General features: G+C 37.5%; 3 protein-coding genes, 1 long non-coding RNA gene and 1 other non-coding gene across 5 annotated transcripts; 3 read left to right on the plus strand and 2 right to left on the minus strand.

Annotated features, from left to right (window-relative positions):
* The first annotated feature begins 11312 nt into the window (after positions 1-11312).
* LOC121243318 lies at positions 11313-11419 on the plus strand. Its single transcript, XR_005936108.1, has one exon. It is a non-coding gene; the product is annotated as a small nucleolar RNA R71 (small nucleolar RNA).
* A 10323-nt stretch (positions 11420-21742) lies between these two features.
* On the plus strand, positions 21743-24996 carry LOC121236821 (pirin-like protein). The gene is made up of 7 exons (XM_041133294.1): positions 21743-22132; positions 23221-23270; positions 23364-23402; positions 23499-23527; positions 23698-23760; positions 23869-23969; positions 24425-24996. The coding sequence occupies exons 1-7, from the start codon at positions 21771-21773 to the stop codon at positions 24906-24908; spliced, it is 1128 nt and encodes a 375-aa protein (XP_040989228.1). The 5' UTR covers positions 21743-21770; the 3' UTR covers positions 24909-24996.
* A 14828-nt stretch (positions 24997-39824) lies between these two features.
* LOC121250618 (ras-related protein RABA5c-like) lies at positions 39825-42678 on the minus strand. The gene is made up of 2 exons (XM_041149788.1): positions 42229-42678; positions 39825-40418 (listed from the first exon to the last, which is right to left on the minus strand). The coding sequence occupies exons 1-2, from the start codon at positions 42566-42568 to the stop codon at positions 40096-40098; spliced, it is 663 nt and encodes a 220-aa protein (XP_041005722.1). The 5' UTR covers positions 42569-42678; the 3' UTR covers positions 39825-40095.
* A 9114-nt stretch (positions 42679-51792) lies between these two features.
* LOC121245871 lies at positions 51793-53103 on the plus strand. Its single transcript, XM_041143781.1, has 3 exons — positions 51793-52390; positions 52592-52644; positions 52762-53103. Exons 1-3 carry the CDS (start codon positions 51793-51795, stop codon positions 53101-53103), a joined length of 993 nt encoding a protein of 330 aa, XP_040999715.1.
* A 2877-nt stretch (positions 53104-55980) lies between these two features.
* On the minus strand, positions 55981-61833 carry LOC121250623. Its single transcript, XR_005937820.1, has 3 exons — positions 61630-61833; positions 58899-58901; positions 55981-55991 (listed from the first exon to the last, which is right to left on the minus strand). It is a non-coding gene; the product is annotated as an uncharacterized LOC121250623 (long non-coding RNA).
* Between the last annotated feature and the right edge of the window lie 10256 nt (positions 61834-72089).

Consider the following 72089-nt stretch of genomic DNA (forward strand, 5'->3'; position numbering starts at 1 on the left):
TGATTGTTTTCAGTTCTGCCAATTGAATATTTTCTTTGACGGTGCAACCATGTACTCTTTGGAAATCTCCTCGCCTCTTCGTTCCTGCAAGATGAAAGAAAAAGAATAATATGGAGCAAAACTAAAACTTAATAAAATAGAATAAAAAAAACTTGGGTTGCCTCCCAAAAGCACTTTATTTAAAGTCTATACTTAGACATTGTCCTCTCATCATTTATTACTAGCGAAATCAATGGAACACTTTTTTGAGCTAAAGGCTCCATCCATATAGGGTTTTAATCTTTATCCATTTGCTTTAAATGTGCCTTTTGTCTCGTGATGGACTTCACCTGGTCCATAAGGAAAGATATGGGTTACCACAAATGGTCTCGACCACCAAGAGCGCAACTTTCCTGAGAAGAGTCGAAGTCTTGAGTTAAATAAAAGAACTTTTTGCCCGATCTCGAATTCCCTTCTCAGAATATGCTTATTATGCCATCTTTTCATTTTATCTTTGTAAATCCAAGCATTTTCATAAGTATCATTGCAGAACTCATCCATCTCATTGATCTGTAATATTCTCTTCTCGCTAGCCGCTTGTAAATCAAAGTTCAGTGTTCTCGTCGCCCAATAGGCTCTATGTTCTAGCTCCACGAGTAGATGGCAAGCTTTTCCATAAATGAGCCGATAAGGTGACATCTCGATCAGTGTTTTCAATGCTGTCCGATAAACTCATAGCGCATCATCTAATATTTGCACTCAGTCTGTCTAAGAGACACTCACAATCTTCTCCAGTATGCGCTTCAGCTTTCGATTAGACACCTCGACTTGACCACTCGTTTGAGGATAGTATGGTGTCGCCACATGATGGGTAACTCCATACTTAGTCAGTAGCGCTTCAAATTGGCGATTGTAAAAATGCTTCTCGCCATCACTGATTATGGCCCTCGGAGTACTTAATCAAAAAAAGATATTCTTCCGCAGGAAATTCACTACGACCCTCGCATCTTTGGTTGGCAAGGTGACCGCTTCCACCCATTTAGAGACATAATCTACAGCAACCAAAATAAATTTGTTAGAGTATGAGGATGGAAAATGACCCGTGAAATCTATACCCCAAACATCAAATAATTCAATCACTAAAATATTATTTAAAGACATCTCATGTTTCCTAGAAATATTGCCAACCATTTGATAATGATCACATAACCTAACAAAATTAAAAGAATCTTTGAAAATAGTCAGCCAATAAAAGTCGCATTGTAAAACTTTCGCCGCTGTTTTTGCTCCACCAAAGTGGCCGCCTGCTTCCAATGAGTGGCAATGTCTGAGTATACTCTCCATCTCTTTATCGGGCACACATCTCCTGATTATCTGATCCATGCAGTGCTAGTATAGAAAAGGTTCCTCCCAAAAATAATATTTCAAATTAGAGCAAAACTTCTTCTTTTGTTGATATGTCATCTCGGCTGGTAGAATTCTAGACACCAAATAATTTACCATGTCAGCATACCATGAAACAACTTATATAGCCATTAATTGCTCGTCCAAGAAGATCTCATTAATTGGGAATTTCTCCTTTCCATCTACCTCTTTAAACTCAAGGCAAGATAAGTGGTCGGCCACTATATTCTCGGTACCTTTCTTATCTCTTATTTCCAAATCGAACTCTTGTAGTAGCAGAATCCATCTTAATAGTCTTGGTTTGGCATCCCTCTTTGACATTAAGTATTTAAGAGCTGAGCGATCGGTATAGACGACCACCTTCGAACCTATCAAATAAGAATAAAATTTGTCAAAGGCCAACACAACTGCTAACAATTTTTTTCAGTAGTAGCATAATTAAGTTGAGCTCCTATTAAGGTCCAACTTGCATAATAAATAACATGAAAAATTTTATCTTTCCTCTACCCCAAAACAGCCCCTATAGCATAATCGCTAGCATCACACATTAATTCAGAAGGTAAATTCCAATCCGGTGATACAATGATAGGTGCTGAAATTAATTTCATTTTCAATGTTTTAAAAGCATGCAAGCATTCATTAGAAAATTCAAACCGAGTATCTTTAATCAACAGAGTGTAGAGACGTTTAGTAATTTAGAAACAATCATTGATAAATCGACGATAGAATCCGACGTGACCCAAGAAGCTCCTCATGCCCTTCACATTGGTCAGTGGTGGGAGCTTTTCAATAACTTTTATCTTTACTTGATCGACCTCAATTCCCTTGAAGGAAATGCGATAGCTGAGCACTATTCCCTCATTGACCATGAAATGGCATTTTTTCCAGTTTAAAATAAGATTTGTCTCATTGCATCTCTGCAAAACCAAAAATAAATTAGATAAATAGTTATCAAAAGAGTGAGCAAAAATCGAGAAGTCATCAATGAAGACTTATAAAACATTTTTCACCATGTCCGAGAAGATGGACATCATGCATGTTTGAAAAGTGGTTGGCGCATTGCAAAGACTAAAAGGCATGCGCCTATATGCAAAAGTACCATAAGGACAAGTGAAAGTAGTCTTCTCTTGATCCTCGGGTGCAATGACTATTTGATTGTAACTGAAATATCCATCTAGAAAATAATAGTAGGCGTGGCCAGCAAGTCTTTCTAGCATTTGATCAATAAACGGTAAGGGAAAATGGTCTTTCCGAGTTGCATCATTCAGTCTTTGATAATTTATGCATACTCGCCATCCTGTGACCATTCTCGTCGGTATGAGTTCATTGTTATCATTCTTGATCACGGTTATCCCTCTTTTATTTGGGACGACTTATACTGGACGTACCCATGCATTATCTGAGATTGGATAAATAATCTCGGTATCTAAATGTTTCAAAACTTTTTTATGCACTACTTCTTCCATTGATGGGTTCAGTCTCCTCTGAGGTTGAACGATTAGTTTAAAATTATCCTTCAATAAAATCTTGTGCATGCAAATTGAAGGACTAATTCCTTTGATGTTCGAGATGGTCCAACCCAAGGCCATTTTGTGTTCCTGCAAGACTCTCAGCGACTTCTCTTCCTCTATATCACTCAAAGATCTGTTAATAATGACTGAAAAAGTAGAGTCCTAGCCTAAGAAGGCGTACCTTAAATTTGATAGAAGAGGTTTGAGTTTAAGCTTGGGCGTCGTCGGCTAAGATGAGTTTAGTTCTTCCACTTTCAGTTTTATTGAAGGAGAAAATGAAGGTGTAGCTTCCAAATATCTCTCACACTCTTTAATCTTTTCATCTTCGTATTCAATAGACGTAGAGTGAGTAAGACATACAATCCTCAAAACGAGTTTCCCTTTCTTGACATCAATTAAAGTTCTCCTCGTCGTCGGGAAAGGTCGGCCCAATATCAAAGGAATCTCCTCATCCTCCTCCATATCAAGCACAATGAAGTCAGCTAGGAAGATGAACTTATCAACTTTCACCATTACATCCTCAATGAGTCCTCTCAGGTATTTAATAGATCTATCTGCCAACTGTAGAGAGATGGTGGTCGGCTTTACTTCTCCAAAGCCTAATTTCCTGAAAACAAAGAGAGGCATTAGATTAATACTTGCCCCTAAGTCGCATAAAGTTTTATCAAAATAGGAATTTCCTATAGTGCAAGGGATCATGAAACTCCCCGGATCTTTCAACTTAGGCGGCAACTTCTATTGTAAAATTGTATTGCTCTTCTCGGTCAGCATCACAGTCTCATGCTCCTACAACTTCTGCTTATGTGATAATATATCCTTCAAAAATTTTGTATATTTAGGCATTTGCTCTAAAACTTCAATGAGAGGAATATTAATATGCAATTGTTTACATATACCCAAAAATTTAGAAAACTGATTATCAATATTATTTTTTCTCAATCTCTGTGGAAAAAGAATTGGTGGATCATAAATTGAAGGAGAATAAGTTTTAGAAATAAACTCCTTGGATTTCTTGGATTTTGCAACCCCTTTGTTCTCTTTAGTCTTCTTAGCTTGCAGGTCAGTCACATCCCAATCGGTTTCTTTCACATTGTACTCGGTTTCCTTCTTCTTAGACTCTACATTTTCAGCAGCTTTTGTGTCTTGCTCGGTATTTACCAACTGGTCATATGTTCGCCCACTTCTCAATGTTATGGCTTTGACATGTTCATTGGGATTGGTCACAGTATTGCTCTGTAAAGTCCATGTTGTCCTCTCAGTAAGCATGTTTGAGAGCTAACCGATTTGTGCCTTAAGATTGCGGAATGAGGCCGAGTTGTTTTGGATCACCATATCATAATTTTGCATTGCCATATCAGTCTTTTGCATTATCATATCAGTCTTTTGCATTGTCATATCAGTCTTTTGCATGTACTGCATAAACATATCCTCAAGTGTGGGCTTCTTCTCTTGTTGTGGAAACTGTTGAGGAGGTCTAGCCGGCACTTAGTTATTGCTCCATAAAAAATTAGAGTGATTTCTCCATCCGGGATTGAACGTGTTTGAATAAGGATTATTTTAACGTTGGAAATTGGACACGTAATGGACTTGTTCATGACTTGGTTGGACAAAAGGATTCCCCACTTGGCAATTGACACTTGAAAGATTTCCTGCGCAATGATCACAAACAACATTAGTTTGAATAACATTAACGTTCATTTTACCTATGTTTGGATAGATTTTCCAAATGAGCTGCAATTGCGGACATAGATTCATGCTCAACAACGCAGGCCGCCTTCTTTGGTATTACTCTCTTTGCAGCCCACTAATATTTGTCAGACGCCAACTCTTCCAGAAGTTCATATGCGGCTTCAAAGGTTGATATGTGTTATTTTTATGTGATTTTTAATACTCTTTTAATTATGAAAGTGTCATTTTCCTTTTAGTACTATTGATTTTATTTTATTTCTGCATATTTTATTTATTTTCTTGGATTTAAAGGAATGAGAAGATTTAGTACAAAAGGAAATCATTTTGGTACAAAGGAAGAGACTACGAATCCAGACTGATGAAAGGTAGCAAGATCTGAAGAGAACTGATGAGATTTGAGCCAGGAACCTTGTCCCGTGGGCAGCAAAGAGATTTCTCTAGCCTAAAGGCGAGAAGACTTACCACTTGGTGGGCAAGGAAACTCGCGACCAGAAGGCGCGAAGATTTGGCGACAAGGCTCTAGGCAGTTAGATTGGACAAATAGTCTAAACGAACAACTTAAAAGACCAACCTAAACTATATCGTGGGCAATAACTAGAAAATGCGAGAGGAGTCTTTCATTTCGGTCAGGAGTCTTTCAACTCGATAGGTGAGGAGAGGGCCGTGTGGTCTTTGTGACTTCCACGCCCGTTCTTTTGTGACCTCCACACTAGTAATATCCAGTACACACAACATCTACTCAATGGGATAATTCCTCCCAGCTAGGATCAATCTGTTGTTGATCACTAAATCTGAGTTCTGCAATCAATCTGTTGGCGACCAAATCCTCCCAAACCCCGTAATTCAAGCCGCATATCACTGAATCTTCCATTTTAGATAATCTCATTATTCTTGAAATAATTCCTTTTATGTTAACATTTATCTTTAGAAACTATTTTCCAAATCTTTAGGCGAGATTTTAGTTGCAGTTATCTTGTTTCCAGATTTGAATTTCAACATCTATTTAATCCCATCTTGTGGGATGAATAGGGAGAGTTATGAATCGTAGTCGAGAATTTTTATATTTTAGAGTCTAAGTCTAAGTTTAGAGTTCCAGAATTTATTCTTGAAGTGTTCTTTCAAGAAGGCGGAATTGGAGGGTAGAGGCGAGAGCCGCATTCTTCATCAACCGACTTCAACGAAGAACACCAGTTTTATTATTTTTCTTTTCAATTCGATTATGAACTAATTTTATTTTCTAAAGCTTTGATGTCGTCTAACATTGAACACACAGTTTATATTCCAAATTATTTTATTTTCAATATTTCTATGATTGTTTGTTTATTCCTTGTTCTTAATGCTTACAATTTTCTAGCTAACTATTGTTTGATATTTTGGATTGCAATGAGACCGAGAAGTGATTTGTAATTAAAACTCTAGGATTAAACACAATTAGTTGAGCAAAAGCAGAGATGCTTTATCGCGACTAGTGTGATTTTTAAGAAAAATTCAAAAAAGTTAATGAATCTCCAATTAGTTAAATTTACATAGAGATATGGAGTTATTAGTTAAAAATATTTTTGGTATTGTTCAAGAGAAAATATTGAATAGTTAAGAGATTTTTATCATCAATTTGGAATAATTAGGATTCTATAATAAGGAAGAATAAATTGTGTGAGATTGCTAGGTGAAATCAAACGCTCTAGATCTATTCTTATTATTTTTAAAATCTTAATTTTAATTTTATTTTCTTTAGTTTAATTTAGATAAACCATTTTTTAAATTTCGGTTTTCTAAATAGTAATTAATTCAGTCAATTTCAATACTCAATTGCATAATTATTCTATGTGGGTTCGATAACCGTTTTTTTTAAAACACTTTACTACTTGTTACTGTTTAGTGCACTTACAGATATATTTTTATCCGAATAATTTTTTGGCACCGTTGCTGGGGAATAGTTATTTGTTATTGATATTGATACCAGCTAGATTTTTATTATTTTGAATTTTATTTTATTTAAAAAAAGAGAGAGAATAAGGTGTACAATAAAGAGAAGAAGAAAGTAGTCGCCACCTCCAAATTTACTATGGCCGACCAGGAGTACAAGGCGTTAAGAGATTATGCTATTACTACATTGGCGGCGCATATGAGAAATCTATCACAACAAATAGGTAAGATGAACGTTAATGCTATTCAAACTAATGTTGTTTGTGATCATTGCGCAGGAAATCATTCAAGTATAGATTGTCAAATGGGGAATCCATTTGCCCAATCGAGTTATGAACAAGCCCATTATGTGCCTAATTTCTAATGTCAAAATAATTCTTATTCAAATACGTTCAATCCCGGATGGAGAAATCACCCTAATTTTTCATGGAACAATAACTAAGTGCCGGCTAGACCACCGCAACAGTTTCCACAGCAAGAGAAGAAGCCGACACTTGAAGATATGATCATGTAGTACATGCAAAAGACTAATATGGTGATGCAAAAGACTGATATGGCAATGCAAAAAATTGATATGGCAATGCAAAAGGCTGATATGGTGATCCAAAACAACTTGGCTTCAATCTGAAATATTGAGACACAAATCGGTTAGCTCTTAAACATGCTTACCGAGAGGACAGCAGAGACTTTATCGAGCAACATTGTGACCAATCCGAACGAACATGTCAAAGCCATAACATTGAGAAGTAGCAGACATATGACTAGCCACAGTCAGTAAATACCGAGCGAGATGAAGAAGCTACCGAAAATGTGGAGTCTGAGAAGAAAGAAACCGAGTACAAGGTGAAAGAAACCGATCGAGAGGCGACCGACCAGCAAGTTGAGAAGACTAAGAGAATAAGGGGCTACAAAAATCCAAGAAATCCAGGGAGTTTTTTTTTAAAACTTATTCTCATTCAATTTATGATCTACCAATTCCTTTTCTGTAGAGATTAAGAAGAAATAAGATTGATAATCAGTTCTCTCTACAGTTGGCGACTGAGGAGAGCAGTGCAATTGTACAAAAGAAGCTGCTGCCTAAGCAACTAGGTCTTGGAGAAGCAAAACTGGCCACCACCTCTCTACAGTTGGCGGACAAATCCATTAAATACTCGAGATGACTCATTAAAGACGTAATGGTGAAAGTTGATAAGTTCATCTTTCTGATCGACTTCATTGTACTCAACATGGAGGAGGACGAGGAGATCCCTTTGATACTGGGCTGACCTTTTCTTATGACGAGGAGAACTTTAATTGATGTCCAGAAAGGGAAACTCATTTTGAGGGTCGGTGAGGAGCAAGTTATTTTTGACGTATTTAAATCTATGGAATTCCCTTTCGATATACATTCTTGTTTTCAAATAAGCGGCCGAGACGTGGTCATGGCCGATGAGACTTGTAGAGTTGAATTCACAAAGCTACCATGTAAGGAACCACCCAAGTTTGAACTCAACCCGCTTCCATTAAATTTAAGGAAGGAAGAGGCCGGGGAGATCTCCAAGGAGTACACAGGTGCATTTTCAAGAAAAATATTTAATTGAAAAAAAAATCAGGGGAGCATCTCTTACCTTCTCTCATTATTTACTTTAGTTTTTCTTCATTTTTTCCACTAAGGACAGTGTGATATTTAAGTTTGGGGGAAATTGATATTATTTTATTTATTTAAAATAATAATAATAATAATAATAATAATGATGATGATGATGATGATGATGATGATGATGATGATGATGATAAAAACAGTATGGTTTGATGAATAAAAAGCCTATGATAAGAATATGATTGAAATTGATTATAATTTTTAGGAAAAATTATCATTGCTTAAGTCTAGTTGTTAATTCTCTACTTGATCTTACTTAATTTGATATTTCTTATGTTCAATAAATGCCTCTTATGATCATTAATTGTTTTGAGTACCTAGAGAAATTTTACGTGAATTTTATGAATTTGTATGGTCTCAACGTACTCTAGAACTTGTTTGATTACACTCGAGGCGAAATCCTAGACAAAATATTACTGGAGAAATGATTATGGCATTCTTTGGACTAATTGAGTCTTTCAAGCTTACATGCTTATTCTCTCTATCTCTAGTTGTCCCTTTGAGATTTATTGAAATATATTTTGGTCTTATATTTTTCTTTCTTGTAAACCTTATATTCCCTACCCTATTTAAGCTTAAACATTGATTTCCTTACCCTTCAAGAGAACTAAGTTTATATAAAATCACAGACTCACAAGAGCATGAAAGGCAAGAGAGGTAGAATGTCTACAAGTAAAGTTAAGTATAACAATATTATCAAAATCATAAGTTTAGAGGTGTGAAGAATCAACTCGTCTACTGTGTGGCCAACAAGGAAATGCCAACGAGAGTCATCTGTAAAAGCAGTTGAAAAAGTATGGAATATTTTCAAAAAAAAAAAAAATGTATGAACTATCGAATAGAGGGGTAAAGAGAAAGATACTTGAAAGTGCAATAAAGAGAGGTATGTTGAGAGATTTACAAAGATTGAGAAGAGATGTTTGTATTAGAAGTGAGAATGCTCTATTTATTCTGTTAGTGTTCAAACTTAAGTTCTGTTATTTTATTTGAATCCTACCTTTTCTTTGTAGCCCTCACCTTAGCCTTACATTACAAGCTTAATAAAGACATATTGATCTCAGGTGATAGTTTATGTTCTACATTATTGGAAAGTGATTTGAAAAGCAAGCCTATAGAGTTTTTAGAGATCCATTATTTATTTACTTGTTTGCATAAAACTATCCGAGTAGCTAATGATGGGTATGCATGAATGTGGGATGGATAATGCGGTGAAATTGAGTTTTGAATTAGTTTTTGAACTTAATTGATCTTGAATGATTCCTTTGAATTATAGACTTTAGACAATCTTTGAGACAATAAATTTTATGAACTAAACCAATACTTGTTTTAATTATTTTTCTTTCTTCTGTGCTCGAGCGCGAGCAAATCTTAAGTTTGGGGTATTTGATAAGTGTTATTTTTATGTGATTTTTATTACTTTTTTATTTATAAAAAGTGTCATTTTCCCTTCAATACTATTGATTTTATTTTATTTCTACATATTTTTATTTATTTTCTTGGATTTGAAGGAATGAGAACATTTAGTACAAAATGAAAGCATTTTGGTACAAAAAAAGAGACTACGAATTCAGACCGATGAGAGGTAGCGAGATCTTAAGAGAGCTGATGAGATTTAGGCCAGGAGCCTTGTCCCATGGGTAACAATGAGATTTCTCTTGTCCAAAGACGAGAAGACTTACCTCTCGGTAGGCAAGGAAACTCGAGACCAGAAGGCACGACCAAAATGAGCGAAGATTTGGTGACAACTAGAAAAGGCGAGAGGAGTCTTTCATCCCGGTTGTGAGTCTTTCCACTCGGTAGGCGAGGAAAGGGTTGTGTGGTCTTTGTGACCACCACGCTTGTTCATTTGTGACCTCCACGTCAATTATATTCAACGCACACGACATCTACTCGGTGGGATAATTCCTCTCGACCAAGATCAATCTGCTGCTGACCACCAAATTCGAGTTCCGCAATCAATTTGTTGGCAACCAAATTCTCCCGAACCCCGCAATTCAAGCCACATATCACTATATCTTCCATTTTATATAATCTCATTATTCTTGAAATAATTCCTTTTATGTTAATGTTTATCTTTAAAAACTATTTTTCAAATCTTTAAGTGAGATTTTAGCACAATTTTCTTGTTTCCAGATTTGAATTTTGACATCTATTTAATCCCGTATTGTGGGATGAATAAGGAGGGTTCTGAATCGGAGTCGAGAGTTTTTATGCTTTAGAGTCTGAGTTTGAGTTTAGAGCTCCACAATTTATTATTGAAGTGTTCCTTCAAGAAGGCAAAACTGGAGGGCAGAGGCGAGAGCCGCATGCTTCATCAACCAACTTCAATGAAGAACACCAATTTTATTCTTTTTCTTTTCAATTCCATTATGATCTAATTCTATTTTCTAGAGCTTTGAAGTAGCCTAGTATTGAACACACAATTTATATTTCAAGTTATTTTATTTTCAATATTTCCATAATTGAATGTTTATTCATTATTCTTAAGACTTGCAATTTTTTAACTAACTATTATTCGATCTTTTGGATTGCAACGAGACCGAGAGGTCATTTGTGATTAAAGCTCTAGGATTAAACACCATTAGTTGAGCGAAAGCAGAGATGTTGTACCGCGACTAGTGTGATTTTCATGAAAAATTCCAAGAACTTAATAAGTCTCCAATCTATTAAATTTACATAGAGATATGGAGTTATGAGTTGGAGATATTTTTTGTATTATTCGAAAGAAAATATTGAATAGTTTAAGGAATTTTTATCATCAACTTGGGATAATTGAGATTCTATAACAAGGAATAATATATTGTGTGAGATTTGCTAGGTAAACTCAAACGCTTTAGATCTATTCTTATTATTTTTAAAATCTTAATTTTAATGTTCTTTTCTTCAGTTTAATTTAGATAAACCATTCTTCAAATTTTAGTTTTCAAAATAGTAATTAATTTAGTCAATTTCAATACTCAATAGCATAATTACCCCTTTTGGGTTCGATAACCATTTTTTTAAAAAACACTTTACTACTTGTTACGATTTTATGCACTTGTAGATATATTTTTATGCAAAGAGGGGTGTTACTCATTAATGCTCCTCCTACAACTGCATCAACCATAGACCGATTTGTGGATCCCAAACCATTGTAAAACGTCTGTACTTGGAGCCAGGCTGGATGGTCATGATGTGGACACTTGCGCAATACATCCTTATATCTCTCCCATGCCTAATATATTGATTCACCCTCAAATTGGGTGAATGTATTGATATCATTCCTTAACTTCGCTGTCTTGGCCGACGGTAGATACTTCACTAAAATTTTTTGTGCCAACTGCTCCCAGGTGGCAAAAAATTCAACCAAGCTTTTGCTTTTTCCCTTAGTGAAAGGGAAAAAGTCTCAATCGGATCGTATCATCTGTCACTCCGTTGTGTTTAAAATTATCACAAAGTTTAAGAAAATTTGCAATATGGATGTTAGGATCCTTTTGTGACAGGCCCCCAAACTGGTCGGTTTGTTGAATCATTTGAATGATAGCCGGCTTGATCTCGAAGTTATTGGCTTGTATAGTTGGTCGCCTTATAATAGACCTTGCCGCATTGACCGAGGGCATTGTATAGTCTTTTAATGCCTTGGGCTCCTGATCGGCCATATTAATTTCAGATGCGGCGACCTATTTTTTTTTTCTCTTTATTGATCCAACGTAAGGTTCTTTCAATCTCGAGATCGAAAAGTGTATGCTCTAATGATTTAGATCGGCGAAGGCACTTCTAATTCCTAAAAAGAAAAAAAATCAAACTGAGATCTAATTTAAACAAATAAAATAAAATTCAAAGTAGTAAAAATCTACCTAATATCAATATTAATAATAAATAATTATTCTCCAGCAACGGCGCCAAAAACTTGTTCACATAATAATATATCTGCAATTGCATAAAATCATAACAACTAGTAAAGTGTTTTAAAGAAAACGGTTATTGAACCCACATGGAATAATTATGCTATTGAGTATTGAAATTGACTAAATTAATTACTATTTGGAAAACTAAAATTTGAAGAATGGTTTATCTAAATTAAACTAAAGAAAAGAACATTAAAAATAATAAGAATAGATCTAGAGCATTTGACTTCACCTAGCAAATCTCACACAATTTATTCTTCATTGTTATAGAATCCTAATTATCCCAAGTTGATGATAAAAATCACTTAACTATTCAATCTTTTCTCTTGAACAAAAAAAAAAAAATATCTCCAACTAATAACTCCATATCTCTATGTGAATTTAACTAATTGGAGACTCATTAAGTTCTTTGAATTTTTTTTTAAAATCACACTATTTGTGGTAAAGCATCTCTGCTTTTGGTCAATTAATGTTGTTTAATCTTAGATCTTTAATCACAAATCACCTCTCGATCTCATTGCAATCTAAAAGATCGAACAATAGTTAGTTAGAAAATTGTTAGCATTAAGAATAAGGAATAAACACTTAATCATATAAATATTGAAAAAAAAATAACTTGGAATATTGTAATACCTCGCTTCCCAAAAAGACATTTTAGAATTTTCGGGGAGATGGTGTGCTACTACTAAACTTAAACTTAAAAGCTTTTCTTTTTAACAAAACGCCAGATGCGAAAGATTTCCATAAATAACAAACTTCAATAAATACTGAAAATCTAAAATAAAGTATGCGGAATCACTTATTTAAAAAAAATATGGAAATCTCATGTGCTTATCAAAATAATTTATTTAAACTATAAACCATAGAAATGATCATAGCATAATCTGTCTAGGCCTCTGCCTCGCCTCCCGGGGTCAAGTCCTGTTTTGCAGTCTCATCCTCATAAATGTCATCACCTGGAGTAGTTTAAAAACATAAAAACAAACTAAAATGATTTGAATACTCAATAAACAACAAATCATACAGTAAACATAAGGTTTCTTGAAAATCGTGCATATTCACAAATACATATGTAATTAACATGAACATGAATATGGACTTATCTTTTCATTTATCATAGGCCATTATCCACTGTTGACACCCGTGAGTTAGGGTTTGCGAATCTAACTAGATTCCGATTCCACCTGTGGCCGCGGGTTATGGAATCCATACATGAGGAAGACATACTGGGTGCACTACCAGCATGCACGACCTGGCAATGCAATATGTCCATAACATAGGTACCGTCTTCATATCATAACATAGGCCGTTACATATTTTATCAAAATCATACTTGCATACTTGTCATTTCATAGATTTCAAAAGAAATCACATACATACTTGTCATATCCTGTCATAGATTTCAAATGAAATCGCATAAATATCGTGATACATGTTCCCTCACATAAATTCATGACTTTTCATAGATAATTTTATGCATAACTCTCACATAAAATCATGCATTTCATAAATAATTTTATGAAATAACTCTAAAATCATGTATGACTTTTCATAATTATTTTAATGCATAAATTATCACATAAGATCATCAATATTCATAAACTTTTACATAAAATCATGACTTTCATAAAATTACTTTAATGCATAAATCTTCACATAAAATCATGCTTTTAGGTACGTAAAAGGGGGCTTCCAATGAGGGTATACATGCATCATATTTTTATAAAAAATATGCTGTTTACCGTATATACGTGTAAGGGTACAATCATGTTACTTACCTTGCAGTGCTAATCCTCTATTTTCGGCACGTAATCGGTCGCCTATAAAATAAATACGTAATTTGCATAAATTTCTAATTAAACATATGATTTTATTGAAAATCTAAACTATAAAAAAATATCCTATTTTTCTAAACCTAAAATCTTCATAACACTAAATTATTCTAAACTGTTAATCTTTGTAACAAAAATACTTAACCAGTAGATAAGAGCCTATGTAAACATTAAAGCTCAATATAAAATATAAGTTCAATATGTATGTCGTTTGGCGTATAACTAAGGACAAATATGTAATTAAAAAAAAAGTCTACCCTTGCAGTTGAAACCGACATAAGGCTTAGGGATTTATATTAATAGCAGGCGTATTCTTCTCAAGCCGTGCGATATCCTTACCGAGGGAGGAAGCACGCGACGAAGTGAGGGCTGAGGAGAGGGTGGCGAGTGCGGCGGCAAAGCTCTGAGAGAGAGACGAAGAGTGAAAGAGTTATGAGAGAGAGAGAGAGAGAGAGAGAGAGAGAAACTGAATCTTAGAGAGATTACGAGGAGAAGGTTTACGCACCACGCAGCGTGCAGGGGGCTTCGGGCAGTGGCGCTGGCCGTCACTGGGCAGTGGAGGCTAGATCTCCGGCGTCGTCTGCTGCTGCCGACGGTGGCGTCCCGGCCCAACAGTGGCAGAACGTGGCTCTCGGTTTGGGCGAGGATATCTCCTCTATTTTGGTGCAGTAAAATAGAGTATTGTCCATGTGGTTCTCAACGGCTAGGCGACGGTGGTGGAGGGAAGAGCTATGGTTGCTGTGTGTGGGAAAGTTGGTGGTTCTTGGTGCTGTGGCTGAGGGAGGAGACGTGAGCTAGGGGTGTTGGAGGGTGAACGTTAGTGCGGACAGGTGGTGAACTGGGGTGGCTGAGCTGTGGAACTGAACATAGGGCTGTGGCAGTGGCTTTCGGTGGGCGTCACGGAGGAGGTCTTGGGTGGTCTATTGGACGAACTGAGGGGAGGTGGTGGAGGATGTGTGTTCGTGACTTACGAGGTGTGGGCTAGCAGCAACGTTGAGGAAGAGGCTGGTTGATCAAGCTAGAAATAATGGCTCGGACTAGACGTAATAAGTCTCTATATATAGACCAATGAAAACCCTAGTGAAAAAGAAGAAGAAACGTATGTGCATGGAAGTGGATTTGGTTTCGTGCATGTTTGAAATATAAAGAATAAAATCCGGTAGCTAGGAGTTTTATTATGAAGAGGAAAATAAGAATAGTAATAGTGTTTGGACTCTAACACACACGTGCTTGGAGTAAATAAAAAATAATAATAATAATAATAATAATGGAGCCTTAACTCTAGGTTTTAAAAAAAAAAAAATCATCTGATAATTCTCATATGGGCTTTAACTCATTTATTGAGCTTAAAAAAATTTATATGTAATTTATCCCTAAAAATATAGGATCGGGTCGTTACAAATATAAACTGTGTGTTCAATGCTAGGTTACATCAAAGCTCTAGAAAATAGATTTAGTTCATAATGGAATTGAAAAGAAAAAGAATAAAACTGGTGTTCTTCGTTGAAGTCAATTTATGAATCATGTGGCTCTCGCCTCTGCCCTCCAGTTTCACCTTCACGAAAGAACACTTCAAGAATAAATTCTGGAACTCTAAACTCAAACTTAGACTCTAAAACATAAAAACTCTCGACTCCATTTCAAAACTCTCTGTTCATCCCACAAGACAGGATTAAATAGATGTTGAAATTCAAATATGGAAATAAGATAACTACGGCTAAAATCTCGCCTAAAGATCTGAAAAATAGTTTCTAAAGATAAATGTTAACATAGAAAGAATTATCCCAAAAATAATGGGATTATCTAAAATGGAAGATTCAATGATATGCGGCTTGAATTGTGGGATTCGGGAGGATTTGGACAGATTGATTGCGGAACTCGGATTTGGTGGTCAACAGTAAATTGATCCTGGTCGGGAGGAATTATCCCACTGAGTAAATACCATGTGCGCTGAATATAACTGGTGTGGAGGTCACAAATGAACGAGGGTGGAGGTCACAAAGACCACACAACCCTCTCCTCACCTATCGAGTGGAAAGACTCCCAATTGGAATGAAAGACTCCTCTCTCATTTTCTAGTTGTTGCCCACAATGTCGTTTAGGTTAGTCTCTTAAGTTGATCGTTTAGACTCATCGCCTAACCTAACCACCTAGAGCCTTGTTGCCAAATCTTTGTGCCTTCTGGTCGCGAGTTTCCTTGCCTACCGAGAGGTAAGTCTTATCGCCTTTAGGAGAGAGAAATCTCTTTGCTGTCCACGGGACAAGGCTCCTTGCCCAAATCTCATCAGCTTTCTTCAGATCTTGCTGTCTCTCATTGGTCTGGATCCGTAGTCTCTTATTTTGTATCAAAATGCTCTCCTTTTGTACTAAATCTTCTCATTCCTTCAAATCCAAGAAAATAAATAAAAATATGTAGAAATAAAATAAAATCAATAGTATTGAAGGGAAAATGACACTTTCATAAATAAAAGAGTGAATAAAAATCACATAAAAATAACACTTATCAACAAACTTATTGCTAAGGTTCTAGCTAATAGGCTTAAGAATGTGTTACTTCACATTATTTTTAGTTTCCAAAGTGCTTTTGTACCAAGAAGATCTATAATTGACAATGTAATGGTGGCATATGAGCTTCTACATTCTATGAAGGCAAGACAAAAATGAAGAGATGAAAGCATGACACTGAAGCTGGATATGTCAAAGGCATATGATAGAATTGAGTAGCGGTTTTTGGAGTTGATGATAGGGAGGTTGGGATTCAGTGAGAAATGGATTTAATTGATCATAAATTATGTGGAATCAGTCACATGCTCTAGTGGTAAATGGAAAGGTGGGTGAGAGATTTATACCAACAAGAGGTTTGAGGTAAGGAGACCCTCTGTCTCCTTACCTCTTCATCTTATGTGCAGAAGGCCTAAGCTCACTATTGAGTACAACTGAATCCAATGGAAAGATGTGTGGTGTTGTTGTAAGAGGAGGAACCAGAATCACTCATCTGCTTTTTGTAAATGATTGTGTGATCTTTAGTAGAGCCAGCAAAGAAGAGTGGAAGACAATTCATGATATATTGAAGGTGTATGAAGACTCTTCTGGTCAAGGCCTCAATAGACAAAAAACTGCAATATTATTCAGTTCTAACACAAGAATCCTCACACAAAGAGAAATTTTACAAGAAGCAGAAGTTGTTATATGTGGGGACTATGGCAAGTATCTTGGCCTTCCAACTATGATTGGAAGATTGAAGTACCAAACTTTCATGGGATTTAAAGAGAGCACTTGCAAGAAAATTAATAACTAGAAAAACTTCTCTCCCGTGCTGGTAGGGAGGTTCTTATTAAAGCTGTTTTACAATCCATACCCACTTATACAATGAATTTTTTTGTTGCCAAGAAGATTATGTCTTGAAATTTACTCTATGCTAGCAAGGTTCTGGTGGAGTAGTAAAATAAAAGGAAGAGGAATTCACTAGAAGAGCTGAGGCAAAATGGGTGAAAAAAAGAAAGATAGTGGAATGGGATTTAAAGGTATTGGAATATTTAATAGGGCTATGTTTTCTAAGCAAGGGTGGATGTTGCAGCAGAATTCATATTGTGGCGCCCTCAACCCCCACGTGTTATTTTTGTAGAGTTCGTGACACCGGGATGTTGACCACACTGATCAAGCACCCCAACGACCAGTGCTCAGAGTGTGTATAATATGCAATAAGTGTACAAAATAATATTCGCAGCGGAAAAATAAAAAGGGTCTTTCTTTATTAAGTACCAGAATTTGTTCAAAAACAGTATAATAACTTTACAAGAATTATACAGTCATCTGACAGATAAATTAAAGACATGAAATAACATAAGGGAAACAAATCTCATAATGCTGAACAATATCTCAGCAACTCAGACCTCCGGCAAAGCTGATCCCTCAGGTTCATACTCGGGCTCTGCGTCAGACTCTACGGCACCATAAGACGGAACCGTAGGGTAAAACACCACAATAAGATTATGACATCTTAGCAAGTAATTAATCAAAACAACATCCAGAAGATTTAAAACATATTGATATATTCACGCGTCCTCATACGGACAAATATTACAGAAAACAAAACCACATTCTTTTTCCCAAAAATACCCTTTTAATACTCATGCCTAAAATCCCAATTTTGGCCCAATCATAATTATTACAAACTTACGCATGCACCATGGTCTCTCCTATGGACCGTCCGCACACCCTGGCTCTCATCGTCACATCACGGGTAACGTCCGTGCATGAGACTTCGTAACGAGCGATACCCAGTTCCGCGCCCAGCGTGTACATGGCTAAACATCCTCTAACCTCGCTAGCCAAAAGGTCACGGAATCGGTACGAGAGCGTTACTGTCTCATTCGTTCCCGTTGTCGCCCTACGACAACTCAAGAGACATCACATCAGTCTGTTACGCTCCCGAGTGACCAGAGGAGCTCCACCGAGATAATGCCCCATCTCGGCTTGAGGTCATGATACACATGCACCCACATATTCAGTCACAATTCCAAATAGACAACGTGACTTCACAGCACAATTTATTAAAAACGATAAATATGCATTACAACAGTTTATTGAAATATATTTAAATAACTCATTTACAATTTCAAAAAAAATTACAAAAATACAGTTTACAACCAACTACACACGTCATCCTGTCCTCCAATCCGGCCCAAGGCCCAATTCCAACAACCCAATAAACATCCCAACACTTCAACGGCCCAAGGCCCATTTCCAATAGACCAACAAATCAACAGTTTACAAATGACAATTATAACAATTTCATATTAAAACTGGAATATTACATACAAACGAAGATGGAAAATTCTGAAAGATCATGCGAAAGGAAATGTTGCACAAGGTAGCGGTACAATGGCAGTACACGGCAGAGCAGTGCAAAAAAAAAAAAAAAGGTTTTATCACATGGGTTGGCTAACTTACAAACGGGTGGAAAAATTCAACTACAAGTCAGTAAATTTCACCAAGAAAACCGAGTGAAATACACAATTTTAGAACCAAAATAGAGCTCGGCAAAGCTTCACAAGCTCATGGATTCAACACAAAAATTACAGAACAACACTCAAAATACCAAGAGATATGAAAAGCTTAAGCGAGAGAGAGAAGATGAGGATCTCGAAAGATTTTATTTGTAGAAGCCGTGGCCTATTTATAGGCCAAGCACGACTGTGGCAGGTGCCCTTGTGTCACACGGGTAGAAGAAGAGAAAACGGTAGTGAAAGCCGTGGAGAAGATAAGCGATTTCGTGCAGACGAATGGCGCGGTAGCTGACAGGGCAACACAGAGCTCACTACCGGTCGACACGAAGCTACTCACGGTGGAAGGTGGTGGCTGCGTGGAGCAATGGCTTGCCAGCAAGCCTTCGGTGCTCATGCCGAGTGACACCGAGAAGAAAGTGGGAGAATGAGGTGGCGGCTTGCGGCTGAAAGGCATTACTAAGGTCCAACCGATGATGGCAGCAGCTGCATGGAGGAAGAAGCTCGAAGGAAGAAGAAGAATGTAGAAGAAAGAAGAAGAAAATAAGGAGGAGGAAGAAGGAGTGCAGTGTGGCGCAAAGGAGAAAAGAGATGGAGCCCTAGACTCCATCAAAACGGCGCCGTTCGATTTGAAAGGGGAGGGCTGGGTTCACAGCACGGGCTGGGCTCAAAACCAAACGGGCTGGGCCAAACACAGCACACACACACACGGCCCACAACCAGAATCACACAATCACAAGCCCAATAAAAACACTACAATAAACAAGCCCAAAAATAAGACACAAAAATTCAAAAGCCCAATCCAAAAATATACCAACATAAAATTAAAATTATCATAAATAAAATATCATAAAATAACACAAACAATATAATTAAAATAACACATTTAATTAAAATATACGGAATTATAAACACAAGTAAAAACTAGAGATCTCACGCATATTCTTTGGCAGCTAAGGTTTTCAAGGAAAAATAATACAGGAAGAGTCAATTTATTGATGCAAACCTTAGTTATAAGCCTTCCTTTATATAGAGGAGTTTGCTAGCTGCACAAGAGCTATTGAAAGCAGGCAAGGTGTGGAGAGTTGTAATGGTAGAAGCATATATATTTGGGATCAAAAGTGGCTTCCGAAAGCTGTAAACTTTAAAGTGAGATCACCAGTGAACATCTTGGCTGCTGGCTCAAAAGTAAAAGCTTTGGTGTTCGAGGATATCCATTGCTGGAATGAGAAGTTGATTTTCAAGGCCATTTACAAAGAAGAAGTTGTTCAGATTTACAGCTTACCACTTAATAGAAATGGGGGTGAAGACAAGGTTATATGGGGTTACACAAAGGATGGAAGGCTTTTTGTGTGTAGTGCATATCATTTAGGTACTGGCATAGAAAAAGAAGTTCATTGAGAGTGCTCTAATAGACAATCACAAAAATATGTTTGGGAAGAGATTTGGAGGTTGCATGTTCCTAACAAAACAGATCAGTTTTTGTGGAAAGTTCTTAATTGTATTTTGCCTACAAAAAAAAAACCTATTATAGAAAAAAGATAGTTGAAGAGCCTACCTGTCCAATATGTTGCAGGGGAGAAGAAACAATACAACATGTATTGTGGTCTTGCCCAATAGCAAGTGATGTGTGGGCAGAGAATCAAAGTGGACTCTAGAAGTGGAGCAGTGAGGATGTCTAGTTCTTCCAACTTTGGGACAGAATGCAGGCATGCCTTAAGAAAATCAAGTTAGAAGAGATTGTTGTGATTCTCAGAGGGTTATGGTCTAGAAGGAACAGAGTGGTGTTTGAGGATAAGTTTGATAGTCCAAGCAAAGTAAAACAATCTGCTTTATCAAACCTCAAATTCTTTCAAGAACCCAAAGATGTGGATGAGCAGAATAGGGAAGTAAATAGCCAGAGGAGAGGAGAAGAGAAGCTAAGTGGCTGCCACCGGGTGAAAGAGTTACTAATATTAATTTTGATGCTGCTATTGACACAATCAGTAGCAGATTGGGTATGGGTAATGTTGCAAGGAACTATAAGGGAGAGCTTCTATTTTCAATGTGTGCCTCAAAGGAATTCATTGGAAGTCTAGAATTAGCTGAAGCAACTGCTTTATAGGAGGGCTATGGAATTAGTGGTAGAATTGAATGTCAAGAATGTATTGTGCGAAGGAGATGCTCAAAAAGTAATAAAAGAGATATATGAAAAGAAAGTTCATGTGCATGGATGGGACAGTCAGTGGAAGATATAAGGAGCACTCTTACTAAAAGACCAGACTGGACTGTTGAATTTATATTTAGAGAAAGAAATAATGTGACTTTTGAACTTGCTAAGAGGGCTTTGAGAATGGAAGGTGAATGCTGGTAGATTGAAGATGGACCTGCATATATTTATTCTATTGTCAATAGAGAGATGCTTTGTAATCATCTAGATTTATAGTTTGTTGGGTTGTACTGGTGCTTATTATCTTTATGAATGAATGAGAAGCAATAGTTGATGATTCAAAAAAAGTGAAAAAAAAAACCATCTAAACAGTAAATTTCATATTATCACATAGAAGTATTATATATACAAAAATAATACATAAAAATAAATTTAGAAATTGATATAGTTTCATGTGATCCGTTAGATCTACTTTACAATAAAAATAATTTTATAATATAAAAATTTATATCAAATCACATCAATTTATAAATTTATTTTATACAATTCTTATAGTTAAAGTATTTTCTATTATCAAATATCATTATTGAGTATAAGGAAAAAGTTAGAAAATAATTATGTCACGAGTTTATATATTCGAGTTAAAAAATTATTAGATACGTTTGTTTGTCAAAGCATTATTGGATTCAAGGACAGAAAGTGGATCCCATGCATTTTTTTAATATTATCCCACGCCTCTGAGTTCCTCATGTCAGAACCCAACTCTCCAAATCACCTCCGTCTTCCCCCATCATTTCATTTCTTCTTATCTTCCACACTTCCTATTCAGACAAAGAAAGGCACTCCCTCTATACGACATAGAAAGGCATACATACCTAATACAAGCATAAGGATGATGCTCGTAAGGGCAATAAGCCCCAAGCTACTGTTCCACGCAAAGCCAGCAAAGACCAGACCCAACCATGTCAGAGCCCCTGTCTTCATCCGAAGCAGCATGTCTGAAACAGGTAAAGCTCCTTCTTTTGAGACGCCCAGATTGGTGGTCAAGACGGTTTTGGCCACAGAACAACCTGAGGGTGATGGTGCTGTTGTTAGGAGATCCATTGGAAGGTATTCTTGCATTTCTTTGACACATTTCTTTTTGTTTTCTCTACAAAGTTCTATCACTCGATTTTGCTGGGTTCTTGTTTTTTTGGGAGATAATATCAAACTTAAGAATTTGATTTAATATTTTATTGATTTATTTAATCACATTTGAGAATAAGAAAGTTACAGCTATCAATCTTTCTTCCTCTTCTCCATCTTTATTTCTATTTTATTTATATTTGTTATCATGGTAGGGGAGATTTTAGCTAACGCCAGACTTGATCCCGTAGATTATTTCTTTTAAAACTCTTCTGCTAGCTTTATCTTTGAAATTTTTTTTTTTGGATAAGTAACAAAATTTTCATCTCACTTCAACTATATTTAGTCTAAAATCAATATTTTTTAAATATCTTTGTTAGTTGTGAACCTTATTTATTGGATCATGCTCTGTTGTGAGTATTGTTTGAAGCTCTAGATCTATTTTTTACCTTTTGATTTTGGTCCTATAATTGACTAAGGCCATATGTACCGCATTGTCGGCTCAATCTTTCAGCCTATTATTAGCTTTTTATTGGCTTTGGCCCATTATCATCCCATTGTTTGCCTACATCTTTAGATTTGATGATCCAGCTGGCAGTCAGTTCATCACCAACACCACTTTCATCATCTTATCAGCAATCAATTAGCAAATATGAAGACTACACTCAAATTTCAAAATTTCAACATTTTCCACCTTGAGTTTAGGAGATGGAATATCAAAGTCAAGAATTTGATTTGATAATTGATATTATCTTGATTTAATTTTCATAATGATCAAGATATTTACTTTATCTGATAACAATGTAATTTTCCTATAAATAGAGATTTATGTGTTGTATTCAATCGCATTTGATAATAAGAAAGATGTAGCCATCGTTCTTTCTTCCTATCTCTTCTCTATCTCTATTTCTATTTTATTTATATTTTCTATCAGTTTTCATCACTTTTTGGCCTCTGGGAATTGATTCTTTTGAGTAAATATTCGATTTTGGTTCATGGTCATCCTGTTCCTGGCTTTTGTCGTCTGGTATTAGCTATATTTTGAGATTTTTCGTTGGGAATTTTATTCTCAGGAGGGAATTGAGGTCTTTGGATCCCTTTTTGCTGTTGGATCACTTCTCAGGTACACTTGGTTCTAAACTGTTCTTGCCCAAGTGTAAGTTTGCCTTTGATTGATACATATGGTATTGAGGTTGTGGGCTGTTTGATCTTGCAGTGACTCCTCCTGGGGGATTTCATGATCATCCACACAGAGGTTCTGCATTCATACCAAATAATCAACCTCATTGGTTTTATATTATTTTTCATGTGTGCTAATTTGCCTATATTTGATGTGAGTTTTCTTTTACAGGTTTTGAGACTGTCACATACATGTTCCAGGTAACTTTGGCAAATTAAAGGTTGAACAGTTAAGAAAGTAAAGTTTGGATTTTTGGAATCTATTCAGTTCTTTGTCATTGTCCCACCCTGATCCAACCCTGCAATCTTATGGTAACTGTGTATTCCTATGACTAGAATAAAAACAAAATTCTGATTTTTACCCATTTTAGGGAGCCATTACCCATCAAGATTTTGCGGGCAACAAGGGGACAATTCAAACCGGTGATGTGCAGGCAAGGCAATTCAGTTGCAATCTATTGTCTTTTGAAAAACTAGATAAAAAATGATTGGTAAACTTGATCTTGTGACACTCATCTATATTTCATACCATTTTTGTGCAGTGGATGACAGCAGGTAGAGGGATCGTCCACTCTGAAATGCCTACAGGAGGACTTACAACCGGTTTACAGCTTTGGATCAATTTATCCTCCAAATATAAAATGTAAGAACTCTTCTTTCCATTGCCATTGACATTGTTTTTTAATAAATTTTCAAGTTATGAATCACTCGTTTCTATGTTCATTAGCCCCATGGCCAACTTCTCTATTGATGTGGGTTACAAGTACAACTTCAAGCCATGTTAAGTGCTAATAGCTATGACTTAATCACTCTTTTAAGTTTGGAAACTTCTGAAAGTGTAGGATTTTCATCAAAACATGCTACTTGATTTCTGTGTCAAGAGTATTTTAATTGGTAATTATCCATGTTTAGCAAACGTCACAGGTTGTCTTTGATTCCTGCAATATTCAAATATGATTTTCCCCCACTTGAAGTAGTTTGAATTCTTTCTGGGTATCCCATACTTCCTATTATAGATTCATGGCCCCCAAAAAAATTGAATACTGAATGCTTCACTGCTTTGCCAGTTTTCTAAACGATTGAAGACTCAATTTTCAGGATTGAACCAAGTTATCAAGAACTCCTAAGCGAGAATATAGAAAGGGCAGAGGAAGATGGGGTTGAGGTCCGAGTTATAGCAGGAGAATCCATGGGAGTCCGATCTCCGGTTCACACCCTAACTCCAACAATGTATCTGGATTTCACTCTAAAACCCGGAGCTGAACTGCATCAAAGTATCCCAGAATCATGGAATTCCTTTGTGTATATAATTGAAGGAGAAGGGGTCTTTGGCTCCCCAAACTCGGCACCCGTGGCAGCTCACAATCTCCTGGTTCTGGGTCCTGGAGACGGTCTAAGCGTGTGGAACAGGTCTTCAAATAATTTGAGATTTGTGTCGCTTGGAGGGCAGCCGCTTAATGAACCAATGGCTAAGTACGGGCCTTTTGTGATGAACACACAAGCTGAAATCAATAGGACTCTTGAGGACTTCAAACATTTCAAAAATGGGTTTGAACTGGCCAGGACCTGGAGATCTCAATGAGTTGAAAAAAGAAACCTATCTGATCATTAAAGTGTTGGAACAATTGCCTTCAAAAAGCAATTTCATGAATTTATTATGGGTTCTTGGATTTGGATTCCCTAGAGTTTCTTCCCAAATTTTTAGTGTATAGAGTGAGAGATAATAAACATACATTGGATCCTATTACATTTATTTAGCATTAATAAAAACATACCTCATGGAATGATCATCGTAAGTTAAGATGGTGTAATTTCTATGACAATTTGCCTATTATTCCTGGACATAAGCAGTTTGTATATTTATGCGTTTTATGCACAAACTTTGATTGTATCAATTCTTAATGCTTTATTAAATATATGGACCGGTTGGATGATGTCCAGAATTCATAAGATCTATGAATGTTCAATAGGTGATTCACCAAATTATGGGTATTAGTCGAAAGAGATTTTAAGAGTGTTAATACTATTAAAAAGTAATAATAGAACAGGGGTGAGAATTTTGAACTCTTTCTAGTGTTTTATTTGGAGCCTTCAAATAGTGCTTTGTCACGGGAATTGGGGGCAAGGCTGTGAAGGGAGGAAGAGGAATTGAAGGAAGGAAGTGAAGAAGGAATAACAGATTTAACAAAAATAATAGAAGGGGGAAGATGGTAGTTGCAATAGGGGAGTTTTGGGGATAAGGAGTCTGAGTTAGTGATACAGTGCGTTTTGTGTGTTTTTGTAATCGGTAGAAACCATTTAATGAAACAGTGAGTTTTGGTGTTAAGAACTTTGGGTTGCGTTTTACATTGTATATGTAGCGTTTTAGTCTTTTTCACCATACTGCAAGTATAAAAGCAGATGGTTGATGCATGTAAGAGCACTTTTTGACGTCTATAGTTCTAAAAGTTGGGAGGTTGGGAATTTCTCGAAATTCTCTGTCAAGGTTCATCATGGAACCTTGCATTTGATCATCATTTTGTGTTGTAATTCTTACTTCATTATGTTCTTGCTTGTACATGTGAGTTTTGTTTCTTCTTGATTCTTTGAATGAGTTCTGGTTTACGTGAGTGGAAGAAGAAAGTATTGTTCTTGATTAATCAAGAACGTTACAAGTGGTATTAGTAGTAGTCGATCCTTGCAACGGAGATTCTTGGTGGCAGAGGATACACGTGCAGCCTTGAAGGGCCAGCAGGATGGATCCCAAAGACAATAAGAAATGATTCAGAAACAATTGGAGCATCATCAACAAGCCATTAATGGCATGGCAGAAAGGTTAGATAAGTTTCAAATATGTTACGATCTTTAGTTGAAGCTGTTAATGTCAATTCTCAAAGAGATAAAGAGAGGTCTAATGAGCCTAGAAGTCATGAGGAGAGGGTTGTTGTTCATAGGGGTTTTAGATTGGATTTTCCACGTTTTAGTGGTATTAATCCTACTGGTTGGATCTTTAAGGCCAATCGGTACTTTGATTTTTATCAAGTATCATTTCATCAAAAGTTAATGGTGGCATCGCATCGTATAGATGGTGAGGCATTGGTGTGGTACCAAAATGCCTTAGACTCTGGGCAGTTTAATTCTTGGGAGTCTTTAGTTGTGGCAATGCAAGTCAGGTTTGGGCCATCAGCATATGATGACCCAATGGAGGCATTAACTAGACTTAAACAAACTAGTTATGTTAGTTTGTATACATCTCAGTTTGAAGCTGTGGCCAATAGGTTGAAAGGGTTGTCTGAAAGGCATAAGCTTAGTTGCTTTGTCAATGGATTAAAAGATGAGATTTGTTTGCCGGTGAAAATGTTTAATCCACTAAATCTAGCGGCTGCTTTTGGATTGGCGAAAATTCAAGAGGAGTATGTGTTGAACTCGAGGAGGTCTTGGAGGCAAAATATGAATTATGTTGATAAATGGTCTATGGATCATATAGGGAATTTAGCCAATAAAGGGTAGAGGAGTGTGGCACCTGTGAGGAAAGTGACTTCTTCTCATATGGATGAAAATAGAAAAAAGGGATTGTGTTATCATTGTGATGAGAAATGGAATCTCAATCACACTTGTAAAAGTCCTAAGGCGTATGTTTTGCAAGCTGATAGTGAAGAAAATGAGGAAGACAGTGCTGAGTTAAAGGAAGAACCAGTGACCATGCATTGTCGGGTGGTCGGGGCCCATATTGACTATCATGAGTTTCTTGTAGCTGGTATATTCATAAGTTTTTCCTCAATTCAGTCTTCCATGAATTGCGCAAAACAAAAAAAAAAAAAGTTCATCTGTATCTCAAGAAGTGAGTTCACAAGATTCTGAAATTCTTGAGGTGTCCATACATGCCATTTCTGGTTGTGTTAATAGCAATGCCATGAAGCTGTTGGCAGAATTGGGTCTTTTACTGTGGAAATTCTGGTGGATTCTGGAAGTACTCATAACTTCTTAGATCCATTAGTAGTAGAGGCAGCTAAATTGAAAGTGGAGAAGGATGTGGGATTGCAAGTTCAAGTTGCAAATGGAGCAAAGATTATCAGTCAAGGAAGTTGTGTGGAAGCTGTTAACATTCAAGGTTCTATGTTCATAATTCCATTTCATGTCCTGAACTTAGGAGGATGTGACATTGTTCTTGGAGTTCAATGGCTTAAGACATTAGGTTCCACTAAATGGGACTTTGCCAACATGTCTATGGAGTTTTAGGTAGGTGACAAGAAGTTGTTATTACAAGGCCTAGTTTCTGGAAAAGTTGAGGTGGAAGCTGGGATGAATCTGTTAAAGTCCTCTTTTGTGAGGAGACAATGCTGGTTTTTACAGTTAGTAGCAGTACAGGAAAGGGAAGATAAGAGAGAGATACAACCAAAGGTTGAGAAGATTTTGCAGCAGTTTAAGACTATTTTTGAAGAACCAGTGGGGTTACCTCCACCTCGGACTTTTGATCATCAAGTTGTATTGAAGAATGGTTCTACTCCAGTGTTAGTGAGGCCTTGTAGGCATCCTCATTATCAGAAATCAGAGATTGAAAAATTGTACATGACTTGTTGAATAATAGGGTGATTAGACCTAGTCAAAGCCCATTTTCCTCAGCTGTTCTTTTTGTTAAAAATGCTGATGGCACATGGAGAACGTGTATGGATTACAGAGCTCTCAACTAAGAAACCTTTAAAGATAAATTTCCAATTCCTATCATTGATGAACTTCTTGATAAGTTGTGTAGAGCAAAATACTTTTCAAAGCTTGATTTAAGGCCGGGCTATCATCAAATTAGGGTGAAAGAGGAAGACATCCCTAAAATAGCATTTAGAACTCATAAGGGTCATTATGAGTTCTTGGTAATGTCATTTGGACTTACCAATGCACCTGTCACTTTTCAAGGATGAATGAACCATGTCTTTAAACCATATCTTAGAAAATTTGTGTTAGTTTTTTTTTTTTATGATATTCTGGTTTATAGCAAAGACTTGAAAAAACACCTTACACACTTGACAACAGTCTTATATGTTCCACATCAGCATACTCTCTTTGCTAAGAAATCTAAGTGTCGTTTTGGAGTGACTGAGGTAGATTATCTTGGCCATATTATTTCTGTAGAAGGGGTTAAAGCTGACCCTACTAAAATAGTTGCTATGATGGAGTGGCTAGTTCCTAAAAATATAAAAGCATTGAAAGGTTTGTTGGGCCTTACTGGCTATTATAGAAAGTTCATAAGGGGTTATGATTCTATAGCTGCTCCTTTAACACTTATGTTGAAGAAGAATTCATTTGTGTGGTCTAAAGAAGTTGAAGAAGCCTTTCACAATTTGAATAATGCAGTAGCTCAGCCTCTAGTTTTAAAGTTGCCAGACTTTACCAAAGAATTTACTATTGAGTGTGATGCATCGGGTGTGGGATTGAGAGTTGTCTTGATGCAAAAAGGGCATCCAATAGCCTTCTTTACCAAGGCTTTAAAAGGCAAAACTTTACTTTTATCCATCCACCTATGAAAAAGAATTCTTGACCTTGATGTGTACAGTGGGCAAGTGGAGGCATTATCTACTTGGTCAAACTTTTAGAATTAAAGCTAACCAACAAACTTTGAAATTTTTGTTGGAACAAAAAGTGGCTACTGTGACTCAGCAGAAGTGGATTTCAAAGCTTATGGGCTATGATTTTCGAGTAGAATATAAGAAGAGCATGGATAATAAAGTGGTTGATGCAGTTTCAAGAAAAATGGAAAAGGAGTCAGCTACATTGGCTTTAATTTCATTTCCTACACCTTTATGGTTAGATGAGTTGAAACAAAGCTACTCTCTTTCTGTTGAACGTACTGACTTGGTTAATGTTTTGCAGCAAGACAAACAAGTTTCCAAGAGATTTTCTTTACTGCAAAGCCTTCTTCTCAGAAAGGGCAAGCTGATAATAGTACCTGGGTCACCATTTCAGCAAAGGGTGCTACAACACATTCATCATAGTCCAAACGCTGGTCATGTAGGGTATCACAAGACCCTTCAAAAAGCAAAGTTGGACTTTTATTGGCCAGGTATGAGGTGAGACATCAGGAAATTAGTAAAAGAATGTCAAATTTGTCAAGTCAACGAAAATGAGAGTGTCTATCCAGCTGGGTTACTTCAACCCTTACCTATTCCTCAAAATCCTTGGCTTGACATTGCCAAGGATTTCATTGAAGGGCTTCCAAGTTCGAATGGGATGACAGTTATCCTAACTCTAGTGGATAGATTAACCAAAATGGGTCATTTTTTTCCATTGGCACATCCTTACACAGCTACCAAAGTAGCTGTGATTTTCTTCTCTAGGGTGTTTAAACTCTATGGCATTCCCAAGACTATAGTGTCTAACAGAGATGTGATATTCACTAGCCTATTTTGAAAAGAATTGTTCAAGCTACAAGGGTCTATACTTGCATTTACTTCAGCTTACCATCCTCAATCTGATGGTCAAACTGAAGCTTTAAACAAGTGTGTGGAGGCTTATTTGAGGACATTTTTAGGACATACATTAGTTCTAAACCGAGGAGTTGGTGCAGTTGGTTACCCATGGCTGAGTGGTGTTACAATACCACTATTCACTCTTCCATAGGTGTTTCACCTTTTCAAGCGTTGTATGGGATTTCACCCCCAAAGTTGCTTTATTATGTGCCTCGTACCACTGCCAATGCAGCAGTGGATTAACACTTGAAGTCTCGAGAAGAAGTTTTGTGTCTTTTGAAGGATAATTTAAAAAAAACACAAGATAGAATGAAGACTTATGCCGATAGGAGGAGGACTGAAAGAAATTTTGTTGTTGGGGATTGGGTTTTATCTAAATTGCAGCCTTATAGGCAAAAAGCTGTGGCTATAAGGCATAACATGAAACTATCTCTTAGATACTTTGGACCTTTCTAGGTCCTTGAGAGGATTGGTACGGTTGCATATCGACTTGATTTGCCCTCTTCATCAAAAATTCATCATGTTTTTCATGTCTCTTGTCTATAGAAGAAATAAATTTCTTCCTTTGCCTACATTGTCGCCAGTTGATATTGAAAGAGTTGTTCAGTCTGAACCTGAGAAGATTCTGGAGAGAAGAATGAAGAGAGTGGGTGATTGAGCTTACATTGAGGTGTTAGTTAAGTGGGTTGGGGCTGCTATGGAAGACAATTACTGGGAGTTGCTATGGAATCTCAAGAACTCATACCCTCACTTGGTGGGGACATTTTTGTGAAATTGTCACGGATGCCTTAGGGGCAAGGCCTTGAAGAGGTGGGGATTGTCACGGGTGCTGGGGGCAAGGCTGTGAAGGGAGGAAGAGGAATTGAAGGAAGGAAGTGAAGAAGGAATAATAAATTTAACAGAAATAATAGAAGGGGAAGATGGCGGTTGCAATACGGGGAGTTTTGGGGATAAGGAGTCTAAGTTAGTGATGTGGTGTGTTTTGTGTGTATCTGTAATTGGTAAAAACCGTTTAATGAAACAGTGAGTTTTGATGTTAAGAACTTTGGGTTACGTTTTACGGTATACATGTAGCGTTTTAGTCTTCCCATACTGCAAGTATAAAAGCAGATGGTTGGTGCATGTAAGAGCATTTTTTGACGTCTATAGTTTTAAAATTTGGGAGGTTGGGAATTGAATTCCTCGAAAATTCCCTGTCAAGGTTCATCATGAAACCTTGCATTTGATCATCATTCTGTGATTCTTACTTCATTCTGGTCTTGCTTGTATGTGTGACTTCTGTTTCTTCTTGCTTCTTTGAGTGAGTTCTGGGGTACATGAGTGGAAGAAGAAAGTACTGTTCTTGATTAATCAAGAGCGTTACATGCTTATAAGTCACAATAAGTTGGCCTTCAAAACTTTTAGAGAAATTGTATGATACGCACTTGGTTTGAATAAACAGGTAAATTTTCTTGAATATAAAAATTATGGTCATGTGATGTGTGTTGATTCTGAGAGGAGTTTTTCAAAAATCATTTGGACAATTTTATTTTTCTGCAAACTTTCTTTGAGATTTCCAAGATCATTGACCCTAAAATGAGGGATTGAAGAAACATTATAAGAGCGTCAACAGAAGGAAGATCAGTACTGGTGAAGACCATATTGTCAACATAGATTTTTTTAATATTTTTGAAAAGAGAATAATCTGATTTGGGCTGATGGAAGCCATAAGCAAGCAGCAATGGCGAATTTAGAAAACCATTATTACCTAGAGTCCTGCTTCAACCGATTGAGTGATTTATTTTAACTTGAAACTCAATTATCATTTATTTTTGCAAAACCAGGTGGAGGTGTCAGACTGTTAGTCATATAGACTTCTTCATCTAAATCCCATACAAAAAGACATTATTCATATAAGTTGATATAAGTGCAGTGACAGCAAGTGCACAAAAAGGGATCTTAAGAATAATAACTCTAAAAACTACTAGAAAATTGTTAGAAGTATTCTATACCTTCTTGCAGTTAATTTGGTTTTTGGCAAATTAACTGCAACAGTGGCTTTTGGCAACACCTCACTTGTTTTCGCAGATGAGATTAGATGAATTGAGATAAAAATTGAAAGTTGAATAAAATATTATTAAAATATATTTTTTTAATATTATTTTTTTTTTAGAATTTGAAAAAGTTGATTTATTTATTTTATTTTGTGTGAAAATTTAGAAAAATTGTAATGACCAGATGAGATGAGTTGAAAAGTTTTGTAAAAATAATTGAGGTTTAAATCATCCTTATATTGTGTTTAAATCCGTTGACAAAACAATCCTCTCTGATACAATGTGACTGATTGCTCGAGTGTGACGAGATCAAAAAACAATCCACATGATATGCAGCTGACAACTCTCAAAATCTTCCCTAGGCAGTCTGATGAAATTCAAAGACTGGTTGTTGGGTCCTCGTCACTCCTACAGGTAGGAAAATCTGGAGCATTAATGGTGGGGGACGATTTCTGGTGTGCCTTTATCATCTCTCTCTTCCCTTTTCATTGTTCAAATTAGTCAAAACTTAGATCTAAGCTTTGCTGTTATGGCCTAGAACTCGTGTCTCAGGTCATGTGTCTCCATTTTCATCCTGTGCTGCCCAGCATCAAGCAGTCCCACCGCTTCTTCAACATAATCACTTCACCTTTAATGGGCAGAAAGCTCTGCTCGGATACTTTCTTTCGTTATGTGCTTGGGTTAGAAAAATTCTATACATCAGTTACTGTTCATTATCACACTCTATGAAAAACACTCTCATATCTTGAAAAAAAAAAAAACTATAAATGTGAGTATGGGTGTAACCGGTCCGGTTCGGCCCGGTTTTGGACAAAATCTAAGACCGAACCGGTATGTACCGATTTTGTATTTTCCAAAACCGATTACGCACCGGTTACCTTCCTAAACCGATACTTCCGGTTTTACCGGTTTCCGGTCCGATACAGTCTTCCGGTTTTTTTAAAATATAAGTTTAACAATTTATCATTAAAAATTTGTTTATTATAAAAAAAAAACTGATTTAAAAAAATGTTTTATACTTTTATTAATATATTAGACTATATAATAGTATTAATATTAGACTATTGGTATAGTTATAAGTTATATATTAGTATTGGTTATAAACTATATATTTAATATTAGTATTAGTTATAAACTTTTAGTAATTTAGTATTAACATTTTATGTAATAATTTATAAATTATAATAAGAAATTATTTCATATATGAATATATATAATTATATATATTATATATAAAAATTTCACATAAAAATTTATGTTAGAAATACTAGATCAGAATGTACAGCGGAAGCGATATTACCTCTCACAGGAAATATATCGGATCTAGTGCGATTGTTCCACGGATTCTCTAACGTCGTTGTTCATCTACGATCTTCACATCGATGGTAGAGTGTGCTACATGATAATATCAGAGCAACACTCATACGTTCCACAGCCTAGATGCCGTGGACTAGAGAGAACCATTTTGAGAAAGAGAGAGCTTGTTTTTCTTGATGCAAGTAAGTCATTCAAAGAGGGGGAGAGACTATGTAAATAGCCTCTCTAGTGTAACCCCCTGGCTGGCCAGCCATCAAGCCTCATGAAGTGGCTTAAGAGCCACTTCATAACCCCCAAGAGGAGGTGAAGGGGTGCCCACTATGGGTGCCCCTTTCTTACATCTCTCACTCACACATAGTGGGCAAGACCTCAGGTCTGCATCCCTCAATATGTTCTCAATCTTGTTCATACTGGCAAATATGCCGTGCGATCATCGAGCACAGCTGTAAAAGAAAAATGGGAGCACTATACCAAATCTCTCCGAGAGAAGACCAGCATAGCAACATTCCTAAAAGTGTCTCGTTATGTTCCGACTCATTTGGTCACATCATACTAAGCATCTTTAATCCCTCTTGAGTCCAAATGACTCAGAGCAATGCTCAATCTCCATAAAACATGATGTACTCACAGCTATATTGCAACTCCCAAAAAGCAACATAACTTGCTGGCAATGAGTACACACTATTATCGATGTGTTACCAAATACTCTTCCCTTCACACTCATGTCATTTAGTTTCAGTCCAGTCGCTTTCCCAGTAATGCCTCTTTAGACTGCATCATACATGGCCATAGATAACATGCCAAAGTAGCAGACACTAAAACATCAACCTCGTGACATAGTCAAAGGTCTCCTAAAGGTATAAATAAATTAAGGTCACCAATTATGACCTACAGGACTCACACAGTGAGGAAGCAGGAAACCATTCACTCACCTCTATCGTTAGTCGCAAAAGCACATGTAGTATGAAATACATGTTACGGTGAATTTCTCTTTCCGAAGAAAGAGCGTATATCTAATCTCAATACACCGTACAGATCTTAGTCTAGTCGCTACCTCAGCGTCTAAACCCGAGTCCCTTCATTTGCTCGCTATTCAAAGCGCCAAAGAGGATCTCACATCTGGCTAAACTACAGGCTACATGGATTGTGGGTAACCATGCATGGTCCTTAGACCTCATCTTAGCTTCCACTAAGGCGACATATCTTTTGTGTCTTACAACTTATCCCTATCTGAACAAGTACCGAGTGACACAGTGTCTCATCTTTGCTTGCTACCTCTTTATAGCGCCAAAGGCGATCGCTCGTGTGAGTGAGCCGATCTAAACCTGTCAATATACTTTTTTCACCATAACTCCTAAATTTATGGTGAATGTGTGTGCTTACCAAAGAATGCTTTCAATCACGCCAAATGATTATAAAACACATCAGTATCATGTGCATGACGAGCAATACCGTGAGGTACAAAGAAATCACATGGTCAACAACAAATTATTAAACCACAACTCTCAAGTGGTGTTTAACGACCATTTCTCTCTATGCACATTCTAATGTGTAATAACTTTCAAAAAATAAGTATTACAAAAATCCACAATTCTCCACCCTCGCAGAAAATACGAGTAATTTTCTTGACTCAACCAAAAAATTATCAAGGTTAGATCCTCTCGATTTTTAATAGAATTCACGTTTGCACAAAATAGTCACTGATCCTTTCTCAAAAGTGCATGAACTCGATCTAAGGATGACAAATCAGAATTAAGGCTGCAACCCCATATTTCATCAACCCAAGTGTGATGTAACAACTGCTTTGCGCCATAATTCACCATTCTCAGCAAGTTAATATACTGCGAGATAATTGTTCTCATCATATAACAGTATTACAAAAATCCACAATTCTCCACCCTCGCAGAAAATACGAGTAATTTTCTTGACTTAACCAAAAAATGATCAAGGTTAGATCCTCTCGATTTTTAATAGAATTCACGTTTGCACAAAATAGTCACTCAGCCTTTCTCAAAAGTGAATGAACTCGATCTAAGGATGACAAATCAGAATTAAGGCTGCAACCCCATATTTCATCAACCCAAGTGTGATGTAACAACTGCTTTGCGCCATAATTCACCATTCTCACCAAGTCAATATACTGCGAGATAATTGTTCTCATCATATAACTCATACGATTGTGATTTAGAAAAAATTTTAATTGAAAAATATATTTTCGTAAAAAAAATTTTGGATTACATTTATATGATGAAACAACGTATTTATAATCAAAGTCCTTAGTGTGCATGTATAGGAACTTTCACATAGAAAATGCTCATATTGCCTTTTCTCTTTTGACTCTTCTAAACTAAGGAGAGTGATCTCATTAGCGAGAAAATTTTCAATTTCTCAAGCTTTACACCCATCATCCTATGCCTCCATGACATATTTTAGTATATCATTTCCCCACCTGAGAAATAATACTACTGAGTCAATGAGTGACCATCTAACTTCTAAACCTCTAGGAATTCTCACTAACACCACTCAATGAGTCTTAAATCAAATTAGGTATAGACTTCTTTATTATCGCATTAAAAGCACTAAAAATATCACTTTGTGTAAAAAATGCAGTATGTGACGTTTTAGCTGCTAACTAGCGATATATCCTTATTTCTTGCATACTCAATATTTTTCATATTCTTCAATCCACTATAGGAGAGAAAAGAAAAACTTTGCGAGAAATTATCTTAACGTAAAACTTATCTTGCATCAGTGCAACCACGAGCAAGATTTTTAGGCTGAATTAAGTCATTCCTAATTATTTAGATTTTTGCCATAATTACCATGCAAACCTCTAAGGTGCTTTGGTATTTCATTACTCTCAAGTGGTGCTCAAAAGTTTATATATCTGCAAGAACCTATTTGTTCTCGCTAGTGAGAAATAAAACTTGAGCAAGATTACCAGTGCTAATATCACATAAAGGTGCACTGATAAATCCTTTAAAAAATAAATGTGTCAATCAAGAATGTCCTCGACACTCTTGCACATTCAGATTTTAACTTACTTACTTGCCAGACATCTAGCAAGTTTTAGAGAGTATATGCTTATCTGTGAGTTAATCTAAGTTACTTTAAGATTATAATGCTCAACTTCAAATATAGGAGCAATTAATCTTTGCGTTACAAAACAACACGCAACTTCTGTTATTACCCACAAGATTCAAAGGCAAAATAGTGGTTTAGCTCTGTTTGACAGTTGATCTTATCAATTTCTATGAAAAATTGTAATGCATGCGTCCCATGCGCACTTCCAATTTTATTCCAGAACTTTCAGAAGTTTCACAATAATGATGGTTTAAGACTATCTAACACTCATAGTAATCTTTATTTGTTTCCAACTACTGCTCATGGAGGAGATTAATGCGATGATTAAGTCGTATAAATAATCTCTAGGCTTTCTTTATGGTTATCTCAAAGTTACTAAACTATGCGCATCTAATTGCACACAGATCTAAGAAATTTACCGCGTTAATCTAAGTTAGAACAAAAATAATTAATACATGTCGCAAGATCGAAAATTCGCTAAGCTTCCTAATCATCTCTTACGCCTTAATGTCTAATTATTAATTTCTAACTTAATTTTCGCGCAAATTTAAATCGTATAGGAGATTAATTCCAAATCAATCTCAACCATACTCCCACTAGGATAAGTAATCTACCAAGTTAGTCTCATGTAAAAATAATTTCTTCCTAGATCGAAGAAATTCATTTGAGCCAATCAGAATCATGAACTAATCAAACTCGGGCTACTTAATCCTCTAGTAACCTAGTTTATCACATTCTAAAAAACTGAAGACAATTCTTAAAAATAGTCTAACAATACAAGTGACAAAATAAGCTCGTACAATTACATGTAATCACAATACATGTACAAAAAATAATCATCACATTTCATTCAAATACTTATTATTCACAAAAAATAATAATCTATGCAATTTATAACGTAAAATAAAATACCAAACAAATCTGACAAAAATAATATCATGGCAAGCATATATTTAATAACCATAATGATATGCAAAAATATTTCAAAAATATTTTATGCCACAATAACAAGCTCAATAAATAAATAAAATCAGCAAGCTTACCAGTAATAAGCTCGAGCCTAAATAGTTGAGCTAATTGTTCTTGTGTGCGAGGTTGAGTTCAAATCACCACCCAAGCATTTTGCACAAAAACAATTTATGCCACTGAATTTTGGACAGTCAATGGGCCGCACCCTCATGGGTGCCCAGCTGCTGTGCAAGCCTGAGCCTGCTGGGCTTGCAGCCCAAATCACCCAATGGCCCCTTTTTTTAAAAAAAAATAAAAAAAGACTGATGCATTTTAAATACAAGAACATAATATGGGCCTGACTTAAAACAATCTGTTTATTGCCAAAAAAAAAAAATATTTTAGCCCAAGCAAATAAAAAACTCACACCAAAATGTGATTTTAAAACAAGCCCAAGTCAAACCTTTTTCCAACCCATAGTCAGATATACATCTAAATCTAAATATTATTTAAAAACAAGCCCAGGCCACCAAGCCCGTATGCTTGTAACCCAAATAACCCACAGTGCTTCATCTTCTTCCTCTAGTTACAGTTGTTGTTCAATTTAACGGAAAAAAAAAAAAAAAAATTGCAGCACATGTAACCTCCGCCAACAGCAGCATGCGCCCCACCCACTCAAAGGCACTGTTGCAGTACCTAGAGACAACGGCAAAGCTGCCTTCCTCCGCCGACCTTAGGTGCACCCAGCAACCGGTGCGCACAGCACCATGTGCGTGCAGATGCTGGTGCTAGCAGCACCTGGTGGCGCTGCCTTTCTCAGCGTGGTGTGCTTCCATCAGTCGTGCGGTGCCACCACCTGCAGCAGAGCACGTAGCGCGTCCCAGCAGCGGATCTGCCCGCAGCAGTGCCCCACCATGGTGCAAGGCTCTGCGCACGGCAAGCACGGCCTGGTGCTTACCTCTGCGCGTGGCAGAGCCATTGCACTGCAGTGAGGCTCCTTCCCTACACTCGGTGCAGCGCCTGGCCCAGGTAATTGGCAACGTTCCTATCTGTCGTGTTCCCCTGCAATGCACATGGCACTGTGTGCGGTTCCCTTGCAGTACGCTTTGCAATGTTCGCCGCATGGTGCGCGTTGCACTGCTCGCAACACCCTAGTTGCACCATAACACGTCGTGGAGATGCATCAACATATAGCATTTGGTGTAGCATGTAGTGGAGCTTGCCGTGATCTTGCATTCATAACCTTTCAGTCCACGTCTGCGGCATCCCTTGCGTTCAGAACCCAAGGTGCAACCAACCCTCTGATGCGCACAGCACCGAGGTGTAGAACACCCTCAGGTGCGCGACGCACCACGTAAGGTGGTCGCAATGCCACATGTGGACAGCCGGACTGAGGTCATGCGCTCAGCTTTGCGTGGGTGGCAATCACTACCTGTGCATCGATGCTACCACTGTAACGACCAACTCGTTGGCAACAATGGTTACATATCACCGTGCATAAAAAATTCACATCACAAAAAAAAATATTCCGTAAAAGAAATCACTACGAGCACGACAAATATAAATCGAGAACAACCGATCCATGCTCTGATACCAATGTTAGAAATACTAGATCGGAATGTACAGCGAAAGCGATATTACCTCTCACAGGAAATATCTCGAATCTAGTGCGGTTGTTCCACGAATTCTCCAGCGTCGTTGTTCATCCACGATCTTCACATCAATGGTAGTGTGCTACGTGATAATATCAAAACAACACTCATACGTTCCACAGCCTAGATGCCGTTGACTAGAGAGAACCATTTTGAGAGAGAGAGAGCTTGTTTTTCTTGATGCAAGTAAGTCATCCAAAGAGGGGGAGATACTATGTAAATAGCCTCTCTAGTATAACTCCCTGACTGATCATTATGGCCAGCTATCAAGCCTCATGAAGTGGCTTAAGAGCCACTTCATAATCCCTAAGAAGAGGTGAAGGGGTGTCCACTATGGATGCCCCTTTCTTACAATTTATAATTACACATAATATATAAAATATATATATATTAATATATATAATATTTTGTATAAAACTTATATATACAATAATACAAATATTATTTTTTATATATATTTTTTATCAATTGGTCTGATCCGGTCTGAAAAATCCTAAAACCGGAACCGGACCGGAACCGGTTGATTTTCACATTCTAAGAACCGGTCCCGAATCGGACCAATTCAAAACCGGTAAAACCAATCCGGTCCGGTCCGAACTAGTTTTCCGATTTTCTAGTTTAGATTTACATCCCTAAACGTGAGATGTGAAAAGAAATAGTAACCGATATAGAGAATTTCTCGCTTGGTTAACTAAGGCATAACTAGCCTATTAACCAACTAAAAAACTGATCATATTATTCAGTCCTTTTTCTTTTTTTTTTTTTTATCGACAACTGGTTGAAACACTGGCTTTATTAAAAGAAAATTATATCTGGTCAGAGGGAAATGTAACTTTATGGCGAAAACTAATCAGCTTTACCGAAAAAAAGAAAAGACAAAAAAAATACATTTCTTGATTCACAAATATCAAGTGAAGTCAGACGTCTAGTAGAAATAGCCTGAGGATTTCACGACTGCTGGCAAGCAGAGAAAATGTTAACAAATCTAGCAGCTAAATTAACATTCCATCATGCTAACGCAATCTTAGAGAAGATAAATGAATATGACTGTCCACTGTCTTTTGTGGAATTACATGCTTCATGCTTCTTGTATTCAAATTAAAAATAAATAAATAAAATTGGACTTCTTGTTTTACTTGAACCAAATATAAAAATTATATCTCTATAATATTATCTTATTTGGTGATTAAAAAAAAAAAAAAAAAAAAGCAACAAGCAATACAACCAACCAAATCAAATTAACAAACCAACCAAAAACCCTCAACTTGTATACTTTCTGGGAACAATAACAGAGATCACCTTGAACAACAGGAAAACATGTTTGCGGCTTGCTTGGATCCATCAGCCCCATTATCAACAAGGGTTACCCTGTTGACAGATAATTCCGCTTTGTAACTATCTGAGTTCAGAACCTTCCTGCTGACATTGCTGTATATTTCTCGGATGACAATCTCAAAAGCCTTTTTAACATTTGTTGAATCTAAGGCAGACGTCTCCATGAAGAACAATCCTTCTGCTTCAGCTAGACTTGTGCCTTCCTCAATGCTCACAGCCCTGATATTGTCCAAATCACATTTGTTCCCCACCAGCATCCTTGCCACAGTCGTATCAGAATGAGCTGCATTATTGTTCAGTCAAACTTAAACCTGAGATATCCGGTCATAGCAAATATAAAAATTTACCAGAATAATAGAACATCAAAGAAATGGTTATTACCCAGTTAAGCAAAAAGAAGTGCAAGCTGGACTTTCAAGTGTTGAGGATAATGATGAATTCTACGAGTTATATTCAGAAAAACAAATACCAATGAAGGATATTTTTGTATTCAATATTTCCAAGTAATTTCCCGAATTTCAAGTTGATGGTTCAAAAGATATTGGAAGAATACCTATTTAAGAGAGAGAGAGATCAATTGTAGCACTCTTGTTTAATTAACAAGCATTTGAGCTGGGTTCCTCATTGACAATGGCCCATGAAGTTGGACTCCATAGCTCCCTAGAAAACCCCAAAAACCGGATGCAGTTTTCCTACAGTCCTCATTGCATACATACTTCACCTTGAGAGCACAACAATGCATAGATGCATTATCAAATTCTCACTAATCCCACCTGTTTTCAGCAAAAGAATCCCCACAATATTGCACTTTCTTGTGACAATTGTTACATGCTGAAGACTTATCAAAAAAACTTTTACATGCTGAAGTTTGTTATATGTTTGTGGAATATAACCAATGACAGGTCAGCACCGGGTCATACATTCTAAAATTGCTTTAGACTCCAATAACAGCTATCTTGCACATCGTTTTAAATACCAACAATGCTGGGTTGAGACATGATTCCAAAACAGAATGTGATTTCTAGGGGCCATCAGATTAGGGAAATTTTTCCTTAAATTACTCGAGCTGCACTTGCGGGAAACTCTTGCCAAGGGCATGTGCACAGCCGGGATTAGTCAGGATTTTTTCACGGACGCCCAGTGCCAAAAAAAATATATTTTTTAGGTGTTGAAGTGGATAAGCACATGGACACCAAATATAGAAAAGGGTGAAGGCGTGGGTTCAAAATTCTAAATCCATATCTAAAGCACCAATTCAAAATCCTACAAAATCAAAATGAACCAAAAATGGAGAAATGTGTTTTTTCCCTTAATTATGCTCTACTACACAAACCCTCTAGTTAGAAGAGACTTTTACCTCTCTCTCTCTCTCTCTCTCTCTCTCTCCACTGGCATCTAATGCAAGCTTAGCACAGGCATGAATTACCAAACGATATTCAAGTACCGTTTTAAGCCAAAGGATATAATCAGAAGGAAAAGCAGGGATCTTTTTCTGGGTGAAATACAGGGATCTTTAAAACGATGCCGTTAAAAATTTCATTTCTTTAGGTGGTTGGAGTGCGGACATGCATGTCATATAAGGTAAAAGTATTCTACTTGGATGGCGTCATTAATTTATATCCATCGACTTAGTGTCACTTTACAATATTATCGAACAAGTGCAACAGAGTAGGTAATTTCATCGAATCGCATTGGACGGTTATGCAAGAAGAAAAAAGGGCCAGGACGGTAACCAGATCTACCTTCCCAAGACCCCACTTTGACGGCACGGACAAAACCAGTTTATGACCTTTCCTATCAGTAGGCACTGAATTGTTTTGGAAAAGCATATATACATGGTCACTGGTCAGTCAACACACCGAGCTTTTAACTCCAATCAAAAAATTGTAATTTACTAAAAAAAAAAATCAACTAAAATTCACTCCTTTTTTTGGGGTCCGGTAACTTAGCTTACAAATGAAGTCTCCAAATTGAATGAAAACAAGGTCGGATCTAGAAGTCAAAAAGCATAAGAAAGCACCCAGATCAAAGACAAAATCATCAACTGTCCGTTCAGTGGGCATTCAAAAAGAAAAAGTAGTAAGAAAACATACTGTTGAGCTCTTCGAGCCAGCGAGTGATGCTGTCGAAGGTGGAGCGGCGGCTGATGTCGTAAACGACGAGGGCACCGACAGCGCCGCGGTAGTAGGCGGAGGTGACGGCGCGGAAGCGTTCCTGGCCGGCAGTGTCCCAAATCTGGGCCTTGACCTCCTTGCCGTCGATTTCCAAGACCTGGGTCTGGAACTCGACACCAATGGTGGCCTTGGAGTGCATATTGAACTCATTGCGGGCGTAGCGGGAGAGGAGGTTGGATTTGCCAACAGCAGAGTCGCCGATGATGACTATCTTGAAGAGATATTCTTCTCCACCTCCTGACTCCTCGTCCGACGACATTCTTGTCTTCTTCTCCACCTCCTGCTGCTCCTCGGCTCCTCTCAGTGAAAGAGAGTTTTGGAAAGGAGAGAAGAAATTAATGGGATTGGAGCTGGCAGACACATACTGCTCGTGTAGTGCCTTCCTTCTTTGTCTATTTATTGTCTTTTTCCGAATAAATAAATTAAAGTTATAATAAAATAATTTTATAATTTTATTTATTAAATTCTGTAGTACTTTTATAAAATGATTTCTCTTATGAAAACCTTTGTATTGTTTATTTACTTAGATATTTACTTAGGTAAAGGTTTTTTATTCACAATTTCCTTTTCTTCTCGAGATTTTTAAAACCTAAAATATGAAGTTTCCTATATTTATGGGACCGGATGTCCCTTGTATTGTTTGTATATCTCATAGGATTCTGTTACCGAAAAAAGAAATTATATATTTTATTCTTTTTACTTTTACGAAAAAACAAAACGTGGGTTTTACTTTTTTTAAAAAAGGAAAATCGTGCAGGGTGTAGTTCTAGGTTGAGTCCAGATAATATTATTTGGTATTTTTTATTTATTTTTAATACTCTTCAGTATTTTTTTAAACAAATTTAACTTCGTTTAAAAATATTTTTTTAATTACTAAATAAATAAAAAATATCAGAACCATTCTCGGTGACTTCAGCTTTTTTTCTAAAAAATAAAGATATTAACCCAGTTGTCTGTCAGCCAATCCAATCCCTCTCTCCACCGCCTTTTTCTTTTTTACGATAAAAGTGTAATAAAGCAGAAATTGAAATTAATCTGCATTTTTTATTTGACTATAACATGAAAACTCAGTTATTATAATACACCTCTTTTTTTTCTTTCTAATTAAGATAACTCCCATCAACAAAAATAATATTATTTTAGATAAATATTTTATTTACATAAAAATATATTTATAAATTGATATGATTTGATGTATTATATTATATTATAAAATTATTTTTATTTTAAACTAAATATATCGTATTATATAAAATTATATTAATTTATAAATTTATTTTTATGAAATCTTTTTATAATTATAATACGTCTATTTTATTATTAAATTATTATACTTTCAAACTCGTGCGTGAAGTATACAACTTACATCATTTAAATAGTAAATTTTAATTTATAACATTAAAAATTTTAAAATTTACTTCTAAAACTAAATTATATCACAATAAATATTGTTTGGCGTAGACATTTTAGAATAGAATTTTCTCTTGTCTTTAATTTAAGGTTGGGTTTGAATGTTGAAGTGAGTTGAATTAAGTTAAGTTGAGATGATAAAATATTATTAGAATATTATTTTTTAATATTATTATTATTTAAAAATTTAAAAAAATTAAATTATTTATTATATTTTATATTAAAATTTAAAAAAAATTATAATAATAAATTAAAATAAATTGAAAGGTACTCAGTAACCAAACGTACCTTAAATATCAAAGTCACGATCGTTAGTTACCTCTGCTATAGGGTGAAGCCCCCTACACAAGTCCTAGTCATAGCCATCAAGTAGGCAATATCCATCAACTATAGTTGCTCGCAATCGCCGTGCAAAGCCGCGCCCTTATTGGATGGTTGCGAAATACCGCCTGGACGGCTTTCCATCTGGGCTTGTAACACATTCTGTTCGTATTTTTTTAATAAATATTATTTAAAAATTTTAGACATAATCTATACACTCTATACACTATTTAAAAATATATAATTTTATTTTTTTATCTTATATTTCATATATATTTTTAAATAGTACGAATGTAAGACCTCTGTATAACATTTCCTTTTTATATTTCAAGTGAAATTACGGTGGCATTTGAATTTGAGAGTATTCGTTAACGTGTTTCTAATGTACGTCATTCACTTTCTTTTGAAGCCTTTAATATCATTAGTGGCGCCACTCCTCTATCGATGATTCTATCGTTTAAATTTTCTACCACATGGTTTTTGAGTGAATTTTTTTGTCATTCTTAAATGGCTTTTAATTTTTTGTGAAACATAGTAGCTTGTTAGTTGTCTATTTTTGTACATACAAGAGACAGAGAAAAATAAAAGTGTCTACTTAAATATTTTTTAGAATATTTACAAACAATAGATAGGTGTTTCTTGAGCGGAGCTTAGGGCTCAACTATATATATAAAGTAGGTTTGATTTATACAACGATCAATTAAGTTGTTGTATTCTAGAAGAGACAAGACAAGAAGAGATTTGTTGTATCTTAGAAGAGAAAAGTCAAAAAGAGATTTATTGCATTAGTTCATTTGAAAGTTTATATATCGTAAAGGAGTTGAATCTCTTTAAAAAAAGCAAAATTCTCGTAAATTAGTGTAAATTAATTTCGTTTAAATATTAATTTTATTTTAATTTTTATTATATTATTATGCAATTTGACTAATCCAAGTTGGATCAAGCCACTCCTTACTAGCTTGGACAAGGTTGGGGGGGATACTGTTCCCTCTCCCAATTCATTTTTTTAATTTTAATTTTAATTTTTTATTACAAGTATTTTATATTTTTATATTTTTTATTATTTTTAATTAGCTTAATCTTACCAGGATTTTTTCTTTTTTTTTTTACGCTTTACTTATCTGTGAGATTTATGATGCATTTCACTTTATCATAAGCAATAAAAAAAATAATAAAAAAAAAGTCTTAAAATTGTTTTCTGTTAGGCTTTAACTATTTGTTTTGAATTAAATATTTTGGTATATGGCTATCCATTGTTGTTTTGAGTTCCAATATTTATTTATTGAAAAAGTCTACTTTGCCGCCCAAACGTACTACTCGGTTTGACCACTCATTAAATTTTTTATTCTTTTTTTACCAAATGATGAAAGAAGTGATTTTAAATGTATTGAATTATTTTTTTTATTTTTTTAAAAATATTTAAATACATTAAAAAATATATATAAAAAAATTAAAAAAAAAATTACTTTTATAACTAGTGATAACACCAGATGGAAGAGTAGCACCGCCCTTATTTATTATCCTGAAACCAGTACAATTGCTTTCTCGATATACCCACTTCTTAATAAGAAAGAGTGGGGCTACTATGCCGCCCCACTCTTACCGCTGGGCGGTACTGGTTTTTTTTTTTTTTTTATTTTTTTCTTTTTACATTTTTTTAATACATTTAAATATTTTAAAAAAATAAAAAAAAATACATCAATACACTTAAAAACACTTCCTTAATCACTAAGCAAAAAAAAAAATTGACCAGCATTCAAAATAAGAGGTAAGTGTGGGGCAGCAAACTAGTTTTTCCCAATAAGAAAACAACTGCAACACCTTATGAGGTGTCACACACACTTAATTTACATTAATATTTTACTAAAAAAATTTCTCTGAGATGAAGAATATGAGTATGGAAAATGATATACAATTATTTTTATAATATTTTAAATTATTATATTTTAAATGAAGGATAAATAACTTACAAAAATAACATCACTTCATATACAAGTAATGGCTTCTAAAACCCTAAACACATCAAGCTTTATTTTTATTTCATATAACCAATTACCACGTCAATTACTGACTCATCTATTTTAATGCACAAACGCCACGTTATTGTTAAGCTAAGCCACAATCGATGAAGCAATTGAACATTTATTCTAGGGGCGGCGACGTTCTTGAATGAAGTCTATCCAAACCAAATTAGAACTTCTTAGATCAGGCTAGGCCTCTCCGTATGACTGGTTTAAGGTCATGACGGCGAGAGTTAGCTCTCCTAATCTGTCTAAACCCAATGCGTTTTGTATATATCGAGACTTGTAGCTTGATTCGAAGAAAAATTGGGCCATATTTCTTGAGAGAGGTCGCCTTCTCTCAGGCAAGCAATCTTCTACTTCTAGTAAACTGCTCCATGATGGGCTTCCTTCTTTCCTTGGCTCTGCTCACTCGTCTACGCTCCAACCCAGCAAGTAATAATTGAGATCGAAGGTTGGTTTGCCCATTGGGATTGGGCATGGACGAGCCTCAACTGGGCCAACATTGATGAAAAAATTACAAAAGAAAAACTTTTCCCATCGCATCATTAACCAGTGTAACTCCACTCAACCAACAAAGTAAATTTCATACTCAAAGTTCAGTTACCGTACAAACTCAACCATTCACCACACCTCAAATTCGAAACCAAAAAGATTTGGTGATCGAGAACAAAGCGTCTTTTTTTCCAACCTGCCTGAATGGAATCAAAGTTTTCTAAAGAAAGCCTGAACTGGCCTCCCGAAAGTTGGCTCAAGAGAGTCCTTTACCGCCCTCTCATACATAGACATCTCTTCCTCTACTTTTCTTTTTAGAATGACGGTATTTGTGTTGTGCTTTCGAAGGAAAAAGACTCGCGATGTAGCTATCGGCACCAAAAGTGGGTGATCAAAAGATCAAATCACTATGCGTATCTTGGTGGTCATTACCTTTGGTAGTCTTTCTTTGTGGCTGACTCCCAGTCCAAGGAAAGAGGAAGTGAGCTCGATTCCCAACACCTTGAGAAACTAGTCGAGATAGATGACAACAACTTTTTCCTCTCTTCCTTACCTGGGGGGGTCCCGGGGACTCATTCTAACTGAAACAAGGAATGAGTCTTTACCAACTTTAGACCTAGGTTGTTTCTTCTTCAATAAGTCTGTTAGCGGTGCGGCCCTCCTCGAGTATCCCATGAGAAATCTCCGATAGTAGTTCATGAGCCCATAGGGCCGATCTGTCGGAAAAATAACATTCTAAAACCTTAAACACATCAAGCTTTATTTTTATTTCATATAACCAATTACCACGTCAATTACCGACTCATCTATTTTAATGCACAAACGCCACGTTATTGTTAAGCTAAGCCACAATCGATGAAGCAATTGAACATTTATTATAGGGGCGGCGACGTTCTTGAATGAAGTCTATCCAAACCAAATTAGAACTTCTTAGATCAAGCTAGGCCTCTCCGTATGATTGGTTTAAGGTCATGACGGCGAGAGTTAGCTCTCCTAATCTGTCTAAACCCAATGCGTTTTGTATAGATCGAGACTTGTAGCTTGATTCGAAGAAAAATTGGGCCATATTTCTCGAGAGAGGTCGCCTTCTCTCAAGCAAGCAATCTTCTACTTCTAGTAAACTGCTCCATGATGGGCTTCCTTCTTTCCTTGGCTCTGCTCACTCGTCTACGCTCCAACCCAGCAAGTAATAATTGAGATCGAAGGTTGGTTTGCCCATTGGGATTGGGCATGGACGAGTCTGAACTGGGCCAACATTGATGAAAAAATTACAAAAGAAAAACTTTTCCCATCGCATCATTAACCAGTGTAACTCCACTCAACCAACAAAGTAAATTTCATATTCAAAGTTCAGTTACCGTACAAACTCAACCATTCGCCAAACCTCAAATTCGAAACCAAAATGATTTGGTGATCGAGAACAAAGCGCCTTTTTTTTCCAACCTACCAAAATGGAATCAAAGTTTTCTAAAGAAAGCTTGAACTGGCCTCCCGAAAGTTGGCTCAAGAGAGTCCTTTACGGCCCTCTCATACATAGACATCTCTTCCTCTACTTTTCTTTTTAGAACGACGGTATTTGTGTTGTGCTTTCGAAGGGAAAAGACTCGTGATGTAGCAATCGGCACCAAAAGTGGGTGATCAAAAGATCAAATCACTATGCGTATCTTGGTGGTCATTACCTTTGGTAGTCTTTCTTTGTGGCTGACTCCCAATCCAAGGAAAGAGGAAGTGAGCTCGATTCCCAACACCTTGAGTGTAAGGCCCATTTTTTTTTCTCCTCTTTGTGAAGCCCGGATCATGCGCAAGGGCCCGGCCCCTTTCTTTGGAGGAGTGCGAAACAACACCGTTTATGAAGGGGTAAGTTTCTTCTTCCCTTTCTTTTCCCTCCCCCGATCCCTTATTCCCCCTTCTTTCGGTTTCTTTTTCCTCTGTTTTGCTCCCGTATCCCTCTCCTTCCCGTAACCCATTCACCTTCCTGAATCCCTCTCTTCTCTTTGTTGAGTTTGTTTTGTGGTTCCGAATCCCATGCCCTAAATTTCCTCCATTTTCCTTTTTCCTCACTTTTGGTTTTTCTCTCATAGTCGATGTCTCTCTCTCGCATCCCGCTATTTCTGCAGTTGGTGTTCTCTCTTCAGACTCGGCTCCTCTCTCCCTCTTGCGCAGTGTTTCGTCTACAGGTATCTCTCTCTCTCTCTCTCTCTCTCTCTCTCTCACATTTTACACCTTGTTTCCAAAACTCGGGGCCCTTATTGTCGGCATTCTCTCTTTCTCTCCAGTGCAGTTTTTCTTTTGTTTGCTGTGTAACTGTTGTGCTGCTGGTTCGTTAATCCCTGAAGCCTTGTAACCATCGAAGCCACCACTGGAGACACTTTTATTCGCCGGTAACCCATTCTTTTTCTCTATTTCTCTCGCTCGTACAAACACTTTCACCTCAATTAATTTATTTCACTCCAATGAAATTTTTGGGTCATGTTTTCATTTAGTGTAGTCCGTGGGTTTTTCTTTGGGCATTTTTTTTTGTATAAGCGAACACCATGTGTTGAAATGTTCTGAGTTTTGAAGTATTTGGGTTGGATGTGCAGTAAACCAAATGGATACTCGGAGTTGAGTAGGTGCTTTTTTTTTTTTTTCTTTTTTTTTTTTTTTTTTTTTTTTTTTTTTTTACGACCTTTGGAGTGGAGGTTAAATTATTTGGAACAATATTATGGTTGTTTTGGTTGAGTTGTAGGTGATTGCTTGGTGTTAGGGGCCATTGAAGTGGGATTGATATTTTATTATTTGTGTTTGACGTTGACTTTAGTGGGTGTTTAGGATAATATCAAAGATTAGTATATGGTACTTTGGGTTGAAATGCGGGCTGTCCAATTTACTATATGGTTGTCTTAGTGAGTTGTTTTTGCTATAATATGGTTTGGGATTATATGTTTTAATTATTAGATGGAAGTTATGCCAATAGTCGTTTAATACTCAATGTATTTATATTATTTTTTTATGAATAGGTGACGAGATTGATAAAGATCGTTTTCAAGGCTTAGATAATACGCTGTAGGAGTCAGGTAAGCGGAGTTCCTATGCTAGGTTTTATACAAGTTAATAAGATTGAGGTTGACTTTCTGAAAACTTGCATATTTTGTGATGAGATGAGAACTTGGAAAAACAAAGATCAACCTCGGTCGCTTATTTACATTATTCATGAAATCTGTGTGAAAAAAGGAAAAATACTTTCTGACATGCATTGTGAAGACATGAGCTAAATTCTGTCATGTGGTTTCTGAAATCTGAAAAATGAGCGATATTGAGAATCTGAAAAATTGTGCATTTATTTAGAAAGATGTTCTGGCTTTTGTTTTCAGTGTGTGTAAACTGGTTGATTCTGTTTTGGTATTCTGTATTATTTTGATATAACATTTGAAAACATTTGGCATGGTGTACTGGATTTTGTAGCGGACTCTGTCTCTGCTCTCCTCTGTTATGCTCTGCTCTGTTTTGGGTTGGTACCAACTTCTCTGTCTCTGAGTGCACCTACTTTAGAAATAAAGTAGTTTTATTGTGGTCTTTCCTGTGTGCACACTAGGGGCTTCGAGAAGAATAAAGGAAAGATTCACCTATGTCTCTGCCTGGTTTGGCCACCGGGATTAGCACAATCCTACCACGGGGGTGAAACATGGTCTCTACTCTGTGTGATGCTCTGTTTTGATGTGATAATGATACTTAGTTCAAGTTATGCCAAAGTATTACGGGTTTTACTTGTCTTAAAACCATCGCTCTGTTACATTTGGAAAAATATATTTTTTTTTTGTTCTACAAGATAACTCTATAAAATATTTTGTTCTGCATATTGCACTTGGTAAATGCTCATGTTTGCACACTAGCATATATCTCTTGCTTATTGCGTTGTTTATAACTCATCCCTATCTTCATAATATTTTCAGATGATGTGGATAGTCCAACTGAGGATCGGGTTTAGTTTGGTGAGCATGATTAAGCCGAGGAGGGGATGTTAAGAGAAGGAATTCTGATGTCCTTCAGATTTAATGTCTCTTAGATTTAATTTTATCTTGGGTTAGTAAGACTCGTTAAGTTATCAGGTTGGTTTGTTATGACTATCGGGAGATTGTGGACTCCTTTGTTTATTTTTATTTTTATTTTTTTGTTCTGTTGCAATATTGGTTTTATGGAGTTTTCAAGGTGTTCATTGGGAAGACTTGAGTTTGAGTTTTGATAATAAAGTATTTGATGGAGATTTATTTCAGTTGTGTCAGAATATGTGTTTATAAGTCACAGGTAGTAATTCTCCAAGCCACCTGGGTTTGGGGCGTTACATTTGGTATCAGAGCCAGGTTAGAGATTCTGCAGACTATAGTATGTAAGATTTCAGAGTATAGATAGTGTTTAAGAAATCATTTTCAGATTTATTATGAGAGTGAAGCGAACTATAGGGTTGAATATTGTAGATGTGGGAAGTCTTAGAATTTGCAAGCTTTAAGAATGGTTTTGAGACATGGTATTTCACAAGTTTATGAACTAAGTTCATGTTGATTAAGGTTTAGTTTAATTTCGGAGTATGCTTAAATTGTTAGATGGGGTAAGGCATTAGATTTTGGGAGATTGATTATTACTACCGTTGTGCGTGCTTCTTTTCTCTTTTTATAGGTATCCCTACATTTTTTTTGAAGTATAATATATATGTTTTGTTTTTTGAATTCCACTAAATATTTATGTTCAAATAAACTCTATTTTTCAGGATGCCACCCCGTCGTCGTGAACGAAGCATGTCGGACTTGAATGCAAACGAGAACGAAAGGGAAGCAAACCCGAGTGCTTCCGAAGTACTGCGAGCAGCGGCACATCAACTAATTGATGACCTCGTGCAGAATCCCCCGGGTCGCCAACTTAACTATAATGAAGGGGTTGTACTGTAGAGCAGTTCAATCAAATACACCCCAATTTATTTGATGGGAGAGGCGATCCAACTTTGGCGGAGGATTGGATTCAGGACATTGAGGAGATTTTGCGAGTCCTAACCTGTACAGATGAACAGAAGGTGGCGTTTGCCACTTTCAAGCTTACTGGGGAGGCGAAGAGGTGGTGGATCTCTAGAAGAACTATCAGAGAAGCAGAGGGGACAGAGATAGTTAGTTGGCTGCACTTCAAACAGATCTTTCTTGAGCGCTTCTTCCCTAGCTAGTTCCGTGAGGACAAGGCTATGGAATTTGCCACCTTGGTGCAGGGAACAATGACGGTACATCAGTATGCAGCTAAGTTTACTGAGTTATCTCGCTTTGCTACTTATCTGATTCCTGATGAGGAAAAGAAGGCGCGCAAATTTGAGCAAGGACTGAATGAGAAACTTTATGAGCGTGTGGGGGGTTTTCAGATTCGGAACTTCTCAGAAATGGTGAATAAGGCCACATTTTTTGAAAGAACCCTCCAAAGAAGGGCTGCATTACATGAACAAAGGAAAAGGACTACTCCTACTGGGTACCATTCTGGCATGGACCAGGGACCGTGGAAAAAGAGGAATGAGAGTAGTAGCTCGGGAAAAAGGCCGGTTCAGGGTAACCAACAGCCCTATCAGTGCAGGACATGCAATCAAGTGCACTCCGGAGAGTGCAGAAAAGGGTCGGGTTTGTGTTTTCGTTGCGGCAAATCAGGACACTACATTAGGGAATGCCCAATGCAATTGGGTAGCAACAAGGCGACCTTGTTGACCTTACCGCCACCTCCGAAATATGAAGTTCCAGCACGGGGCAGCAACCAACGTCCTACTACACCTGCACGAGTTTTTGCACTGACACCTGGAGAGGTTGAGGGTAGGAATGACGTTATCACTGGTATGACTCCTTTGTTTTACTTTAAAGATCTTATTATTATTTTTTTTAATTTTATTTTTACCTCCATTGTTTGGTTTTGGTTAAGGTTTATTGTGATCACAGGTACTTTTTCTTTGTTTTCTAATAACGCTATTGTGTTATTTGACTCGGGAGCGACACATTCTTTTGTTTCCACGGCTTACTCTAGATTTTGCACTTTAGAAACTGAAAGGTTGAAGCACAAGTTAGTGGTCGCGACCCCAACAAGAAATTCGGTAGTTTGTAGTGAGATTCTCCCGGGTTGCCCTCTATCTACAGAGGGAAGACTGATGCCAGCAGATTTAATAGTGTTCCACATGATTGGGTTTGATGTGATTTTGGGTATGGATTAGTTGGCTTCCTACCACGCCAGTATTGATTGTTCTAAAAAGGAGGTGGTTTTCATACCTCCACAAGAAAGTGAATTTCGGTTCACATGGTCGAAAGTGAGGTTGGTTCCACCCATCATTTCTGCCATTCAGGTTGGAAAATTGTTGCGTGATGGTTGTCAGGGATTCTTAGCCTGTGTGGTGGAAGCACCAAAAGAAGAGCTGATGTTGGAACAGATACTTGTTGTGAAAGATTATCCAGAAGTTTTCCCAGAAGATTTATCTGGACTTCCACCCGAGCAGGAGGTAGAGTTTGCTATTGAACTGGTCCCAGGCACGACACCTCTTTCAAAAGCACCTTACTGAATGGCGCCGTCTGAATTAGTGGAACTCAAGGAACAACTGCAAGATTTGTTGGATAAGAGTTTCATCAGGCCCAGTGTATCACCTTGGGGAGCTCCAGTTCTCTTTGTGAAGAAGAAGGATGGATCGATGAGAATGTGTATCGATTACAGGGAACTTAATCGGGTTACCATAAAGAATAAGTACCCACTACCCCGTATAGAAGATTTGTTTGATCAGCTTCAGGGTGCTCAGGTATTTTCAAAGATTGATCTTCGATCGGGTTACCATCAATTGAAGGTCAGGATAGAAGACGTGGCTAAGATGGCGTTCAGGACCCGATATGGCCATTATGAGTTTTTGGTCATGCCTTTTGGCCTGACTAACGCCCCAGTAGTATTCATGGACTTGATGAACAGGGTATTCCATGAGTTTTTGGATAAGTTTGTGGTTGTCTTTATCGACGACATACTGATATACTCCAAAAGCGAAACCGAGCATGAAGAACATTTGAAATTGGTACTTGGTACTCTCAGAGACAGACAGTTGTTTGCTAAGTTGAAGAAGTGTGAATTTTGGCTAGATTCAATCACGTTTCTGGGTCATATAGTTTCAAAAGATGGCATTTTAGTGGACCCGGAAAAGGTGGAAGCAGTGGTTAATTGGTTGGCATCGAAGAATGTGCATGAGGTTAGAAGCTTCTTGGGATTGGCGGGTTATTACCGTCGATTCATCGATGGTTTTTCCAGGATAGCAGTTCCTCTCACTGCACTCACCAGGAAAAATAATAAGTTTGAATGGACAACAAAGTGTGAAGAAAGCTTCCAGGAGTTGAAACAGAGATTAGTGACAGCTCCAGTGTTAACAGTCCCCACGGCTAGAGGTGGTTTTGTTGTCTATAGCGATGCATCAAGGCTTAGATTGGGGTGTGTACTGATGCAACACGGGAAGGTTATAGCTTATGCCTAACGCCAACTAAAAGTGTATGAGCAGAATTATCACACACATGATCTGGAACTCGCAGCAGTCATTTTTGCACTTAAGCTTTGGAGACACTATCTATATGGGGAAAAGTGCGAAATTTATACGGATCACAAGAGTTTGAAATATTTCTTTACCCAAAAAGAATTAAATATGAGGCAAAGGAGATGGCTTGAATTGATCAAGGATTATGATTGCACCATTAATTATCACCCAGGCAAAGCTAATGTTGTAGCCGACGCCCTAAGTAGGAAGTCATTAGGACCGACAGTTGCAGCCATTACCATTCAGCATAGGTTGTTAATGGACTTAGAAAGAGCCGGTATTGAAGTCATTGCTAGTGATACAAATGTTTTCATGGCCAGTTTAGTAGTTCAACCTATCTTGATGGATAGAATCAAAGCTGCTCAGAAAGTGGACTCGGGGTTAGTGAAGCTAGTGGAAGAAGTCGGGAACGGGGACAAACCTGATTTTAGCGTTTCTGAGGATGGAGTTTTGAAGTTTAGAGGTAGAGTATGTATACCTACTGATGATGAACTAAAAAGGGTAATTTTTGAAGAGGCACACCATTCTTTGTACACAGTTCACCCAGGGAGTACCAAGATGTATCGAGACTTGAGAGAGTCTTTTTGGTGGAATGGTATGAAGAGAGAAATTGCTAAATTTGTGGAGCAATGCCTAACTTGCCAACAGGTGAAGGCGGAGCATCAGAGACCTGCAGGATTACTGCAGCCACTCCAAATTCCAGAGTGGAGGTGGGAGCATATCTCCATGGACTTCGTGACAGGTCTACCAAGGACTTTAAGCGGACAAGATGCTATATGGGTGATTGTGGATCGCTTAACGAAGACCGCTCGTTTTGTGCCCATTAAAGTTTCTTATAAACTGGAGAAACTAGCTGAGCTGTATGTGCAGGAGATAGTGAGGTTGCATGGAGTACCGGTATCCATTGTGTCGGATAGAGATCTCCGTTTTACTTCTAAGTTCTGGCAAAGCTTATAGGAGGCAATGGGTACTAAGTTAAGTTTCAGTACTGCTTTTCACCCTCAGACAGATGGGCAGTCAGAAAGGACTATTTAGATTTTAGAAGACATGTTGACGGCGTGTGTGATGGATTTTAAGGGAACTTGGATGCGACATTTACCTTTGGTTGAGTTCGCTTATAATAATAGTTTCCAGGCTAGCATTGGGATGGCACCTTATGAAGTTTTGTATGGCAGAAGGTGTAGATCTCCATTGTATTCGGATGAAGTAGGCAAAAGGAAACTTATAGGGCCAGAGATTATTCAGCAGACCACGGAGAAGATAGATACCATTCGGGCTAGAATGAAAGCAGCTCAAAGCCGACAAAAGAGTTATGCAGATAAACGCCATCGCCAATTAGAATTTGAGGTTGGAGATAAGGTATTTTTTAGGATTGCACCGATGAAAGGAGTTATGAGATTCGGAAAGAAGGGTAAGTTGAGCCCAAGATATATTGGACCGTTTGAGATTTTGGATCAGATTGGACCAGTGGCATACAGGGTGGCCCTACCACAGCATTCTCGGAAGTGCATAACGTGTTTCATGTGTCTATATTGACGAAGTACATCCATGACCCTACCCACGTTATAGATCATGAACCCCTTCAGATTCAAGAGGATTTGACCTACACTGAAAAACCAGTGTGCATTTTGGACAGGAAGGAGCAAGTATTACGAACTCGAACCATCCCTTTGGTTAAAGTTTTGTGGAATAATCATGCTATCAGCGAAGCATCTTGGGAATTCAAGGAAGATATGCGAATTAAGTATCCTCACCTGTTTGAAGAGACTTTTGATAGCTTGTAGCAAATTCCGAGGACGGAATTTTTGTAAGGGGGAGGATGTAAGGCCCAATTTTTTTTCTCTTCTTTGTGAAGCCCGGATCGTGCGCAAGGACCCGGCCCCTTTCTTTGGAGGAGTACGAAACGACGCCATTTTGGGAGGGGTAAGTTTCTTCTTCCTTTTCTTTTCCCTCCCCCGATCCCTTCTTCCCCCTTCTTTCGGTTTCTTTTTCCTCTGTTTTTCCCCCGTATCCCTCTCCTTCTCGTAACCCACTCACCTTCCCGAATCCCTCCCTTCTCTTTGTTGAGTTTGTTTTGTGGTTCCGAATCTCATGCCCTAAATTTCGTCCATTTTCCTTTTCCCTCACTTTTGGTTTTTCTCTCATAGTCGACGTCTCTCTCTCGCGTCCCGCTATTTCTGTAGTTGGTGTTCTCTCTTCAGACTCAGATCTTCTCTCCCTCTTGCGCAGTGTTTCGTCTTCAGGTATCTCTCTCTCTCTCTCTCTCTCTCTCTCATTTTACACCTTGTTTACGAAACTCGGGGCCCTCATTGTCGGCATTCTCTCTTTCTCTCCAATGTAGTTTCTCTTTTGTTTGCTGTGTAACTGTTGTGCTGCTGGTTCGTTAATCCCTGAAGCCTTGTAACCATCGAAGCCACCACTGGAGACACTTTTATTCGTCGGTAACGCATTCTTTTTCTCTGTTTCTCTCGCCCGCACACACACTTTCACCTCAATTAATTTATTTCACTCCAATGAAATTTCTGGGTCATATTTTCATTTAGTGTAGTCCGTGGGTTTTTCTTTGGGCATTTTTTTTGTATAAGCGAACACCATGTGTTGGAATGTTCTGAGTTTTGAAGTATTTGGGTTGGATGTGCAGTAAACCAAATGGATACTCGGAGTTGAGTAGGTGCTATTTTTGTACTGTTCGGGTTTTTTTTTTTTTTTTTTTTTTTTTTTTTTTTTTTTTTTTTTTTTTTAAACGACCGTTGGAGTGGAGGTTAAATTATTTGGAGCAATATTATGGTTGTTTTGGTTGAGTTGTAGGTGATTGCTTAGAATTAGGGGCCATTGAAGTGGGATTGATATTTTATTATTTGTGTTTGACGTTGACTTTAGTGGGTGTTTAGGATAATATCAAAGATTAGTATATGGTACTTTGGGTTGAAATGCGGGCTGTCCAATTTACTATATGGTTGTCTTAGTGAGTCTTTTTTGCTATAATATGGTTTGGGATTATATGTTTTAATTATTAGATGGAAGTTATGCCAATGGTCATTTAATACTCAGTGTATTTATATTATTTTTTTATGAATAGGTGACGAGATTGATAGAGATCGTTTTCAAGGCTTAGATAATACGCTGCAGGAGTCAGGTAAGCGAGGTTCCTATGCTAACTTTTATACAAGTTAATAAGATTGAGGTTGACTTCCTGAAAACTTGCATATTTTGTGATGAGATGAGAACTTGGAAAAACAAATATCGACCTCGGTCGCTTATTTGCATTATTCATGAAATCTGTGTGAAAAAGGAAAAATACTTTCTGACATGTATTGTGTAGACATGAGCTAAATTCTGTCTTGTGATTTCTGAAATCTGAAAAATGAGCGATATTGAGAATTTGAAAATTTGTGCATTTATTTAGAAAGATGTTTTGGCTTTTGTTTTCAGTATGTGTAAACTGGCTGATTTTTTTTGGTATTCTGTATTATTTTGATATAACATCTGAAAACCTTTGGCATGGTGTACTGGATTTTGTATCGGACTCTGTCTCTGCTCTCCTCTGTTATGCTCTGCTCTGTTTTGGATTGGTACCAACTTCTCTGTCTCTGAGTGCACCTACTTTAGAAACAAAGTGGTTTTATTGTGGTCTTTCCTGTGTGCACACTCGGGGGCTCCGATAAGAATAAAGGAAAGATTCACCTATGTCTCTGCCTAGTTTGGCCACTGAGATTAGCACAATCCTACCACGGGGGTGAAACTTGGTCTCTGCTCTGTGTGATGCTCTGTTTTGATGTGATAATGATACTCAGTTTATGTTTTGCCAAAGTATTACTGGTTTTACTTGTCTTAAAACCATCGCTCTGTTACATTTGGAAAAATATGTTTTTTTTTTGTTCTGCAAGATAACTCTGTAAAATATTTTGTTCTGCATATTGCACTTGGTAAATGCTCATGTTTGCACACTAGCATATGTCTCTTACTTACTGAGTTGTTGATAACTCACTCCCCTATCTTCATAATATTTTCAAATGATGTGAATAGTCTAACTGAGGATCGGGTTTAGTTTGGTGAGCATGATTAAGCCGAGGAGGGGATGTTAAGAGAAGGAATTATGATGTCCTTCAGATTTAATGTCTCTTAGATTTAAGTTTATCTTGGGTTAGTAAGACTCGTTAAGTTATCAGTTTGGTTTGTTATGACTACCGGGAGATTGTGGACTCCTTAGTTTATTATTATTATTTTTTTGTTCTGTTGCAATTTTGGTTTTATGGAGTTTTCAAGGTGTTTATTGGGAGGACTTGAGTTTGAGTTTTGATAATAAAGTATTTGATGGAGATTTATTTTAGTTGTGCCGGAATATGTGTTTATAAGTCACAAGTAGTAATTCTCCAAGCCACCCGGGTTTGGGGTGTTACATTGAGAAACTGGTCGAGATAGATGACAACACCTTTTTCCTCTCTTCCTTACCAGGGGGTCCCGGGGACTCATTCTAACTTAAACAAGGAGGGACGGGGAGTGGTGACTCCCTATTAAGCCAAAGCCTAACTTCACTGCTATACTATACTAGACGATGGCTCCATACGGTATCAATAGCCCGAGGACCTTCGTTTCACTCAGGATTTCCACTTTTTAGAAAAAGAAAGAAATTGGCTATGCAATCAAGGTTTAGTCTTTACCAACTTCAGACCGAGGTTGTTTCTTCTTCAATAAGTCTGTTAGCGGTGCGGCCCTCCTCGAGTATCCCTTGAGAAATCTCCGATAGTAGTTCATGAGCCCATGGGGCCGATCTGTCGGAAAGAAGACAGAACGAACTAGATCGGAGAAAGAAAATCAAAATTGTATACTTAATTATGCACTAACTCTAGCCTTGTTTCTTTTCTTGTCCTGCTAGCTCACCATAAGCCAAGGTGACGATAAATAGTAGTTGTAGGTGGTGACTTTGAAGTGGAGATGCTGAGCTTGACGTACTGTTGCAAGCAACCTCACTTCCCCACCCTATCACATATTTACGTAAATGACCCTCACTTCCCCACCCTATCACATATTTACATAAATGACCATTGAACCTTATAGCGACATCCTTCAAGTGCTTAACTGATGGAATGTTCATACCTAAATCATCATTGCATGGAGAAAAGCTCAAAGGAAAAAACATGTTCTGTCTTTCTGAGGTCCGAAAGTGGAGAACACATAGGATGTGGATCAATCATGACAAGAATGGACTTCTCCATAATGTAATAAAAGAGTCACAGTCTAGTTCCCTAGCAAGATGGAACAACTCTGGTCTTGTAGCTCAGCTCAGGTAGCTAGTTCTAGCTTGAGCAGCTCAGTCTTATGACAGGGATTCCTGATGCTCATCATAGAGATATAGATCTAGAGGATGAAGCAGGATAAGCTAAGAAAGCGTTAGTGGAAAAAGCAAACAAAGTCCCTGTTTGGGGAATTCATACTACTATAGGCAGCACATCCACTTGTGATACCCTTTGTGAGTTCTTTCTCCTCTGTTTTCTCACCTTGTAGAAATTTGGGAACAAGTACGAAATGTCAATATAGGAATTGTTTCATTATTTCTTATTTCTAGGTCTTTCCATTGCATTCACTTACAACAAGAAACAACCACTAGCGTTTGGCACAACACTCTGTCGAAAACACGAGGCAGGAGTGCGTCAAGGCATGAATTGACCTAGCAGACTGTGAAAACAAATCAGACACTAGGTATAGCATTCAACTAGCGGATATTCTTGCAATAGGTGGAGTAATAATTCCCTAAGTGAGCGTATTATGGGGGACCTTCAAGTACATCTGGCAAGGATCAAGGTGGATCTCGCTCTTGCATAGCTCTCGTCAGAGCAACATGCCATTGGACGTTAAATAGGAACATGCAAAGTGTCTAAACATGCCAAAAATGGCTTTCTTTTTTATAAGCAAGAAAATGGATGCGCCTTAAAAGGGTGTGGCACTCGCCCGTGCAAAGACGGCTCTGCGAGTTAGCAAAAATAAGGCATATAGCCCATTCCATGTGAGCACAAAGGCAACAAGTGTATCTTTCCTTTGTTCTTGTGGATTGTAGCTAGGGGATGAGCTTAGTAGAAGAAAGAATCTATCTTAGGGCCGACCTTTCTTTTCTATTCTATCTATCATAGGAGCCAGCTTTGAGTTCCTATACCAGTTGTTCTATTTCTCCTATATCAGACAAGCAGACATAGACGTTTAATCTATTGTCTTATTGTCTTCTCTTCCTAGTTAAATCTTCTTGTAGTTCCTGTAAGCCAAGGAAGAATGCTAAGCCCTATTTACTTGCCTGCAAGCCCTATGAAGGAAGGTGCTTTTACTTCCTCTAGATGTTTTCTTTCTCTAAGGCCAGTTAGAGCTTTCTGGTATGGGCAGTGACTACGTCCTGTAAGAAGTCTCGATAAGAAGCTCTATAGTTCTCCTTAGGATCTAATCTCTGCTTGTTTTTGAAGGACTTTTTCCCTGATTGATTCCTCAACCCAGGATAGATCACCAGCGTCAACCTATTATGCATTGCAGCTTATCTGTTGCAGCTCTTAGGTCTTGGTAGCTAGTGGGAATGTAGGATAGCTCAAGTAAGTAATAGACTAACACCAATGCCTCTGATATGAGAAAATAGGTCCACATGATCAACAGAAAAGGCTTTCTATGGCCATTCTCTGCCTGAACAAATGATGCTTGGAGGAAGGAAGAATGCAAGTGGGACCCTACCTATCCTACCCCCTATCAAGGAAAGACATGAACAAGATGGGATACGCGCATCGGAGAAGGAATAAGTTGCAACTTTTGTTGGTCCTACCTAGTAGTTAGCTGGTTTGGGAAGGAAAGACAGGTAAGTACCCCTAATTTATTCTTTTTCCTCTTACTAGGTGATGAGAGTTTGACCTCTAGGAAGAAAACTTTACCCTTTAATGCGCTGGTAGTGGCATAAGGTGAGTGCTCTGATCCACGACTACCCTTCTGTTTATAGGTTTAGAGGAAGCTAGGGGATATTCTAACCAATAGGATATGGCTGCTAGTAGATAGCATAATAATCTCTTTCCTGCTCCTAGGATGTAGCTTCATTTCCTTACTTGCACTAGTAGCTTCATAAGTCCTCCTCGCTTTCTTCTTTGTGATTGCTAGTCTTCAATTAGGGGGTGATCCCCAAGGGGCTATTGCTTACTATAAGCACTGAAGCATTTTTTATCTTCTCTAGAAAGCCCTCACTATTTCCCCCTACTCCAGCGTTCCACTGAAGATTAGTAGACTGAGTTCAATTGGCAAAGTCAGAGTGATCTTTTATAAGCATAGGAAGAGTGACGCACCGTCTAGAGGAAGAGCTCCTAGGACTCGAGCAAGAGAAGATCAAGCAAAGAATAGATCCACGGACCTATTGATTGACCATAGATGCGAATCGCTTGACCGCTATCTAAGAGAAGATAAGTAGTTCTTCTATCGTTCAAGGGTGGGGAGAACATGTAGCGACTTGCCTAGATCTCATATTTCCCACGTAGGTTTTATACTACTTGGAATGGCTCTCTCAACCATCTTTTCTTAATGTATTAAAGAAGGCCTATCCAACCGGTGAAAAGCAGTGGGTGCCTACTAACGGCCATTCCTGGCTCGGCTCTAATAACGTAATTCCGAGAGGAGTCAATAGTTCGGCATTAGATCCCTTTAGACCTGGAGAACATGGGACACTGGGTCGGGGTTTGGTGAACCAACCGGTCGCTTCCCTAGTTGAAGTATTGAGCCTACCTGAACGAAATCAAAGTTTCTTGGCAGCTCCTTCTCTCAACCTCAAAATTGATTGACCCGTAGACATAGACAAATGGGGCTTTTAGCACCCTTTTCCTTCTGTTTGGTGAATCAACCTTGGCATGATCTAAATGAAAAAAATTCCTCCCCACTAAAAAGAGCTACTGAGAGTGGATTTCAGGCTCGATAGTGTCGAGAAGGTATGTAACGACCCGACCCAATATTATTAAGGATAAATTATGGATAATTTCAGTGGGCCTAAAATTAGGTTAATGGGCCAATTATACTAGAAGCCCAATTGAGTGTTCAAGTGTTTTTTTCAAATAGACTATGGGTCTAGGATTTTTATTTTGACAGATATCGATTTTGTTAGGGCTTGCCATATTATAATATTTTTAAGATAGAAATTTTTATGTACGGAGAAACTTTTGAGGAATATATTGGATTATTTTAGAGGTTTGAGTCGAATGCCAAAAAACTCAAACAAAAACCCTATGCCACACCTCTCCTACTTAGCAGATTATTATAGAATTATGTTTCCATTAAAACTCCTAACCCATACCAACTACTATAAGTCTATACCCACGGCTCCACTCCCATGCACATGCACGTCTCTTGCCTTTGTTTTCACTAGGGTTTTCCACCATGCCTTTTATATACATACGAGAACCTTCTTGTTGATAGTTATCAAACTATGATTGCCGCAACAGCCCTCCACCACCCAAACTCCTCACCATGGTAGACTTTCTTCATGCACGGTTTAGTTGTTGTCCGTCTATCACTACATACACGGCTCCATCGTACCCGCTTCCTCTGCTTACACGTTGTCATCTCGGTTTTCTTGTGTTTCTCAACCACCTATGTTTATAAATATGTCTAACCCTCCTGCATGAAAATCATAGTCCACTACCGCCAACATCAAAATACACGCACGCACGCAGAGCACCTTTCACGAACTCACTGAACACTCAGGCCGTCCCTAGACTATCACGTCGTTTTCTCTCCACCGTGAATACTGAAAACAACCATGTTTCCTAGCTCAGCCCTCCACCGTGCGCCTGTTCCTCCAAGCCACTCCTCCCTCTGCCGTGAACTACCACGGAAACAAGATTCTCGCACACCGAAAACCATTCCTTTCTCCCTCACATCTCACAGCCTCCACACCACGACCGCGCAGCTACACCAAGAACCACCAAGGCGAAAGCTAGCCCAACTCACCAACACATGAACAGACTCTGTTTTCACCACCGAAAAATAGGAGAATTTGCTCCCCACCATGAGCCACAACCCAACCACCCCACGGCACCAACTGCCTACACATCTTCACCACACTGCACAGAGAGTGCCTCTCGTCACCTCACACTACCACAAGCCGCCACCCTCGCTCTGTAAGTTCACGCCGACCCACTCCATGCATGGCCTCTAGGCATTTTCTTGTTCTTCCGTAAACTCTCTCTCACTCTTCGTCTCTCTCTCTCTCTCTCTCTCTCTCTCTCACAGTTGCATAATCGCCCACTCGCCAAAGTTGCCACCGCACCCGCCACGAGCTGCCATACCTTGCCGCTTCCTCTTGGTGAGTATCACATGTCTCTCTCTCTCATGAGTCTTCTGTTTCTCTACAAAACACATTAAGTTGCTTTTAAGTTTTAGTTTAGTAAGGGCATATATTGATGAGATTACAAAAATGCCCATTTATATTGTTTTTCCAAAATACCCATGCCAAGTATGTTGTTTTTTCCAAAAATACCCATGCCTATTTAGGATTAACAGGTGAGAATATTTTAGTGTTAGGAAGAATATAGGTTTAGGAATTATATATAGACTATTTTACTATTTTAGATTATAAATAAAATCATATGTTTAATTAGAAAGTTATGCAAATTACGTGTTTATTTTTATAGGCGACCGATTACGTGCTGAAAATAGTGGATTAGCGTTGTAAGGTAAGTAGCATGATCATACCCTTACACATATGTACAGTAAATGACATGTCTTTTATAAAAATATTATGCATGTACGCCCTCCATTGAAAGCCTCTTTTTACATACCTAAATCATGATTTTATGTGAAGATTTATGCCTTAAAGTATTTTATGAAAGTCATGATTTTATGTGAAGGTTTTTGAATATTGATGATCTTATGTAATAATTTATGTATTAAAATAATTATGAAAAGTCATATATGATTTTATGTGAGAGTTATGCATAAAGTTATTTATAAAAAGTCATAAATTTATGTGAGGAAACATGTATCACGACATTTATGAAAGAATGCGATTTCATTTGAAATCTATGATATGATATGACAAGTATGTATGATTCTTTTGAAATCTATAAAATGACAAGTATGCAAGTATGATTATAATAAGATATGTAACTGCCTATGTTATGATATGAAGAGGGTACCTGTGTTATGGGCATATTGCATTGCCAGGTCGTGCATGCTGGTAGTGCACCAAGTATGTCTTCCTTATGTATGGATTCCACAACCCGTGGCCACAGGCAGAATCAGAATTTATTTAGGTTTGCTAACCCTAACTCACGGGGGTCAACAGTTGGTAACGGCATATGATAAGTGAAAGATAAGTTCATGTTTATGTTCATGTTATTTACGTATGTATTTATGAATATGCATATTTTTTCAAGAAACCTAATGTTTATTATGTTTACTGTATGATGTGTTGTTTATTGAGTATTTGACTCATTTTTGTATATTTTTATGTTTTTAAACCACCCCAGGTGATGACATTTATAAGTATGAGACTGCAGGACAGGACTTGACCCCGGGAGCCGAGGCAGAGGCCTAGACAAATTATGCTATGATTAGTTTTATGGTTTAAGGTTTAAATAAATTATTTTGATAAGCACACGAGACTTTCATATTTTTTTTAATAAGTGCTTCCACAAACTCTATTTTAGATTTTATGTATTTATAAAGTTCATTTTATTTATGGAAACTTTCGCATCTAACGCGTTATTAAAAAGAAAAGTTTTTAAGTTCAAGTTTAGTAGTAGCACACTGGCTTCCCGAAAATTCTAAAATGTCTTTTTGGGAAGTGGGGTGTTACAAGGTATTAGCCACCGGTAACCATACTTTCGTAAAAGCACCATTGGGCGGTGGTTACTCTCTTTTCGCTTTTTTGGATATATAATCAATGTCGAGAGTAGAGTTATGGGAATAGCCGTTTGATGGAAAACTACTTTCACGTTCAGTTCAAAGATCACCTTTTTCATTGAGAATTCTCATTCCCTTTCATGTGAATTCGCCACTATCTCATAATTGCTAATAGTTAATCAAGGAGTTATGTTTTCAGGCACAAAGCAACATCCCTTATTTGCATGCTAGTGCAAACTTTGAGGCTAACATGAGTGTTTCATTCTCCTTGAATATATTTTTCATCAAATTTTGATATTTTTTTCTTCCTCTAAAATTGCTCTACCCAGTCGTTGCCTTCCTTTAAGAAAGTTCCTCATATACTATTCTAATTTGTTTTATTTATTCTCGATCTTTGCAGTCTAGAGGGGTACTTATCCCTTTCCGACAGGCTGTCCAAAGGACATGTAGCCGAGAGCGAGCCGCATTTTGAAATGAAAAGAATAAGTGGGAAAGTGAAAGGTTCAAAAAACATTAAAAACTTAAGATTTGATACATAAAAGAAAAAAAAACCATATATATCTACTGTAACAATAAAAACTACAACATAACGTGAACTAGATAAAGAAGAAGAAGGTACGGGACCCTGCATAGAACACCCATGTTATTTGTTGTAGGGTTCATCTTTTTGTTCACCATAGGAGTACTCACTGGAATAATCCCAGCAAATTATGGACTAGACATTGCTTTACATGATACTTATTATGCGGTTGCACATTTCCATTATGTACTCTCTATGGCCAAGATGATAGGAAGCCCAAGGGTTGACCTGTTGTAAAACAGATAAAATTAAAGTAGCCTTCTGTTGAGTTAGGAGCCCAAAATCTATTTGACTTGTAATCCGAACTCAACCCTAAGATAGATTCTTTCTTCTACTAAGCTTGTACCCAAGCTACAATCCAAAAGAATAAAGGAAAGATACCTCAGATAGTCTAATTGTTTTGTTTTGAAGCAAAGATATCGACAGGACTGTCCTTTTAGCCCTATCTAGTTAAAGGTGAGTTTGATTTGGTTATAATCCCCCATGTATAAATATTCCATATTCGAAAACATTTCGAGTTTCTGTCTTTTTTATACAGGATAATGTTAGGCCATATAGATTAGAGATATCTATCAATGAGCCAAAGTTTATTGGTATGCCCAGTTTTATCCAGTAAGGAGTCATTAGTCTCGTTATTGGGCCCCTTCTCAAAAATTTGATGAAATGGCCCAGCCAAGAGTGCTTATATCATATGGGAACTCACGGCTGTAACCAATCCTTATGGTTTTGATATTCGGTAGGAATAATAAGAATCAAAGTCCAGCTTAGTTGGTGAGCCTAGTGATACCCATCTTTACACATACGAGAAATCTTTCGGCCTTCTTGATCCAACTTCATTACTCTTTAAGACTACTAAGATCCCTCACTGCACACTTTCTATATATATATATATATATATATATATATATATATATTTGTCTCCATCTAATCAAAGACGGTCATAGCAGCCTCCGCTTTTTTTTTTTTTTTCCTGAAGCGACTTTCTCGATACGAAAGAAAAGGCCTAGCCTACATACATATATATAAAAATAGCATGATGACCCGCACATCAGCGATTGTTGTTCATTTCGCAGCATTTGTAGCCTCCTCTCAAGGCCCCTTATTCTCTGGTATGTTGCGCATATGAGGTCTCCTATGACAGCAAAGAAAAGAGCATTGAAACCATCAGGGCCAAAAGCTTTGTTGTATTTGAGGGAAAAGAAAACATTTAAAATCATTATGACCTAGGCAATACACATGTGTCACTCGTCCTCAAAATGGATCTAATTTAACTTCACTCTCTGAGTTCTTTACGTCTTTTTTCTTGCAGATCGAGATTCTTTGATTACAACATAGCTATCATCAGAAACAGTACTTCCGAGTCACTCTATAACTGAGAGCTTGTAGTTGGAGATTTTGACTGTTAGGAGGATATTGGGATCCCTAAACTCTTTATCTTTCTCTTTCATGTTTAACCCCATGACATTCCAGACTACAACCTTCATGAGATAGTCTTAAGGCAGGTTTGGGGGGTGAGATGAGAATTTTGTGTTTTGTTTGAGAGTTTAAAATATTGTGTTTTAATATTATTATTGTATTGGGATTTGAAAAAGGTGAATTGGGATTTGAAAAAATTGAATTGTTTATTATATTTTGTATGAGGATTTGAAAAAGGTGTAATGATGAGATGAGATGAGATGAGAATTTTGTGTCTCATCCCATCCCCCAAACCTGCCCTTAGTGATGGAATCTTTACTCACCATTCAGTATGAATGGAGTAAGGGACGCCCTCTCCTCGATCTAAACCATAAAGCCAAAACAATTGAAAGTCTATCTGAGAACACATTGATTTTCAAAGCCCCTCTTGTACCTATCCCAAATGACCTTTGGGTATAGAGCTCTACCAATAGTAGCTCGACATTGGGAATTAATGAGTTTTTCAACACCCGAAGGTGGCTGCATAAGCCTAAGAGAGTGTATGGGGTGCTGGTTCCTTCATTATTTTAGCAAAAGTTCCTACGGCTCGAGCCAGTTTTGCGCCTTGATTGGGATGACATTCAATCTTATGTACCCATGTTCCTATATGTATAATCGGTTAATGGTATGCAATTTCCTATTTGATAATTTAGATCAAGTATCTCGTATCTATAAGCAGGAGGACGTGGGCAAGAAGCAACTAGCTGACTACCCTATTCCACTCAGCCTTTCTTTGATGCATGAATAAGGTCTTAGTATGTATGGGCATTCTGGACGGTCGTAATAAGTCATTGGTCAAAGGTTTAGACCAATCGCAAGTCATCACCATCTTGCTCGCTTCCAATTGATGACTACCAATGATATAAGTGTTGACCTAAGCCCCTTTCGGATAGTATACAGATTCGACCTTAGACTCAATAAAGTTGAATGCCTCTGCACGAATATCGTTGTAAGGTGAAACAATCAAAATATGTTTGAGTCTGGGTTCCCTAAACATGGTTTGAAACAGTAGATCTTGTAAGCGTACGTTGGATTCTAGTATTTGGAGTAGATTTCCTCCAACGCAATCCACAGAAATTCCACAAATCCTTTGGTGGATAAGTCTGATGACTTAGCAATAGTGAAAAATTGAGTTTCTCGTCTATGGTGGAGGAGGTGCCTTGAAGATCTAGGAGTGTGAGCAGTACGAGCTGAAAGGCTCCCATACTGTTTGGAGGGCAGGGGCATAAATGCCAAACAAACCTGACAAAGTCTGGTATTTGACGAAGATCTTTCTATCAATAGATAGGATTTAGTGTTCGATATAGGGGATAGGATCCATCTACTCTTTCTTTCTCAATTTCTTTTAGGGAGAGCATATATAACAATATGTCCCCTTAGATGTCTATTCTATTCTTGACATCTTCTAAGTCAGCTCTCAAGCCAAGAGTTCTCGCATCAGGTAGTTCAGTCTGATGTGGATTTACCTTCTTGTAAGTAAGTCTCTACAGCAAATAATTCCCCTCAGTCTAGTTCCGAGTAGAACTGTTGGGAAGGGGACATGATCAATAGAACTTGTGTAGATCCGGGCTGGGATAATTTCGCTCATTCCTAACTAGTTCCAAAAAGGTTTGCTCATGCTAGAGGGAGCATCCCCACTTAGTGATTGGTTTGCTAGTTCACGCAAATCTGAAGAAGTTATCACACTACTTTCTTGTATCCCCTATTCCTCAGATACAATTCGAGCCTTCTATGACCAATTCTCAATTTTTGGAAAACCTTGGAGGTCTCTCAGGTGTCTATGGCAGATCCGATCAGTCTCGTGATGAAGAGAAGTCTTTTCCGATCCTCCACTAAGAAAGGTATCATCATGACAACTAAATTTGCTCTGTAAACTTTACTAAACCGGCCTTCGAGATGAAAGGAACGAAAGCAGGCAACATGAGTATGTTACTTCCTACAAGAATGCATTCTAATGGTTTGTCATGTTCCTACTCCAACTCCGGCAAGAATGGCCCTCCCTACTACAAACTACGCTGGGAAAGTTTATGAATCAAATAAGCCATGGCAGCAAGGGTGATGTTCTCCCATCACTAAATAGTGTTATTTTGTCCTCCAGGGAATTCCATTAAGAGGTTCTTTCTTTCTCGCACGTAATTTCGCCCACCCGTTCCACTTCCATGCCAGAGGAAATGAGATTTGAACCCCATAATACAATTTTCTTATATGCCAATTATAGCGTTGAAATCTCCTATTGAATCGATCTCTTGCATCCAAAGGTTCTTCCCTTGGCTCATCCAAAGTCTCCTTTTGTCCAAAGGTACCCATCTTCGTAAAGGTTGTGGCATCTATCGAACTATCCCAAAGTACTCTAAAGACTCAAAGATAGTAAATCAAGAAGGTGGTAAGACCCTTGCAAAGTTCTGCAATAGCATAGAGCTTGGAAAGCTCAAACCCAATCAATGCCATTTTCTCTCTGTCTTCCTCAGCCATCTTGATCCGCTTATATCAAGAGAAAGCATCCAAAAAAGACAGCATCCCATGTCCAGCAGTGTTGTCCACCAGAACATCGATGTGAGGAAGAGGAAAATCATCTTTTGGGCTTGTCTTGTTTATAGGCGTCTTTGGACTCACGGAACCAACTCTCAAATTGAGGGAAAACCATTCACGAAGAAGCGTGACCGTCCAGTTGAATCTCGTTACCTTTTTGTGTAGTTATGGCGGGCTTACTTTCCACTTTGTTACTATGGAGCCGGGCGGAAAGCAAGTGAATGTGATCCCGCCCTCCATCAGCCGGTGTGTGTGAGCTTTGCTCCTTATAGCTCTACACTGCCGCCGACCACTTTTCCTCCTCTACCATATTCATTGACACTGAAACAATCCATTCTATCTTTGTGTTATTTTTGGATTCCGAGAATGAGCCGAACAACGAAGCCTCATCCTCAGATAAAGTTTTCTCTAACACTACTCTCCCGGCAAGAACAACTTTTTCTATTGTGATTGAAAAACTGAATCTTCCTACTCGAACATGAAGTCATATAGTTTACAACTCTTCTTTATATAGTAATTCGACTTATTGCTCTGCGTCCCCCCATCAGTTTACTATGAAGAGAAGAATCAAAAGGATCGAACTACCAACTCATTATTCAAGCGAACAAAAACGTAGCTTGTAAGGCTTTAAAATGCATGTAGAAGCTATGTTTACAACTCTCTATCCCTTAGGGGGATACAGAGTAGGTAGGGAGAAGGCCCTCACTAGGCACTAGCTTGCTTAGCAGGGGATGCATAGTAGAGGCTAAAGATATAATACTTATAGTTGAGTGGTCTAATTCATGGTAGAGAATATAAGCAACAACTAACAACTATATGAGGTATGTGGTTTCAAGGACCGACCCCTTATCTTGTACATTGCAACTTTATATCATTCGCTCGAGGCCATGTTAACTAAGCACGATGATCAGGGAAAGGAAACCTATATTATCTCAGCCAAGCATTGGTGGGACAAAGATACATATCCATAGAAAAAGTGTGTCTCGCTTTGACATCCCGCTCCAATCTCTAAAGGGCTGTCTATTTTCTTCAAGCTTTTACCTAAATACGCAAAAAATCAACCAATCCTGTATTCAATAGCTACTATTGAATGACTTTCTCTTTCTAGGAGAGTGAATGAAAGGTGGAGTTCGAAATAAGATGAGCATGAGCAGACAAGAAGAACCTCTTCTATCAAATGATAGAACTAGAGTCGGGAGCCGCATAGATAGGCAAGATAAAAGGAAAAAGAGGCCTTGGCTTTGATCTCACATACAATCCGAAAGAGGCAATACATGGATTGGCAAAGAAGAGGCGAGTGCAATCAAAGAGAATGGTGATCTTAGTAGAGCCGAAGAGAGCTTCTTCAAGCAAAAGTTACAGGTGCAATGGCTAAACTTGGGGAGACTATAACACTAAATTATTCTTCAGGGCTATGAAGAATCACCAAAGCAAAAATAAGATCATGTCAGTGTGCAAGGAAGATGGGACAAGAGTAGAGAATCCTACCAAAGTCAAGGAACAAATAGTGGGGTTTCTTAGGAGACTACTTAGTGAAGTGCCATCCAACACGCCTATCAAACAGAAGATGCTTAGGAAGGCCCCACCTAGAAGACTAACCCATGACCAGTGCAATGATCTATTGAAAGGGGTTATTGAGGGTGAAATAAAGGATGTTCTCTTCTCTCTGAAGGATAACAAGGCACTACGCCCGAATGGATATAATGCTATATTCTTTAAAAAGGCATAGGGTAATGTTGGGAACGATGTGGTGAGGGCTATTAAGTCTTTCTTTACTTCAGGATGCTTGCTGAGGGAGTTCAATGCAACCGCAATCGCATTGATAACCAAGGTACTAGACCCTACAAAATTAAAAGACTATAGGCCTATATCTTGTTACAATACCATTTATAAATGCATTTCCAAGATCATTGCCAATAGGATCAAGCCAGTCCTACCCCATTGTAGATGTAAGCAGCAAACGACATTTGTTAAGGGAAGGAGAATTGGGGACAACATTCTGCTTGCCCAGGAATTGTTAAGGAATTACCACAGAGATCAAGGAACACCCCAATGTGCTCTCAAGGTTGATTTAATGAAAGCTTATGATACAGTGAGGTGGGACTTGTCCTTGTTGTACTTAGGACCATTGGCTCCCCCCAACAAAGTTGTATAGTGGATTATGGAGTGTGTTACTACGACCAGGCTTATAGGTGAAGCAAATCAAACCTATTTTCAGACAAAGAAGATTAAAAAAAAAAAACTATAGTGGCTAGGAAAGCCCCAAGATTCTATGGAAAATTGGAAAGGTTGAAGTGAGCTGTGGCTTATAAATAGGAAGATGAGGAAAGTTGTCTTTAAAGAGTCTATCTTAGGACTGACCCTTCCTTTCTATTCTATCTATCCTAGGAGCTAGCTTTGACTTCCTATACTATTTATTCTATTTCTCCTATCGTACTAGCAGACGGAAGACGAAGACACAATAATCTTCATGTAACAGCCACTAGAAATTCACTGGTGGAATTTCTATTGAATTTAGGAACCTCATGAAAATCCCATAAGTTTTTACGAATAGACCAATCACGCAGGT

The sequence above is a fragment of the Juglans microcarpa x Juglans regia genome, chromosome 1D (genome assembly GCF_004785595.1).
Source record: "Juglans microcarpa x Juglans regia isolate MS1-56 chromosome 1D, Jm3101_v1.0, whole genome shotgun sequence".
Taxonomy (NCBI): domain Eukaryota; kingdom Viridiplantae; phylum Streptophyta; class Magnoliopsida; order Fagales; family Juglandaceae; genus Juglans; species Juglans microcarpa x Juglans regia.

Bases quoted from the DNA above. Each gene is read 5' to 3' on its own strand.
- LOC121236821 (XM_041133294.1), top strand. From the start codon at position 21,771: ATGTCAGAACCCAACTCTCCAAATCACCTCCGTCTTCCCCCATCATTT. The intron at 23,528-23,697 runs GTAACTTTGGCA...TACCCATTTTAG, and splicing joins CTGTCACATACATGTTCCAG to GGAGCCATTACCCATCAAGA. The intron at 23,970-24,424 runs GTAAGAACTCTT...CTCAATTTTCAG, and splicing joins TTATCCTCCAAATATAAAAT to GATTGAACCAAGTTATCAAG.
- LOC121250618 (XM_041149788.1), bottom strand. From the start codon at position 42,568: ATGTCGTCGGACGAGGAGTCAGGAGGTGGAGAAGAATATCTCTTCAAG. The intron at 40,419-42,228 runs GTATGTTTTCTT...ACAATAATGCAG, and splicing joins CTGGCTCGAAGAGCTCAACA to CTCATTCTGATACGACTGTG.
- LOC121245871 (XM_041143781.1), top strand. From the start codon at position 51,793: ATGACGGTACATCAGTATGCAGCTAAGTTTACTGAGTTATCTCGCTTT. The intron at 52,391-52,591 runs GTATGACTCCTT...TTTGCACTTTAG, and splicing joins TAGGAATGACGTTATCACTG to AAACTGAAAGGTTGAAGCAC. The intron at 52,645-52,761 runs GTAGTTTGTAGT...GGTATGGATTAG, and splicing joins CGACCCCAACAAGAAATTCG to TTGGCTTCCTACCACGCCAG.